Here is a 69,918-nt window from a genome sequence, read left to right as displayed (position 1 = left end):
GTTTGTTCCAGCCCTTCTCTTCAGCACAGGCCACCAGCCAGCCCAGTCGTGGTGAGTGGCGGGTGAGCCCGTCCAAGCCAGGCTCTCTGGATCCATGGAGTCCTCCAGGTTCAGCACTGGCCTGGGAAGTCCAGAAGAAGGTGAGGCAGGGTTGAATTCCAGCTCCAGCTTCCCCAATCCTCTCACATCCACAAACCAGCAACAACATCAAAGGCAACTTCCTTCCACTGCCAGGATGGTGTTCCAAGACACTTCAGGAAACGCTGCAGCCAAACCCAGCCCTGGGGCAGAGACCAGGAATGGTTGCACCAAGTCCTGGTTCACAAACCCACAGCTCTGCTGAGGAGCCCCAGGGAACGGGAGCAAAGGCTCTCCTGCTCTTGCCTGTGTCCTCTCTCCTTTTTCTGCAGCAGCTCCTTTTTCTGTTGAACTGTTGCTCCCAGCTCCACATCCAAGGCACAGATCTTTCCTCATTGGACATGCAAGCCTAGAAACCCTTGGATAATATCAGTGGTGATGGATGTGTGCACTTCCCTTCACAGGTTCAGCTGTACACCAACTTACACATTTAAAGCGAGCTGAAAATGAAGGATAAGTTCCCTAAATCCACAGAGAAGAATCACAGCAAGAATGAAAGACCAAATATGATGCAAGATCTTAAACCTCAGCGTCTCTTCCTTCACGGAGGTGAGGAACTTCCACATCTTCCACAACAGAGGCCTGGAGCTGGATCAGTTCAGTCCTTGTTGCATTTGACAACTTGCTGCAGCTCAAATACATCACTGGGCTCTGAAAACCCCGATTTTTATGCTTGTCAGTTCTGCTTTTCCCATCCTATGTGGCTCCTGGCCACGTCCAGCCCAGTCCCCTGCTATCCCAGAACAGCCCACAGGGGTGGAATACACAGGCCTTCAGCAGGAAGGGAACTGAGCACCGCTTTTAGGCTCAGGAATGCTGCCAGGAGGCTGTAAAGCAATATTCTAAACAGCAAGCAGGCTCTGGTGCCCATAGATCTGAGACTGGTTATTCTTGGCCAAGTTTCTTCATTATTATTATTATTATTATTATTATTATTATTTTACCTGATTTGCTTGTCTGGCCTGAGTATCTCACTGTGAGCCCCATGTTTTTCCAGCAGGCTCAACATTAGTCCCACGTTGATTTCTGTGTTCGATCCAGTGGTTTCAGCACCAGCTCAGCTGCCAGAACATCACCTTCAGTGAACATACATCACCATCAGTCTCCAGAGTTGTTAAAAACTCCAGGTTTCCATGGAAATCCCTGCTGATCCTTGTCTAGATGTCTGGTTTTCCTTTTTCTGTGCCCACAGTTAATGGAGTAGAAAAAACCCGACGTGAATCCCTGGGGTTTTTTAAAAATTTCTCTCTTTGCAATGGAAAAACAACGATGTCTGAAAAACTGAGAAGAGGGATGGAGTCTGATTTCCACATCCAGGGCCCACAGCAGCTGAAGCCACAGTGCTGAGGTGATCCTGCACCTCCTGTGTGAGATGGGACAGCAAGTGCAGAGTTTTCCTTTATCCATCTATATCGGCCAAGGAATTTTCCTTGCTTTTGCCCCCAGCTCCTGAACCTGGGAGAGCACTCAATCCCAGATCTCCTCGGACACTTGGGCAAAGCCATAGGGAAAAAACCACCAAAGCACAGGCAGCTTTAGGCTCCAGTAGAGGAAGGCCGAATATTTTAAAGCCTCATTCAACTTCCCACATGCTGTCTCCTCCCACTACAGCCTCTCACACAGAGGCAGCTGACCCCAGGGAGATTTTGGGTTGAGTTCCTTGCAGGCAAATGCCATTTCTCCACCTCTGGAAGCCTGGAAAGGCACTGGGAGCACTGTCCAAGACAATTTTTTCCTCAAGTTCAAAGGATTGTTTTCTAAATCACTTTCCAGCCCTTTCAGCAAGCAGGAGGCTCTGCAAACACTCTGAAAGATTCTCTTCATCTTGGTGCATCTGTTCTATTTCTCCTCCATCTGGACAGAGCACAGGTACGCAGCCCAGACCCTGGCCTTTGGCCGACGTGGTCTTTCCAAGGAATTTTTTGGACACTCAGTGAAAAATCCATCCAAAGCTCGCTCCACAAAGGGCTTTTATTTCCATTTGAGTCCACTTCAAGGGGCTGTGGCAGGCTTAGTGATGTTGTTTTTGTTCCCCTTTCCAGAAGAATAGCCGAGCGATCCAAAGCTTGGATTTAGGGAATTATTGGGCTGTTGCTGAAAAGGAAAACAGCAGGAGCTGCCTCTCTTCCCTTGTATCTCAGGAGCTGAGCCTTGACCACTGATTGTACACCAGATTAAGTTCTCTCTGTCATTCCCTAAGTCCAGATCAGACTCCTGGCCTGACTCCACACAGCTGGATGAGGCAGGAATGGGAGCTGGCAGAGCCAAGTGGTGCCGTTCTTCATCCAGCAGGAAGAGCAGAGCTCTGGGAGTGACACTGGCACGTCCTAGAAGCAAGATGGGAATGCTGGCTGGGAGCCAGGACAGAGGGCACAAACTGGCACATCTGAGATGGTTCCTGAAGCAGAGTGCCAGGTGCTGCAGGAGCGACAGGAGGAATCCTATCTACCTGCAACTTAAAAACAAAATCATCATTCCAGTGCAGGAAGGACATCTCTGCCAACTTTCCTCCAGGATCCAAGTTCACAGAGCAGGTGTTCTGGCTTCCCACAAAGCACTTTGGAAACCCAGGGAAGGAGTGGATGAGCTGAAGTGTGGGAAACTGAAGAAGCCAAGGTTTTCCAGCGGGGAAGCTCCACAATGAGGTCGGGAAGAGGAAAGCAGCCTCCAGCTTCACCCTCCTGTGCCAGGAGCTTTGCTGCCGGCAGGGACAGAGTGACACCGTGCCCTGGGGTTGGGGACAGGGCCACCAGGAGGGCTGGCAGCACCCAGGCAGGAAAGGCACAAAGGAGGAGGAGAAGGAGGTGAAGCACGTCCATGTGCTGCAGATGAGGAACCTGGAGCTCGCTTTTCCAAAATAAACGCTTGGCCCTCCGAGGCTGACATCCTGCCTCCCCAAGAGCCAGGACAGGATTCCTCCCGTGGAGCGAGCCACCCTTTCCATGCACACAAACACTCCTCTTTTTCTCCCTCTCTGGGGCCAGAGGGGAGGAAGTCTTTAGTTCTAGATTCAAAACTGCCAATGGCTTTTCCAGGCCTGGAAGATGCTCTCATCTCCCCAGGCAGAACACACAGCCTCTGCCACGACCTGGAATTAGACAAGAATTTCCTCTTTCAAGACCATTTCAACCACTTCCTTTTATTTCAATCGCCTGTCTTTGATCCTGGGAGGGGCACAAGAGGAAGAACAAGGCTTGGATTTTAGCAGAGATTCAGCAAGCTCAGCTCCAGGCTGAAGTCATTCTGATCAAACAGCAGCTGCCTCTCTGCTGCCTCACCCAACAGGGAGTTTTACCTACAGAACCCCTTCCATGTCCCACAGTTTTATGTTTTGCAGAGGAGCTGATCGTGCCAGACTCTTGGTGACATCCAGGTTGTGAACCAGCAGCTCATCCAAGCACAGCAGGATTGGAGCCAGGTCCTAGAAAGCTTTTTTGTGGTTTCTACAGCAGCCATTCCCTTTTCCCTCATGAATTGCCTTTCCTGTTCATCTTTGAACACAAGAAAAACCAAAACCATTTCAGTTTTAACTCTGGAGCAATGTTTTTCTTTCTCTCAACTCACTTGGGCCAGCGAGAAAGTTTCCACAGATTTTCCCAGGTCTCTTCTTCGAAAACAGAGCAAAACAATTCATGGAAAGCAGTGCTCGTGTTGCCTGCTGCTGTTTGCTTTGGAGGGCAGGAGCACATGTGGGAGCAGGATGGAAAAAGGGGATTAGATATCCTCGTGCAGCTACTGAGCTCCTGGATCCACCTTTGGAAAACAGCTGAGCAGGTACAGAACTAAATTCACTGCTGAAAAATGGAAAAGCACGGGGAGCACGAGCTACGGCCAGCACGGGAGCAGCTCTGGGGAAGGCATCTCTCAGAACACCAAGCTAAATGTGATGCTCAGCACATGGCCAGCAGCAGAGATGGTTTGAAATTTGTTGCAGACAAACACCCTGCTCTCATCCTGTCTCATGGCCAAGGTCTGGATGTTCCCGTGAGGTCAAAGCAAATGTTTGATGTTCAGTATTACGGGGTTTTGCTGGGCAAAGGTTTTGGCTTCTCAGAGGCTTTTTCCTTCTCCTGAGTACCTCACCAAGTGCAGGGAGAGCAAAGAGTCCGGAAAGCCACCTCTGCTGGAAAAGGTCCCTGCTCCAACATCCAGCTGGCCCGCCAGTCTCTCTAGGTGCTGGCTTGGAAGGGGTTTATCATCTGAAATGAACAGTAAGAAAAAGCAACAGAGCCCAAGAAGGGCCACATGTGATGACCCCAAAGCCACCCAAAGCTCCTGCTTTACAAACAGAAAGAGGAGTTTGTCTTTATCCTCATACCTGGATAATCCATGGAATGGTTCGGGTTGGGAAGGACCTTAAATCTCATCCCATTCCACCCCCTGCCATGGGCAGGGACACCTCCCACTGTCCCAGGCTGCTCCCAGCCCCAATGTCCAGCCTGGCCTTGGGCACTGCCAGGGATCCAGGGGCAGCCCCAGCTGCTCTGGGCACCCTGTGCCAGGGCCTGCCCACCCTCCCAGGGAACAATTCCTTCTGTATATTCTGTATATAACCCACCATTTTTCTAACACTGCTAAGTCCAGCGCTTCCTTACCCCTAAAGTGAGAGGGAGGCCTGGCCCAAAGGGCTCCAAAGCCTGGCAGTGCCAAGGGTCCCTGAGCTGTTCACTCCCTGAGGCCTCACTCACAGCGAGCTGGGTGAAAGCAGAGCCGCTGCGGTTTGGAGGAGCAGATTGATCCCTGTCCCTCCAAGAGAACAGAGAATTGGCTCTCAATTTGCTCCAGGGGCTCCCGGGTGCTGAACCCCCCAGCCAGGCCTGCTGGGGTTCCTTCTGTGCAGCTCTATCTCTGGTTCTATTTCCAGTGCACTCTCAAGTGCAGGAGCTCGTGTCTCCTTATCGCTTCCCAGCAGCGCCGGGAGCCGGCAGCACACAGCCCCTGCCAGAGCAGGCTTTAGGGAACAGGCCGAGCAGACACGCTTCTTATTGTTGCTGTGATTATTATTGTCTTGTTGTTGACTTGCTCTGTGCTTTGAAGGAATGCAACCAGCCCCAAGAGCAAATATCAGAGGAGAAGCTGCATTTGTGTCGCTCCAGCCACTGTTTCCCATTGCTGTTTATCTTTCTGTCTCGGCCTGCGAGAGGCTCTGAGCAGAAATCTGAGTCTGTGCCAGCTCCCTGTCCTCACCCAGAGCCAGAGCATTGTTTTGCACTGCTGGGGCATCCCTACAGCCGCCACATGCTCCCTCGGTATTTTCTGCTGACCTGTGGAGCCTCCAGGAGCTGAAGGACGTGTGTTTGTTAAAAAAGCCTGCATGAGGAGCTTAAATTTGAGGCCTAAATTTTAAGTAGCTGAAATTAGATGCCAAGGACTCCCACAGCCCTGAGTGCAAGAACACCAGATCTCTCAGAGGCAGAGTTCTCCCCCTGGGCTCTTTTTGGCTTGGATAAAGTTAATTTTCAAGGAAAGCATCTGTGGGGACGGGGTCACACTGCAGCCATCCCGTTCTGTCCTGGGAGAGCACTGCACATCCTGGGACACGCCAGGTAAAGGCTCCCAGGGGTATTTTGTGGGTTTAGAATCTTCTTTTTTCAGGTTAATTACTATGAGGCTTGTAGGAAAATGCAAAAGCTGGATGCAAGCACAGGATGCAGCTCCCAGGGACATTCCCCAGAACCGCTTTTGGCTTCTGCTCCATTTGGGCCTGCTCTTCCCAGGAACTGATTCAAGGCAGCTTCATATGGACCAAGCCAGGGTGGGAATTTGCTGGAAAAGCCCCTTTCAGGCTGGAATTAAGAAGGTCATGACACAGATCACAGACAATAGCCCTAAAGACAGTTCTCAAAAAGAGCTGTGAGCTCCAAACCACATCCCTGTTCCCACTCACTGCACCTCATTCCCCTCCCCACTCACTTCCACGCCTTTCCCTCAAAGTTTTCCACACAAAGTTATTTTCCTATAAAAAGGTCCAACTGGGTCTTAAAAGCACATGAGACCTTTGTGGCCCTCTTGGCAACCGCCTCCATCCTCTGACTGTGCTGCCAGGGAAGAGTTTTGTCTGGAATTCCCTTTTTTTCTGGTGGTCCCACTGGCTTTGGACCTCCCCAATATGAGTATGGGCCACTGACCATGTGGAGTCTCTTCCTAAGTTGAAAAACCTCAGTTTAGGGGTTCAGGTACCCCCATCAGAGAGAACACTTTGGAAGTGTTACCCCAGTTGCCCCAGTTCACAGGGCAGTAAAATCCTCCCTCACAGCCACAAGCCAAGGCAGGCTTTTTTGGCGTCCCAAGGTGATGCCATGACTGTATCTGGCCTAAGTTCCCAGCTGATTCCTTGCTCCAGGGAAGCAATGTCCCATATCCTTCTGCTAGCTGTGGTTTTTATCCCATTGTAGCTTTAGAGCTGAAGGCATCAAAAGATTTCTGGGATTTATGAGGCAGCTTTAGGCCTTCCTCCTTTCTCTTTTGTCCTACAGCCTGGCTTTTCAATATGACCTAAAAACCATTCTGATGTCCCACTGGATGGCTTCAGAAGAGCCCATTTTCATGCCAGAAAGAGGGATTATTGATTGGGAATGGAAGAGATCTCATTGTTTGGGCCCTGGGGAGCAGAGCAGGAGGAAGCAGCTGGGTACCTGGTGTGGAGTAGGAGCACAAGCAGAGTCCATAAAGCTGCCGGTCTCTGCCTCACTCCCTTCTGGACACATCTTTCAAACCTCCACCTCCAAAAGTGAAATTCCAAAAGACACAACCTTATGAAAGGACAGGGAACTCAGCCCAGCCATTCTGATTTCCCAGAGAATTCCAAATGGCATGAAAACAAATAAAGCCAGAGGTTACAGAAATCTCCACTGATCCATATGAAAGGCAGTGGATACAGGGCTGTGCATTCCAGACCCTGCAAGCTCCAGGGATGCTCCAAATCTTTCATTTTGCCAACATTAATAAGGCCTACCTTGAGACCATTGATCACTCCCAAAAGCCAAAGTTATCAACTTCTCTTATCTGCTCCCTGTCTTTATCCAGCTGGAAAACACTGTGTGCTCATTTAGCCATCCTTCAGGCACGGTCTGGTTATTCATCACATCTTAAAAAGGGGAATTCGGTGCCTTGGCCACAATGAAAGGAGCAGGGATGGATCTCTGCATCTCCAAACACCACCCCTGATCCCAGCTCCACCATCCAGCCCACAGGGGAGCGAAAAAACCTCCCAAAACTCAAGTTCAAAGGGGCATCCTGGGAGTGGATCCCTAAAAAAAAATCTCCCAGTGGAAGCAGGCAGGATTCAGCCACACTGAATTGCCCCCAGCTGCCAGGAAGGAGGAGCAGGAGTGACTGTTTTAGGTAGATAATTAGATGGACAGACAGATGGAGATATATATATATATATATATATATATATTTTTATATTTTTACAGACACACTTCCATTGAGTTGCATGCACAGAGAGAATTCTCCAAGCAGGTTTCTGCCCCACAGCTGCTTTGACCTGCTGCTCTGTTTCCCCCTCTCTGAGTGAATAATCTCACTCGTGGAACCTTATCAAGTGATGTTTGACAGTCTGGGAGCTCTATTGCATCCAGGAGCTTTCTGTCCTGCACCATAGCAGCAATATCTCCCCAAAACTCCTACTAAAGCCAGGCCCACTCCTCATAAATCACAGGCACACATTGGCTGTCTCTTAATCAATCTTCCCCAGGTGTTCCCTCGCTCAGCCTCACCACGAGCATCTTGAGGCTTTTCCTGGAAATTCTATTTTTTTTTTTTTCCTAAAGCAACTGCCTGGCCACGCTCGGGGTTTTTGGATTTTCTCTTCTCTCCCTGGTAATGTCCTGCTATCAATTTTCTCTCTGCAGAAGTCTCTGGGGTCCACAGATACCTTCTACAAATGTCTGATGAGGCAGAAACTCCCCCCAAAAATATCATGCTGATGTCTCTACCTCTGTGTTTGGTTGCCCACCAATCAAGCAGATTAAAAATATTTTATAGACGCCTTAAAATATTTTATATAAATGCATAAAATCAGCTCCCTTCACTTCTTTTCCCTGTCTCCACAACATCTCCAGGAGCACTTCCCTGGTACCCAGAGAAAGCTTTTCTTTTTGAAACATTTTTTTTCCCCAGGGAAAAAAAGTGATTTTTCAACAGAATGATAATTTTTTAACTTCAATTACCTGGTCTATTTGAAGACAGTTGATAAATCACTAAAGAAGTAAAACACTTCTCTGCATTGAATCATCTTGTAATGAAAAAGATTCATTTTGTCATAGCTTCAGTTTTGGACAGTTTGGGGCTTTTTTGGCTTTTAAGTCTCTCATGAAAAACGCGGTGTTTGCAAAACCCCTGCTCCATTTCGGCTTGTAAAAAAATAATTTAAAAAAAATCAATGAATGCATTTTTAATTTCTATTTTTGGGAAGAGCTCAGGCTCAGCAGCAGCCTGACAAAGCCATACAGGGCTGGCTGAGCTCCAGCCAGCTGAGGGGACGGCAGTGAAGGTCATGGGTGCTTGGAAAACTTCCCAGAGACATCCCCCAAAATTCCCTGGGCTTCTCTGCCCAAATGCACAAGGTGGTACCAAAAAGACCCCATCCCTGAGAGAGCTTTGATGGTCTCACAAAAACAAGTTGAGATCTAATCCGAGGATGCTCCTTGTCCATCCTCCCTGGCTTTTCCCTGTGTCCACAGGCTCCTGGAGGACGCTCGCAGCGCTGGGATGTGCTGGGACATCCCTGTGGCAGCACCTGAGCTGTCCCAGCCAGGGTCACAGAGCCCTGTGGGCACAGAGGCCATTTCCCAGTGGCATTTGAGGTGCTTGAACACAGCCAGGGACCTTCTCCAGGGCTGCACGTGGTCCCCAGGCAGAGCCAGGAGCTTCCCAAATTCCTGTGCCCAGCTGGGAGCAGCCACGTCCCTCCCCAGCCGTGTAGAACCCGGTGAGCATCACAAATCAGGGGGGCAAAAAAAACCTTTTCCATGTTGTGCCTATTGAAGGCCAAATGTTTGGGTCAAAAGCCAGAAAATTGGCATTTCTCAACTTGATTATTCTGTTTTCTGGCTGATAATAAAACCCTGCTGTGCACAGAGTCACATCCCAGTCCCCTTCTCTCACGTGAGACCCCTGCTCTGAGCCATCGCTGGAGCTGCCTGAAACCCCAGCGACCTGAGCCCATTTGGGATGTTTGAACAAAGTGGATTTCCCAGAGGAAAAAACCCCTATAAATCCTGTTTCTAAGCAGCTTTGATTGAGAGCCCAGCTCCTCTGCAGTCGAGCCTGTTGTGTCTGAAGTATCAGGCACTTGAGATAGCCCAGGGAAGTCGTGGTCCCTGCCCTTTTTATATCTATTGCCTGGTTCTGGAAAGCATCCTGTGAGGAGCCACTTGGACTTTAATGGGATGAATCATTGTTCAAACCAGCCTGTGCTTCTCCGTGTTTACATGAGGGGGCCTGAAACGGAGATACCGTGAGGGGAAAAAAAATAAATTCAGCCGAAAGCTGCGGTCAGAGCTTGAGAGACACTCATGTGTGGAAGGTTTAGGATCTGCTGGTTCCTTGTTTGAAGTCAAAGTGCCACCTCGGGTGGAGAATTATTAAACCCAGCATTTGGGGTGTCTCCAGAAGTTCTTTCCCCTGCTGATAAATGACCCCAGGATCAGCAGTGCCTGATGCAGAGGGAAATAGTTCAAAAGAATCAACATCCCCTGGCACTGGGAGCCACGGGATTATTCACCTGTTGGGAACGGCTCCTGGAAGGGGTTCAACCTGCAGTGTGAAGCCCCCAGAAATCACTCAAAAGCAGCAAAGAGCACAAAAAGAGCAGCCTGGCGTGCCTCTCCCCTGAAGAGCATCCAAAGCACAGCTGCGACACAAATTTCACTCCAGCGAGTGATGTGTTCCTCTGCCACTCACCTTTGGGAGAAATTCCCATCATCCCAGTCATTCATCCACGTCTTTCTTGCTTTCTCTTTCATTCAAGGTGTCACACTGGGTGTCTGAGATCAATTCTAGCCTTGGGCCGAAGTTTAGGGAACACTTTGAAGTGGAACACTTTCTTGGAGCCGCACGTGTTACTTTTGAACACCGCGTGCAGCCAGGGAACTGCCAGATAGGCTGAGGATGTTTGAGGGCATGGTAAAAAAAGCTCCTGAGGGTTGGGGGTGAGATTCCCACCAACTCCAGCAGCTTTCTGATCAAACCCTCCAGGAGATAAACCTTAGGCCCCTCGCAGGCTGCTCTGGGATCTGGGAGCTTTGCCCTTGGCTTTGAGACTTTGAGCCAGGGCCAAGCGATTGCAGCTCCTGGTTTAGGGGAAAAGGAAACAGAAAGGAACTACAGGCTTAAGGGATTAGAAGGAAGAGCTAAAAATAAAGTACCAGCAATGCCAGACCCCCAAATTTACTGCTTCCCTGTGAAGAGGATGGGTTTTCCTGTTGTTGAAGCGAGGGGAATCAGCTTTGTGCGTGCCTTGGAAGGGCAGGACACCGACGGAAAGCGGAGCGCTGTTACTCTCCAGGAGCACAGTTGTTCCTGCTGCTCTTCCTTCTTCCTGGAACTCATCCTCTGGCTAAACATGAAGAGCAAATGGTCCTTGGGGAGTGTTTCTCAGCTGCTTCAGCTGATTCCAGTGAAGGGTTGCAGCCCATGGATGCCAAAAGATGCCACAGTTAAAGATTCGGGCACTTCGGCGTGTGCAGCCTGGGTTGGGGGGGGCCAAAACCAGGGGAATATCCCTGCCTTGACTGTTCCTGCAGTGCTGTCCATCTCCTCTCGCCTTTCCCTTCAGCTCCACATCGTCCTTCCAATCTGCTTGGTCCTGTCTTGGGCCCTGGATGACCTTTTTGGGGTCCTCCAGATCCTATCTCCCACCCAGTCCTTTTCCAGGGCACACGGCTCAAGGAGAAGGAGCAGGTGCCACCAGGACAGGCAATTGAGGCTCAACAAGGGATTTTTCTGGGAATGAAAGGAAAAGTTTGAGTGTGGCTCTCTGCTGCTCTGAGCAGCCGGTTGGCTCTTGAGAGGAAGCCCAACACTCAGCCCTACAAAACTAAACACACAGAGATATGTTACATATTTATCCGAGGCAGAAATTGGCCAGGAAATGGCTATAAAGCACACATTTTAAATAAAAGCAGGGAGATTTATGGCTCTTTTGTGAATCTGAGTCATATCTTTCTGCATCCCCCAGGCAGGAATACTCTAATCACTAACATACCCCAAACATGGACGCACAGTGGGCCGGGAATTGCTTCCTTCTGGCCACAGCTCCAGCTAAAGACGTGATAGGGATTGAGCTACTTTATCTGACAGTTGGTAAATGAATTGCCAATTCATTCTGAGCTCGGAGGGGGAGTTTTTCCCCTTGAAAAAAAAGGGTCCTTTTATATATGTCTTTGATCAGGCAGGGCCTTGACAAATTATTTTCCAAGGAATTTCTTGAGCCTTAATGCCACAAGAAGGAGAAGGGGGGGTGGAAAATAAAAAAAAAGTATTTGCTCTCAAAGAGGAGCTTTTATGTCTCCAAAAATCCCAGCGATGGAAGGGATTTTCTGCCATTTCCCCTCATGCCCTTGGCTTCGAGGAAGGGAGGCAGGTAGCCTGAGGGTTGTTGCATCCCGTGGGAAGCCGGGAGGCAGATGGGGAGGAGGCAGTGCCACGTCTCCCAGCCCGATTCCTCCCCGTGAGGGGGAGCCCGGTGAACTCCAGCACAGACGGAACATAAAGGTCAGGGCCATCAGTGACACTGAGAAAGAGCCCCTTCAGCACCAGCACGAGCCAGGGGAGCAGGGGCAGCTCAGGGTCATGGCACCAAGGAGCTGCTCCTTGCCACGAGGGCTTTGGAAAGGTTGGGATTCAAGGGAGCATCTCCTGCCGGGGTCACTCTGAGGTGTGAGGAGAGAGCAGCATTTGCTTGTCTTTTACTGGAGTCTGGCGGCTTTTGCCAGTTTGTTCCTTTTATCCTACCATTGGATCCCTCTCCTCCAGGCAGGGATCATGTCCTGGATGGACTCCCAGGTGAGGTGCACGAGCCAGCTCTGGGCAATGGCTGTGCTTTCTATGATCCCTAATGTACAGATAACTTACTCCCGTTATCCCACTCCTCTGTCCTGAAGGAGAACGGATCCCACCAGCACAGGATTCCAGTAACACATTTCTGCTACACTGAACTCCATCAGGATGGATTAAGCAAAAAAAAAAAATAGAAAACCCCCACAAGACCTTTTTCTCCAACCTAAGCCTGCATGGGCCCATCGATAACCTGTCTAAAGGAATATTCCTGTAAGAATTCCCAGTCGCAGCCCCATTATGGACAAGAGTGATGGATAAAGCCTGCGGGTTAAGGGATGGTTGGTCCAGAGGGTTAGGAGTAGCTTAATTTCCTAAAGAAATGGGCCACTGCCATTGCCTTTTGGGACCTTCATGAGCAAAATTCAACCACCTTCAACAAAAAACCCAGAAGAATTTCAGGCTGAGTGTTGCGGGTCCTCAGTTAAGTGACATTGAGCTTGGAGAGTTTCTCCAGCCAATTCGCTCTTTAAATAGTGCCTGTTCAACTTTTCCTGGCTCCCAAACCCTCCGGCTTTGGCTCCAGATGAAGCCCTGATTCAGGTTATGTTTAGCGACTGTCCCATCCCAGCCTGCGCCTCTCAGGCAGAGGGTTACCTGTCCTGAAATTCTCCTGGAATTCTGTCCTCCTGGAAAGAGCAGGATTCACCTACAGATCCAAGGGGTTCTTCCCCTATCCATCAACATCTGATCAAGTTGTTAAAAAAACCCCAAAACTGGCATGACCAGGTGAGAAAGGACATCTGCCACACAGCTTTCCTGAGCTTTATTACCAGCTGTGTCAACAGAATTAAAATCCAAGTAAACCAACCTTAAAAACAATCCCAGATCAGGCTCAGCAATACCCTGGGGTGGTGCTAATCCTGCTCAGACCCAGAGCTCCCTTCCTGATGGGTAAGGACCTTCAAGGACTGGCATAGACTGAACCACAGTGTCTGGAAGGCAGTGGGGAAGTACTTGCGATTTCTTTTTTATTATTATTTAAGGCTATAACAGAGCTAGGAATGGGCTGAGCCTTTTGCTTCCTGACTTTCCCATGTTTCATTTCTTCTTTGAATACTGTTGACAGCTGAGCACCAAGTTGGGATGCTGGGGTGGCCAGCAGCAATATTTTATGCCCAAAATTAAGCAGCTCTGAGGCTTCCTCTTCTAGGAGAGGCTTTACATAAAGAACAGTTCATGGTTTCAGGTGATTGGGTTAAAGAGGGTGGGGAAAGTACAACTGCTCCTCTGTAAGGTGAGCAGATGATGTCATCCAAGCCTAAAAGCAGTGTTTGGTGCTGGTTAAACACACCCAAAAAGCACAGATACTCCCACGGGTCCAACACTGGGATTTACTCTCCTTTGCAAGTGTTTTTGAGGCTTTGAAGGTCACCCAGCAGTGCAAGGTTGCCTCAACCTGGAGCTGCGAGGTGCTGCTGCCTCCCTGCTTTGCGGCACAACCCCAGCGCAGGACCCTTGGAAATGTCCCGGGCCAGAGTTTTGTGACTTGCTGCCCGCACAGGCAGGAGCTGCAGTCACTGCCAGCCTGGCTTTGTCACCATCACCTCGACCGGCACCACCCCAGCATCAATATCGGTGCTGTCACTCGCTCTGGCTCTCAGAGTGTCTGTGCAGAGCCACCCTCTGTCCTGACTCCCTGAGCAGCTCCAGACTGTCCCAGCAGCACAGACCATCCACAGGACCCCCTGCTTTCAGTTAAAAGCTCTCCAAGTCTGGAATTCCCTCTCCTTCCCTGCCCAGGCAGCAGCAAGCTCGGGCAGGGGAGCCAACACTGCTGGAACAGCCCCAAATTCATCATTCTACTCAGCTTTCCAACCAGGCTTCAGCTGGCCTTGCTTTCTCCAGGTTGTGCCCCACAGAAGCCATCCTGGGCATTTGTGGGGCACTTTTTGTCTCATTAAAAGCTCTGATGAAGAACTTGCACCCCGACATCTCAGGTTTGCAGTGATCCGGAGATGGGAAATGCTGGGGCACTGCCCACCCTGAGTTTCTGAGGAACATCAGGACCCGAAACTGCCTCTAGCAGTGATCTCCAAGTCCAGATTGATGAGTCAGGGACTGGATAAACAGAAAACAGAGTGGGTGGAAAGTTGGCTGGGCCATCAGATGCCAAGGGGGATCTTTAGCAGCCACAATCCCAGGGGATGTTTGGCAACAAGCAGCATTCCCTCAAGGATCGGTGCTGGCACCAATGGTCTGGAGAAACTCCATATATTAAAGACTGGGATGATGGGACAGGACCCCCAGCTCAAGGAGCAGCACACTGGGAGGCAGAGATGCTGCTCAGATGGATCCCAAAAAACTGGAGAACTCCCCAAAATTCAAAGGCAAAGCCCTCCCTCTGGCACAGCCAATCCCATGGAACAGCTCATGGTGGGGCTGGAAAGGAGCTCTGCAGAACAGGACCTGGGGCCTGGTGAATGAACCGTAGAGCAAAGATCAGCTGCACCCTGAGCTGGAGGAGCACAAACCCAGGCAGGAATGGGGTCGTAAAGGAGGCCTTAGAATTCCACACCCCAAGAGCAGGAAAAGAGGAGCCAGCATTCCATCATGAGTGCCTCATTGCTTTTACAGGGGCATGGGAAGACCCGGGAGCAGCAAACAAATTCCTCATTCATAGCAGAGCAGGTCTGAGTAAAAGCTGAAGTGAAATATCGATGGATTTAGGGTCCCTGGAGTTGGTGACAGGGGTGTCACCGCAGCACAGAGCGCCGGGGGACACAGCCGCACAGTGGTAAAGGCATTCTGCACGTGCCAGCTCCCACAAAACAGAGGAGCAGCAGCAGATGATCACAATACAGCAGTAATAATAATAATAATAATAATAATACTCTGGTTTGACCTTACACAACAAAAGCACGTTTATGGATATAGGCACCCCCAGAGCCCTCGGCCCCTCGCTGTTAAAGGGCTCACTGTGCACTGCTGCAGGTGTTTGCTGCTTCCCCCCTCCCAGTTTAGGGCTGTACTTTCTGTTCACAATTCAGGCAACATTTCTTGCCCTGAGGCAGATTTCAGCTCAGTTCTTCAGTCTCTGGCAGAGCCAAGCTGAGTGAGAGCAGGGCACAGGTTCCATCTGCAGTGACCACTTCCCGTATTCCACCACATCCCCTGCTTTTGTTTTACTCACTTGTGCTGCCAGCAGAGTCACTGCAAGGGGTTGAAGCAAAACCTCCTCAAAGCCCAGCCCTCCTCTTTCCTCTGCCTCTAATCCCTGTGATGGGAGGGCTCGTCCAGGTGCAAATGGTGCTGGGGGAAGCATTGGGATTGCTCCAAGGCAGTGATGGGCTTTTCCCAGGTGTTCCCAGGAGAAGCTGGAGCCAGGATGTTCAAAGCAGCCCTTCTCATGGGCTGTGGAAGCTGTTGAACCTTCATTTGTCGCCTTTATTTGTGTCATGAACACTTTTAAATCCACTTTTCTGTAGCTGAGTCCTCACAGGTGCAGGGCAGAACCTCCAAACCCCACAGGCAGAACCAGGCACTGAGTCTGAGGGATTTGTTTCAGCCGAAAAAAGGAAGGAGGAGATACTGGAGCCCCTGGGTGTGGTGGGTCCCAAATGAAACACCCCCCTCTGAAAGGACTTCAGGTTGAAAAAGTTCCTTTGAAATTTTGAAGGAGGAAAATCAAAATGTGAACAAAGTATCGCTCCCCTTTGGGGGTGGGAATTAATTCAAGCCACTCTCTGAACATTTGCCATCCACTTCAAACTTTGTCATTTTCATTACTCAAAAATAGTGCAGCAAAGGCTTTGACTTTAACAGAAAAAAATAAAAAAAACAAGCAAACAAATTTTAAAAATACCCAAAATTTGGTCCCATGATGAGTTCTGGTCCCACCTTCCCCAGTCGTGTTTTCTCTGCCTCACTTTCCTCTCCAGTAAAACTTCCAACTTTACAGTATGTTCTAAAATCAAACAAAAAATCAAAAACAGGGCAGTGGGGGAAAGACTCAGAATCCTTTGAGAGCCTCATATATTCACTGGTCTCCAGAAACTGGAAATTTTAAGAGAAAAAACTAAACCACACTTTTGCAAATCACATGAGACCCATCATAAAATTGTCAGAGCTGGCAGTGCTGTAAAATCTATGATATTGTGGGCTGGATTTATGGACAAGAATCCTGAGGCTTTGGGATGTTTTTCTCCCTCAGCCCTCGAGGCACAACAGCAATTTTGGGGAGGTTGGCTCTGCCCTGGGAGCAGCCTGAGCAGCACAGGGGTGACTGTGCCCCTTCCAAGCATCCGTGCCTGAAGGAAAAACTCCACCAGTGCAGGTCTGGGGGCTGCTGGTGGGGAAAAATCTCCCAAACCCACCCAGCGTCGTGGCTGGTGAAACCTGAAATGTGGAGTGGCTGATAGGGGCAGACAAAGAGCTCTCTGTGCCTCTCAGGGCATCAAAATCCTCCCTAGGTACCAGCAGGGAGTGTTCCAGCCCAGGGAGGCAGCTGGAAAAACAGCATTGTGACCACAGCCCGGGGCTTGCTGCTCGCTCTTTAAAGGTGTTCTCAGCAGAGCTTGGCTTTCCTCCTCCGAGGAATTGCTCAGCCTGCTCCTATTTACTCTGCTTCGTCCCTAAAGGCCTGCTTGCCTTCTGCCTGGTGACGTTCCACGGCTCCTTGCCTCACCAAATTCCCTGCCCGTGAGGAGGAAGGGCCTCCAGTGCCTTCTCCACCCGGCTCACCAGCCCTGTTCCTCCTCCTCCGGAGCTCCCTTTGGAGCCAAGCTCCCTCCTCCTCCGGAGCTCCCTTTGGAGCCCAGCTCCCTCCTCGCCCCGGGATATGGCTCTGCTGGGCTCTCCTTCCATCATCCCGGGAGCAGCCCAGGCCCAGCCCATCCCCAACACCCTCAGCAGGGTTTATGGAAACCACCAGAGGATGTTTGGGATGGTTGTCCTCAAGTTTCAATGCTTCTCATTATAGAATCATGGAATGGATTGGGTTGGGAAGGACCTTAAAACCCACCCAGTGCCACCCCTGCCATGGGCAGGGACACCTCCCACTGTCCCAGGCTGCTCCAAGCCCCAATGTCCAGCCTGGCCTTGGGCACTGCCAGGGATCCAGGGGCAGCCCCAGCTGCTCTGGGCACCCTGTGCCAGGGCCTGCCCACCCTCCCAGGGAAGAATTGCCAGTTCAGCTCTGAATAGGCTGAATTTTGCAACTTCTTTTGTCCAATTCCTCTTCCACTGACAAATGTAATTTCCCTCCTACTTTTGCTGTTTATTGTTATCATCAGCATTATTATTCTTGGCTAAGAAATAAATCCATAAGCAAAGAAATCAAACAAATCACATCAGGCTCCCTGGAACATAAAATCACCATCAGAGGGAGAGGAGAACCGTCTTCTTGACAGCTGCTGGTGTTGTTTTGGACCACCTGGGAAAAAGTAGAAGCTCAAGGTAGAACAGGCACATCCACATCCACGCTGGGGGCCGCCTTTTCCTTTCACATCCTACCTGACGCCTCCCAGTCCTGCCCACTGCAATGGAACCGCCATATGGAAATGCCAGATTGACAAACTCCTTCAAAAGAGGAGGAAAAGGCTGTGTGGGATCCTCCCCACCACCTTTCCTTCTCCTTCATCCCAGATTTTGCTTCTGTGACAAGAGGTGATTCTGCCACTGATGGCCTCCCTGCTCCCATGCCAGTATGGCTCCAGCAGGCTGTATCCTCAGGGATCTTCCTGGTTTTCCCGCACCAAAACCCATCACAGAATCTCAGCAAAACCCCAAAGAGCTGAAAACCAAACCTGAGGAGCTCCAAGGAAATGAGTGGAGTTGGAAGCTTGAGCCTTTTCTCCCGAAGCTTAAGAAGTAATTTTCCATGGGAGTTTAGTTCTCCCTAATCCTCTCTGAGAAGGCTGGCAGGCATTTCTGGGGAGACCTCTTTACTTACGGGGTAGCCACTGCCCGTGTAATTGCACGGGAATCGCCAGCTAGGGATTAGGTGATTACACGATCAGCGGTGGGATAAGGAAGCCGGGAAAGCACCGCGGGGATGACGGCTGAATGCAGCATCATTGCTGCATCCCTCAACTCCACATGCAGTTTCCTCACCAACCTCGGAGCTGTGCATGTTCTGGAGGCGCCCTGTGTGATTTAACGCAATGTTTGGGTGATTCCCTGCCGGTGGCTCCATGCAGACAAAAAGCTTTGCAAGAACCGAGGTCCCAGCCATGCCCCACACGCGGTGCCTGCGTCTCCTTCTGCCCACAAACCTTGTGGATACCCAGAGCGAGCTCCAGCAGCACATTTTGGCTGTGTCACACCCAACAACTGTGAAATGTTCTGCAAGCACGAGGCAGTAAAAGCAGAGACATCCGAAAGAAGGAAGTTTAATGGAGCCAGAAGACCCTGTCCCACAGGTCCTTGGGACAGCAGGGTGGGAATATCACCGTGGAGTGACCCTGCTGCTCCTGCTGCCTTTCTGTGCCTTTGCAGGGCGGCCCTCAGTGTCCCTGCCATGTGGGACAGGCTGGGGACACCTCCTCAGCTCCTTCCATGCTCTTCCTGAGGTGGTCCTAGCTCAGCAGCCCCACAGAGCCACCCTTCCCGCCGGGCTTCCCAGCTGCCATCTCCTCATTCCCCTGGAGCCCATTTTCCCACCTGGCTTCCGCTTCCCAAAGCATCTCCCATCCTTTGCCAAGGCTGGGACACAACCCCACACCTCCCCTGGGCCAAACCCTTCCCACCAACCCCACTTCCATGGGAACAGGGCGGAGTTCCACCTCACTGGGGCTTCCCAGTGCCACCCCAGCACCCACGAAGGTCACTTCTAAATCTTCCTTGATGGGAAGGTGACCCCAGGAGAGCACGGCCCTGGGAGACCCAGGCAGGTCTGGAGCAGCCAAGGCCACAGCCCCAAGCTCAGCCCAAGCTCAGCCCATCCCTTCCTTCCCCCCTGGGATGTTGCACCTCCTCTGCTACGGCAGAAAAGAGTGAAAATTAAATTAAAGGCATCAAGTAGGAAAAAAATCAAGTAAAACCACCCCAAACCCAAAAATGCATTAAAAAATAGGTGGGTGCTCCCTTGCCCTTGGGAGTGTGTGGTGTTTGTCAGCCATAAATTGGCACACAAAAACGGGAGAGCGTAGCTAGGTAGGGATTGTTTTGTCTCCTCAGCTCCATGGCTTCGGATGCCCGTCTCGATTCCCTCCCACACCAGCATTTCCACACATTCCCACCCCTTTCCCAGCGGCTGACACGCAGGTATACCTCTTTAGTTAATTAGAATTACTTTTAATTAAAAATATATGTAAATTATATAGAGTGTGCACAGCTTGGAGAGAAAAAAAAAAAAAGAAGAAAAGAAAGCAAACTTCCATTTCAATAAAAATTTGAACCTCTTGGAATCAGCTGCTTTTGTGACATCCTCGGAGTTATTGGAACTCCCACGTATAAATAAATAGGACCAGGAAATTTTACACCTGAAATACTCTGCAGTAGACATTTTTCCTTGCACATATTTGCTTTTCCTTCTCTTTTTGCCTCCACCACTCCCAGCCTCTCAGGATCATTTTCTGCCCCTTTTAAGCACATTTATTTAATATCTTGCTTCACATACCCACACTGATATTCCTCTTTGTTTCCTTTCCTTTTGGAGAGGAAGCAAAGGAACACGGGAGAAAATGAAAGCCCTGGATCGCAAACAAGCGTCATCATCGTCATTTTTGTGAGCAAACTTTTTCCTCTCAGTGTCTGCACCCTCTCCCCCTCTCTCCCCGTGGCAGCTGGCTCAGAGCCTGGCTGTCCACACGACACTAAAAATCCAGCAGGAGTCGAGCTGTGGATGTTTGCAAGCTTGGAAATAACCCCACGCTTCCGTCAGAGACAGCTGAGGGACCAGGAAAGACCAGGAGAAGGGAAAGGAAGAGGAGTGAGAGAATTACAAGTGGGAAAGGAGATGGGGGGATGGTTTATGGGATGGATCCTGGAGAGAATTTTGCAGGAATTTGTAAGGACACAGCTCCCTGTGGGAGCAATCTTGGCACAATGCCTGGGCAAGGCAGGTACTGGATTTCTTTATTTGGGGGTTCTCAGTACCTCTTTCTGTTGAAAAGGAACAAAGATAACACTAACGAAAAAAAAAAAGAGAAACACCACTCTAAAATCCACCCTTGGTAAAAAGGGCTGGTGTCTTTTTCTTTTTTTTTTTTTTCTGAGAAAATGGAAAGAAAAAATATATATATTATTATTTATTATATAACATTGTCAACATCAACACCACAAAAAAAAAAAAAAGTAACATCCTAATTGTTCTCGTTCAAGCATTCTGACCGTGGTGAGGAAGGCAGCAGGACTTTGGTGTCCCTTGGAGAACAAAAAGAGCAGAAGGGCAGGGGGGGACGAGGGTGGTGGCAGCAACACAAACTGGGTGGGACCGAGGAGGGGAAGAAGTGTGCTGGGCTGTTGGCTTTTCTTTTGAAACAAAAGAAAACAAAAGGGGGGTGGGGGCAAGTCACACGGAGGCCGATGGCTTCCAGCCGCGGTTTCAGTCAATGTCCGTCCCCCTCGAGTGCTAGCGGTGAACATTCCCCTCAAGGAGTCTTGCAGAATGCTTTGTTATCAACAGGGGGATCCTTTTCCTCTTCCCTCTCCCGTTTTCTCGGATTCTCCCGTGGCTCCGGCGCTTCCCTGCCCCCCTGGTTAGCTGTTCTCACTCCACTCTGGCACCATCCCCACGCCGTGCACCGAGTGGTACTGGTGGGGCGACAGGGTTCGAGGCACGCCGTGGGAATACAGGAATTCCGCCGGCTGGAGGCTGCTGGGAGGGGACTGGATGCCCGTTTGAGGTCCGCACTGCCTCACGATGGGCTGGTGAGAGCTTTGGTGCTGGAACATGCTGTGGGTGTCGGCGATTTGGGGCGACGTGTGGTTGGCCACGCTGCCCAGGCGGGGCATGAGCGGCCCCGAGGTGAAGTGGGCAGAGAAATGCTGGTAGGGTAACCTGTCCATGGGCTGCATGGCAGACACTGTGCAACTGCTGTACGAGGGCACGCTGGGCCACGTGTTACAGCTGATGTCCTCCAGGCTGGGCACGGGCTCCGTGGGCGGCGCCGAGCTGGCGTACATGCAGGCCTGGCGCTGCGCCGACTCAGTCCTGTACGACGTGTTCAGTCCCTGCTGCTGCGGGTAGCTGGACCTGTAGAAAGGGTCCTCATCTGCTGGAGAGGTTTCCATGTAGGGCTTCTTGTAGGGATGCTCGGTGGTGGAACATTCCTCATCTGCTGGGAGAGAAAAGTCCTGGTAGCCACCAAGGATAACGTGCCCGCAGCTGAGCTGTCCTGGTTTTACCAAGGACAGCCCGACACAGCCCTCAGTGTAAATCCCCACCAATTCCTCGGAACAGATCTCAACCTATCCTGTGGAAAACAAGCCTTGCACTTGGCCCTCTCTGCTGGAGTGGGGAAGGGATTAGCCAGGAGCTCTGGGAGGAAAATCGAGATGCTGGAGGGATCCTGAGGTTTATCTTGCCTGGTGATCCCACCACACACTCCCCATCTCCTTCCCGCTGCCACTTTGACCCGAGGAATAACATCTGCCTGTGACCTCGGCACCTTCCAGGGTCCCCACTCCCAGCCAGGAGGCTCAGAGCTGGTGCTGGCAACTCAAATCCTTTACAACAAAACACTTCCACGAGAAAAAGAGACAAAAAAGGAGATCACAATAAAAATCCTCCCAGGAGAGCACCAGCGATGGCACGGTTGGGACAATCAGATTTGGAGTTTGACAGTCCCAGCCTTCAGCTGTGCCAAGGCAGCTGGGCACACAAATCCGCACGGGGCTGTGGGCACATAAATCCACACATGGCCGTGTGCTGGAGCCAAGGGGAACAAAGGAGAAAAGTAAATTTCACAGCTAGAAACAACAAGGCCCATCTTGCAGAGCCCTTTGTTTCCTGCAGCATCCCCAGGCCAGCAGAGGGAAGAAGATAAATAATTTAGGTGAAATCTCCAGGGTGAAGCCAAATGACTAAATGAATGTGCACTTATTTATTCATTCGCAGGGTCATCAAATGAAATCCAGCTCCGCTGGAATGGATGGCAACATTCCCAGGGACGAGCACTTCGCTAAGAGATTTTAAGGACAGCGTGGCAAGGGAAGGGGAGCTTGTTCTGACACGGATTAACTTTGCTGCTGCTTCAAAAGCAAGATTTCTGGTGCAGGCAGGAAAACATCCCACTTGGTTAGAGCCCTCCTGGCTGCACCCTTTTAGCAGGGTCAGATTTGAAAGAAATTTGGAACAAATTACCCTTTACAATTTTTTGAGCTGTAATTTTTTTCACCCCCGAAATACAAAGGAGATAAAAAACCCCAGTTTCACAGAGAGGAGGATTGAGTGCAGCTGCCCCACAAGATGTTGCTGCCAGGCTGCTCGGAGGGGAATGCTCATGTCACACCTTCAGGAGGGGCAGGTGGGCAGCGCAGGCACCTTTTGTTTCTTCTGAACACACGCCTGCACATAACCCTTATTGCTGTGACCAGCCCCGAGGGCACCCCTGGAAGCTGCACCCTCTCTGCATGCAAAATAACCCATTATTCCCACCCAGGGCTCTTCCAAGTCCATCTGGACCAGCTGCTGCTGTTCATCTTGGTCCGACAGTCCCCCAAAGAGCAGGTACTGAGGGACAGCGTGGGGACATTCCCCCCAGTGGCCTTTGGCTTGGTAATACCATAAACTCAGCTGCAAAGGCACAGTCCCATTCCTTTCCTCCTGACAACGTCAAAGCCTGGCTCCTTCACCTCAGCAACACAGACCCTGATAATCGAGTTCCTCCTCTGCCTTCCCTGTAAAAGCAGGATGGGATAAATGAGCAATTCCATCCCGTTTTTAAAACCAGCTGGGACAGTAAGCAGGGGGATGCAGGAACGTGTCACCCTCCTTAGCCCTGCTCAGGTCCATGGTGTGTAGGAGCAGGGGAGAGGATGGAGCCCCCCGAAAGCCGAAAGCTGGAGACACAGGTCCAACCTTCCCCTGATCTCAGCTCCATGACAGGAGGGACATCTGGAAGAACAGCCTGAGCCGGAGCTTTTATGGACAGTGTAAAAAGTTTGGATTCCTAACCCACCGCTGAGTAATAAGAGCACTGGGGTGGAAAAACAATGTCTTGTAAAATGCAGCATTGTTCTGCTAATAAAGTTTTCAGCATTAAACCGCATCACTCTGCTGGCACCAGAAATCATTGGCTTGGGGTTTGACTGTTTATTTTATTTTGATTTTTTTAAATATACAACACAAACCAGTCAAACTCTGTTTTTCCGTTGTGTAAAACTGCCTGACTTACAACCTGAGCTTGCTGATTTTTCCATTTAGCCCAGACATTTCTCTGCCTGCCACAGCCCAGCCGGGCAGAGCCGCAGCGTCACGGAACCACTTCCAGAATCCAGCACAGGTGAAGAGGGAAAAACAAAGCCAGCCAGGATTTCAGTGCAAACCCCATGGGTGCCCTCTGTCCTTCTGTAAGCTCTCAGGACCGCTCTGCTGACCCCTCTAGAACCAAGCTCACCGATGTTTTGCGTGGAAAGGGATTTTAAGGTGTGTAAGGACCTTGTTCCCATCTCCAAACAGGACCTAGGCACTAACAAAAGATCACAGCCTGCCCTAACAGCTTCTGCCTGTCCTCCTGCCCCCCTTCCCGGTGATTTTCCCATATATGGAGCCTCAAAGTGCTGGAGAGGGGAGAGAATGGTCCACGTGCATCCTGAGGTGGGATGGTGCAGACCAGAGAGCCTCAGCTTGTGCTGGCTGAGGGATTTACACCGGGCCAGGCCCTCTGGTCCTGTCCCACCGCTCCTCACGGAGGAGACCAGAGCCAGCACAGAGCAGCTGAAGAGCTTCCCCAGGTGGTGTGGAGCAGGTCAAGGGGTGGAAAAGGGACATCGTCAGCGACAAAAGGAGCACAAGACAAACAAATCTCTCATGCAATGCCAAATGTTGCAGTTTCAACTCATCCCATGGGCTCTGGAGCCCGGACAGTGCAGCTCAAGGCCATAATCCTGTCCCTCAAGGTCCTCTTGCCTCCTCCTATCAACACAAGCAGGACACAGGAGACACTGAACTGCCTGCTCAGGGTTTGATTCCCTGATGCTCCTTGTCCTTTTCCAGGTGCTCCTGAGCCCTCAGGGGAGTTTTGGCCATCCTGGGAGCTGTCCTGACCATCCCCCACTGTTGTGGCTATTCTTGGAAGCCAAGGGTGGTGATCAGCTCGGGGAGCAGCCCCTCGATCCTGCACAAGCCTCAGGAAGCGGGAGGTGCTGCCAAGCAAGGGAAGCTGCCAGTGCCGGGGAGAAGCTGCTCCGAAGCGAATCCAAGGAAAACGGAGCCTGAAGAATGGGGTGGAAACTGGCTCCCTCACAAGGAATTTGATGATCTATCGAATGAAGGAGCCTGAGCGAGAGCGCTTCCAAGATTTCCGGTATTTACTGCTTCCAGCTGGGCTGTAAATACCACACAAATGGCTTTTTAAATGGAATTTTCCCAATTCCGAGATCGGGGCCGTGTAGAATGAAATGCAAACATGGAAAGTCTGTGGACTTCAGGGTGCACTGGGCCCTCCTGTCCCCCTGGTGTAAATCAGGAGAGCTCCTTTTCACCCACGGCACTCAGCTCCCCAGGATGGAAAACAATGAAGAACGGGACACGACTGCTTTGGTTTTCAGAGCTCCCCCACACTTCCAGGGCATTACGGGAGGGAGGCTCATCCCAACTTTGTGAGGGAGACACGAGGGGTGATTGTCACTAACTCTGTTGTTTTACCCAGTCTGGATTCCAGCATGGATCTGGCACGAGCCTGAAGAGCCAATACCAGGGTGCAAGAGCGACAAAGGTTGTCCAAGAAGGAAAGAACAAGTAAAATTCAGTCAAAATGAACATCTCTAAAGGGCAAACAAGTCCTAAATCCTAGGGCACGGAACCTAAGGCACGCCAGTCATTCCAGCTATTGCGCTGTTTGTGATGTGGCCGTGTTGTACTGGAACACGACAGGGCTGTGGGGCAGGGACCATCCAACCCCCAAAAGCTGGAATCTTTTCCACAGGCAGCAGGGTGCCAGCACTGCCTGCAGAGGCACCTCTGGCAGCAGAGTGGATCACAGGATGGGGCAGGCTGAAGGGAGCACAGTGGGTTATCTGGCCCAAGCTCCCTGCTCCAGCAGGGCCATCCCAGAGCACCGGGCACCGGACTGTGTCCAGAAAATTCTGGAATATCTCCAGTGAGGAGACTCCACACCCTCCTGGGCAGCCTGACTGGTGCTTGGTGACAGGAAAGTTCTTCCTCATGGTCAGGTGGAAGCTCCCAGGCAGCAGTTCCTGCCCGTTGTCCTGTGGCTGGACACCACAGAGCCTGCTCCATCCGCTGCACCTCCCTGCAGGCACTGACACACACTGATGGGGTCCCCTCTCTGTCACGGCTGGCCCAGCTCCCTCAGCCTTTCCTCCTCAGGGATATGAAGCAGCTGAAACCACAGTGCCACAGGAGTGTGGCTGCCCAGCAAATCCTGGGTGCATCCCAGCCCCCTGAACATCTCCTCCCCGCACAGGGAGTCCCTTCCTCACCCTCGGTGTCCCGCAGCCACCCTGCTCTGGGCTCCACTGCATCTCTCCAGCTGCAGAGCAGCTCGAGCCTTGGCCAACTCATTGCGTCGCCAACCGTCGGCAGGATGAGCAGCGTGTCCTCCAAGGAGACACCCTACGCCTGAATTTTGTCCTGCAGACTCTTTGAGTGAAAAACAAAGCTGGGTGGGATGTGGGAGAAGTCAGTTCAACAAAGAGATGCCTGTTCTTGAGGAGGAGGTGGAAGGGCATCCCTGTAGCTGCACCGAGCTCATCAGAGCAGGAAGGAGATGGAAGATAAATCCTTCCCCAGGGTTATGTCCAAGTTAGGGGCCTGAAGGACACGGTCCTCGCTGGTTGGAGCCAGTGGATTCTGCCACGTCCTTCTTCTCCCTCAGAGTGCCAACTTGACAACTTTTATGACCTCCCCAGGGAGAGGCTGTTCCAGTTGCCTCCTGTTCAGCATCGCAAGCATCCCAGAAATCTGCCAAGTGGTTGGGATTGTGTAAGGCTGGGAGGGAGCAGAGGTTTAGAGGGATGGCTGTGTAGTCCACAGGATGTCTGAGAGACAGGATAATACAAGGGAAAACAAGCCCCAGTATCCTAACTGGGATGTGGGGCTAAATGAAAGACACAAGGCAAGCTGCCTGCTGCTGAGGCCTTCTGGGCTTCTCCAAGCACAACAATGGGACAGGGAGAGGTGGAGAACAACCAGAAAAAAGACAAAGCTCCAGCTGCTCTTTGTGTCAGCCTAAAAGTCCACATCAAGAACTGCAGCCACTCCTCGGTGAGATACAGGGTGGGAGGGTCCTCTCAGGACCAGTGACTGCCACATGCCATCAGCAATCCCAGTGTGGGGCTGGGATACAAGGCAGGACAATCCCTGCCATTCCCCACGCCTGGAGCAGCGATCCCATTGCAGCACACTGGGGTCATTCCCAATGCTGTGACCCCGTCCTCCCACCTGCACACTGGGAATTACCAGATTGGGAGCTCTGGGATGTGTCCTTCCTTCCCTCCTCAGCCAGGAGAGCATCACCTCCCTGAAACCTTCAGAGATAACAACCCCTGGCAGCCCTGCTGCTCTCCCCTAATGTGATTCCATATCAGATCTCCACACTGAATCCATCTTGCCTTGACAGCTAAGAACAACACTGCCAACCACAGAGAATAATCCTTGTCTTAGGTCACCAGGGAAGCAGAAGTTGAGCAAGGTTCCTTTGAGCTGGGTGAACACAGAGCTGCTCCTAGCTGAGCCTAACCCAAGGCTTGGCCCTGATTGAAAAGGATGCAGAGAAACATCAGGAGATGTCAAAGCTCCTGAAGGAGACTGGCTTGGAAAACAGTGGTGGAATTCATCCCAGAAGATGCAGACAGCAGCTGGTCTGAAACCCAGCTGAAGTGCCCTCTGCCCCCGAGGGCACTTATCCATAACCACAGCCCTGGGAAAGGAAATAATCTGCTTGAGATAAATCCTGAACTGCCTGAGGAGGAGTCAATGCTTGGGGAGTGGATAATCCAACACAATCAATGAGATTTCCAGTGCAGAAAATGGACAGAGGGGCAATAGGAGCAAACACACTCCTGCTTTAGGGTTTTCTGAGGTGGTGAGGCTTGGTAACTGTTCAGCAGAAATGTAGGAAAGCAGGAGAACTGTGAGGGAAAACGCAGAAATGAGAGGCTGGAACAGCAAAAAAAGAGGAATACTATACAGAGGATTCTTTTCCTGTGTCCAACAAAGATCGTTGCTGGTGCTGGAAGGAGGTTCCGTGCTCAGTGACATGAAACCTTGGATCACGCTCTGATTTATCCCAACCAAATTGCTTGTCTCTAGCAAATTGATTTTTTTTCCTTTTAATTAATTTCACTTTGCAAAGGGCTGCTCAGCAGCTCGGGCTGGCTCTCTGGATCCCATTAACTTTGTGCTTCTTTCCTGTAAGCCCTGCTGGCTGTTTTCGATTTACCCAAGGCATGGGGAGGGGAGAGCAAAAGGTGCAGGGAGGGAAGCAGAGGCTCGGGGACACCCAACCCGCGGAAGAAGCCGGTGCTATCGGGCAGGACACTGCTCCTCTTTGATTAAAGCATTTGGCGGCTTTGATAAAAGGCCCTTAACTGCTTGTGCCACTGCAGCCATGGCTGAGATAATGAGGGGCCATCGGCCCTGCAGACAAGGCTCCCTCGGCCGTCCCTGCGCTGTCGCGAGGGCCGCGCAGGCCAAAGGGGCCGGGGAGCTTTAGTCCAGGGCAGATAGTCGTGCCTTTTGTGACAATAAGAGGAAGTGAGATAATTGGGGGATTGAGGGAAACCACCCATGGAGACACCACTTAGCGGGAATCCCAAAACTGGAAGGAAAGCTCTGCTGATTCCTTATCGCGGTACAATGCGGAGGCGAATGATGAATTGCCCTGCGGGGCAGGGACACGCAGCAGTCAGGGATCGTCCCAAGGGCTGGCTGCCATTTGGACCAGCTTGGTTTGGTTAGTTTCGGCAAAAGGGGGAAGAGGAGAGGGGAAAGCTCAGCTCCCAGGACAGAGGAGCTGAGGAAGGACTCCCAGGAGCTGCAGCTCCCAGCACCAAGCAGGGATCACAGGCTGGGACCTTCCGTCACCAGTAATGGGACTTTGCGGCACCCCAGCACCTCACACCCACAGCAGCCCAGGGGTAAAAGAGGCCACACGCCCCACCCCGGACCTGGGGGACACTTTGGGACGCCACAATCTCCTTATTCCCTGCCATACAGCCAGCTCGAGGCCAGCATCCCCATTTCCAGTCCCAGCTCTGGCACATTCTATGTGAGCACAGTCACCTGGTCAGCTGCAGGGGACAGAAGATGCCACCTGTTTTCCACTGATCACCTCAGTCTCAGGAAAATATTGGGATTCCTCAGCTTTTTTCACTTTGCATACCTGTACACGACACACGTGCTCCTACAATGTCCAGGGATTCGCCAAGGAGTGGGAGAGAATTCCAGTGCCCTCCCGCCTCCTCTGCCAGCACTTTCCAGTGTTCCCCACCTTCGACTGTCTGTACATCCCAGTGCTCCAGGGGTTATGTTGCTAAAAATAATGACGTGTCTGACTGACAGGGCCGTGCAGGGAAGCGGGAAGGGATCTGCTGTGGGGACAAATTCCTGGTGCACTCAACGCCACCGTGTTTGCTGCCTTCTGGTAGCTTTTCCACGGAGTAAATCCTGACAAAGGGAACGGGGTCGGCACAAACCAGCTCCTGCCCACCCCTTGTTGCATCCAGCCCTGGAAATCCCCTATTTTTTTCCAAGTAGAACTGACCTAAAGCTTTTGCTATCTCAGTCCTACAAGTGGTGCTGCATCTAAGCGTTCCCACTGCTTTGGGAGAGGAAGGCAGAGAGCAGGACCCACTTGCTCCTGCCCAGAACAATTATCCCATCACTATCAGGGGCTCTTCACGCCAGGACGAGCTGAGCAGTCAGTGGAAAGCCCTCCCAGTTTGATCCCTGCAGCTCTGTCAGAGCAGGTCAGTCGCAGCAGAAGGGAAGGAAAGTGGATATCCTGGTTTCCAACCCCAGGCCCCCTTCATCAGCCCGAGCATTTCTGCAGACAGAAAACTGCCTCCCAGCTGTGAGACAGCCCTGAGCCAAAAACTGGGCAAAATGCAAACTGTCAGGGTATCTCCAGCTGGAGATTAACCCTGTCTGAGGGTGCAGATAAGTCATCTTTATCTCCAGCACCAGCTATCTTTCCAAATGTGGATTCACCCTGGGTGAAAGGCACTGCCCGCTCCCAAGCAGCTCATTCCCAGCCTGCCAGAAATGGGATTGTAGGTGAGAGGAGTCTCACTCAGCCTGGGGGAGCTGCCCACAAGCCTCATCCCTCTCTCATCCTCCAGCAGCACTTTTTGAGTGCTGTTTTTGCCAAAAAAATCAACTATTGGAGGCGGGAGGTGAAGGAAAGTATTTTCTCACTAAATACCTAAAATATTCCCTTTCTTTCACGTTGATGTTTTTCCATCCACAAAGACAGTTGTCCCTGGGGCTGTCCGAGGGGAAACATCGGGAAACAAGGCTGACAGTCACGTTAGGAGGGGGCAAACAGGGAGCAGCCAAGCTCTGACCTTTTCTCTTGGTGCAGTGGTAGATCTGGCCGTGCTCCTGGGAGATGGGGTAGGGGTTGGCAGGCGGCAGCAGGTCCTGGGAGGTGCTGGACACCCCGTTCTCACACTGGTACTGGGAGCCCAGGTTGGAGGAGGCAGAAAGGACCCTGGTCTCGCCGCTGAAGGGGCTGTGATTCGAGGACACTTTTTGTCTCACTGTGCTCCTGGGAACAACCGGGTACTCTTTACTACAGGCAAAGAAACAACAAAAAACAAAATGAAAAACAAGTCAGCAAAGCAATCAATTAATAAATAGATCAGAGGATTCATAAATGAGGGCAGCACATTAGTGTCACGGAGTTTGTTTAGGCTTTCAGGGAAACGCAGACATCCCTCCCAGGAGGCTGCAGCCCCGTCACACTTCATCCATGCACTTGTTACTCCCTTTCCTTTAGTCCCCTTAAAGTCATGCCTTTTCCACCACTGCTGTTTTATACCCACACATGAAATAGATAAATGCAGTTTTAGCAAAATAAAGAAGATTTATATTTCCACATTGTAGCAGTTATAAGCTATATACTATTTATAATGGATCTGCAATATGCACACACATGTAAATAAAAACCTCATTTCTGCCAAGCTCACTTGGAAGTGAATTAAATATTTAGGTCTACTTTTTTTCCCTTATGGTGGTTGTTCCCATTCCTTTTCCCTGGAGTCTGTCAGCCTGGTTGTCGTGGATGGGGGATCCCTGCACTACAGAGCAAGCCCAGAAAAGAGAAACAAATAAATCACCGAGATTTGATACACACCAGAGCCTCAGCAGAGCCAGGATGGGAGGGAAGGCCTGGACTGTTCCCTTGCTCCCAGATCTGGTTGGAAGTTGGGATGCTTTCCCAACACAGGCTGGAAATCCTCTCTCCTCAAAGACCCTACAATGTTTTTTGGAGGCGTTTCTCCAAACACATCGGCAATGTGGCAACCCCGAAGATGATTCCTGCTCTGCAGGGAGAACTGAAGCTGAATAGGGGAGCTCAGACACTTCAGGTGAGGCACAAGTCTCCTCCTGAACCCAAAGACTTGCTAAAATGCACAAAGATCAGGTAGTACAGCACCCCAAAGTGTCACCCGGCTCAGAGCAGCCACAAAGTGCTGATTGCAGCACAGGTTTTCTCCTCTGAGGCTGCAACCATTGGACCAAGCTGGCTTTGAGGTGCCCCCCTCAAGTGTCCAAAATCATCGTGCTGGAGCAAGGACAGCTCCTTAAATCCCATCCACAGGCTCACCTGGCCACTTCCATGCAGAGGAGGAGCCTGAAGCTCCAGTTACACCCCTCAGACAGGACCCATTGCCATAGAACTCAGAACTTATTTACGAAATTTAACAATAACAATTACATAAACCTGCCCCAGCAGGGAGCTTTCATCCAAACCACTGCAGTGGTGGCTGCCAGAAACACCAGCAACCGAGCTGGAATGGATGGGAAATTCACCCAGGAGCTCAAACCCAAAGAAATGTGACTCTGGCTGGGCCCTGAAAGCTTTCCAAACCCCGGGCACTGGGGGCTTGCCAAGGAGAGCCTGTTCCAAAGGTGGGGTTTTCAGGCCCCTGAAGCAGCATTTTCTCAGAACTAAAATCCAGGCTGTGCACGAGGAGCAAGAGAGAGATGGACCAGAGGAAGCAGAGGTTTATCCCCTGGATGTTGAAGGCAGCAGCGGCTGTCAGGATGCGTGGCGGGATTCAGAGCACCTGCCTGACATCCAGCGCTTCATGCCATCGGGGTCTCTTGCTGGAGGGCAGCTTGGGTGCCTTCTGGGGAAGGTCAGGAGCTGGGGCCATCAAACCTCAGGGATGACCCTCAGATCTCCTGGGTTCTAAGGGATCTCCCAGCCCTCCCAGGCCATGGTTTTGAGCTGCCTGCTCCACCTTCCCCCCGTGGTCCTCGAGGAAATGGTACCAACACCACAGCCCTAAGCTGCAGCCCCACCTTGCTTCCCTTCCAGGGAGACATCCACGAGGGGGCCACGCCTGGATGTGCCCTCAGCTCTCCTTCCTGGGGAGAGGCTGCCTGGATGGGCTGGGTTCATCTCTCTCAGCCCCACACAGCCAACATCCAATTCCCAAAAAACCACAGAGCCTCATTTTGTTTCCAGTGGGTACCCAGAGCTGGGGTGGAGGAGAAGGAGGGACGTGCCATGGCATGGTGCCAGGCCGCGTGACACTTAAGGACAGTTGTTACTGGTAGATTTGGCCACGGTGGAGAAACCTTGCGATTCTATGACCATTTTCAGGGGATGTCTCTGGAGCATGGGATGGGATCTCTGTGGGGGTTTCTGACCATAAATTCTCAGAGGGACCCCATAAAGGTCAGACCCTCGCTGTGCCAAGCCCCACACAAATGCTGAGGAGCCATCCCCACCCCAGGTACTTCTCACCCAAACCAGCATTTTCTCTCTTTCAATGGAGAGCTGAGAGCAGGAAAAAATTAACAACCCAATTAGGGATTTTTTTCCTTGATTAAAAAATATTTTCAATGGTGAAGGTCAAAAGAGACCTCCAAGGTTTTTGACCAACACATTGTCAAGTGAACCAGAGCACTGAGTGCCATGTCCAGTCATTCCTTGGACAGCTCCAGGGTGGGGATTCCACCACCTCCATGGGCAGCCCCTTCCAATGCCTGGCCACCCTTTCAGTGAAGGAGCTCCTGCTGATGTCCGAGGTGAAGCTCAGCTCCTCTCTCGCCACGAAGGAGCTCTTTGTCTGTATTTTTACCCCAACTGCCGGATCATGGGGGGGTGTCGGGTGCCCAGTTCCTTCCAGGCTGCATTTCCCAGGGAATAGGACAATCTCCCTGGAGGTAAGAGAGGGCTGTGGTGCTCTGTGGGACACAGCAGGAGCTGGGAGTTCTGCAGGAGAGGGAACAGGTTGGAGTCACCAGGTTTGCAAACAGCAATTCCCAGGAGCTATTGCAGTAACAGCTCTCCAGACTGAAGCGTTTCCATTTCAGTCAAAACACGTTGGGTGCTGTTTTTTCCAAAAAATCAGCTATTGGAGGAGGGAGACGAAGGAAAGTATTTTCTCACTAAATATCTCAAATATTCCCTTTCTTTCACTTTGACGTTTTTCAACTCACAAAGGCCGTTACCTCCATAATTTGACATATTCCTCCTTAGAGGAGCTGAGCTGAAATCAATCTTTGGTATCTTCTAAAGCAACAATCACCTCAAATTATTTATATTTTTTCCTCAGCCCACTCAATATGTAGAGCGCACAACTATCATTTTTAAAGCCTGAAGGACAAACTAAAAGGGATCAAATTCTTTTTTTTTCTCCTAAAAATCACTATTCCCAAAAGAGTGGTTGTAATCCTGAGCTACAGTTTAACAGAATGAAAGGTTTCTGTCATGTCCAGAAATTTTGGTGTCCAAAAAAAACCTGTAGCAAAGTAAAAAGGGGGGGGGAAAAAAGCATTAAAGCTCGACTTAAGCAATGTAGGAAATTGTCCACACAGCAAGGAGGAGGTCATTGCTCCTGGGCCACAACATGAGTTAGCCTATTAACACCCCCATGTAAAACTTTCTTTTTTTGCATTGAAATTTGCAAAATTAGAAGAAGTTTTTAAAAAAAGTTGTTTGGGAAAAGAGTTTACAAGGAGAAACCTGTCATTGCTCTATTTAAAATCTGTTGGAGGCTAATAATGAATATTTAGTTGCTGTATTAAAATAGCAGAAGGGAGCAGGGAGGAGTCACACACGGGGCTCTGTAATATTTTGATTTTTTTTGTTTTGTTAAACAAAAAGGTTTGGTTTAAAGTTTTGTTGAAACTTTGGGAGAGAAATCGGGGATGAGGCCCAAGACCATCGGTGCTGAAGTCGGGACTCTGTTCTTATCTCCCACCTGGCCAGGGGGTTTCCCAAACCCACAGGGTCAGACACCAGCTCTGCAGAGCCTTCCCAATAGCACCCCCGTTCCACTTAAAATTCATCATAAAACCCCAATCCTACAGATGGGCCCTGACAAGTGAATCCCTCCTGCAGTTCCAAATCCCAAATCCCACCTCTGCCAGGTGGAATTAGGAGCTCAGTCTCATTTTCTCTCCTGACAACTTCCCCTTTCCCTGGCCAAGCGACGCTCTCACCACGACAGCCTCCAGAGTTTTGTAAGGTCACTTTTGCCACAAACTCGTGGCCAGCAAAGAGCCCAAAGGAGCAAATTCAAGGTGATTTTGCAATCTCAGAACCGGAAACCTTGTTGCCCACTGCGGACTAATAATAGCTGAAAAAATGATGAATACAGACCTTCCCAGAGCAACACCCAGTTCACTTTCTTGCTTACTACTACACTCTAATCATTTTCCGTGTATTTTCATGTGCAGACCTGAAGTTTCCTGATGTACCAGCCAAGGCAGAGCAAATGCAGCTGCCAGACAAAAGCCTGGTTAAAAACCTCTGCAAAAATCCACAGTTTAGAGCCAGGAAGCTCCTGCATTGGAGCATCCAACCCCTACCAGCCCTAAACAAGTTATTTTAGAAGATGTTCTTGATATTTCTGCAACAAAACCCTGCATACCTCGAGGCTTTCCAGGGCTGCTCTAGCTCACCATAACAAGGCTTCAAAAGGCTTATTAAATATCAGATCCCAAGGATCTGTTGGAGGTCAAGGTGAATCATGGCATGGAAAAGGATTTCCTTCCCATGTTTTTACAGCACCCTTGGAAGCCCCTGAGCTGCCTAAATCCTGTTCACAATATCAAATCTTAGTCTAAAACCTGACCCAAGGTTGAACACAGGGATTCCCCTCCACTCTTCCCAAATTTCCGGGAAGTTTTAACTCCTTCTCCTCGGGCAGTCACAACAAAAGCACAAATGTTTGTCACCCTATCCGTGCTGTCCCCTCTATCCAGCACAGAATCAACCCCCAAGTCCAGATGTGCAAACACAACTCAATGGCTTTGGGGTTTATATTTCCCACACCACCAATTGTTGTCCTTCCTGCTGAGGCTCAGGAGGAGGGAAGAAGTGGAAGTCAGCCATAACAGGCACAGCAAAAGGAAGAAGGGGGGGAAAAAAAGTGGCTGGAATAAACAGCCCGTTCTCCCAGGAAAAAAAACCAAACCAAAACCAATTGTCAGCGTGCATTCATTTCAGCTGATTTCCAGCACACTGAAATAAAATCGAGCCACTCTCAAGAGGCTGTCTGGAAGTGGATAAACTACAGCAGGAAAGGACGTGGTAGGAGAGGAATTGCTGAGTGCTTCCTGCAGTCTCAGCCTCTGATGAAACATGGCCCCTGTCTGCGTGGGGAGCGCGGAGCAGCCCCGCAGAGAAGGATATCCCAGTAACACAAGTCCAAGTGGCCACCGAGGAATACGGGGCTCTGTTCTCTGCCCCACCCTCCTCCAACGCAGCAAATGCCCTGAGCTTCCTGCCAGGACCCGAGGGGTCCCACAGCCCCGCACGGGAATCTCGGGCAGTTTAACAAGGCCAGGTGCTGGTGCTGCACCGGGGTTGGGGCAATCTTGGGATCAACCCAGGCTGGGGGTGAACAGATGGAGCAGCCCTGGGGAGAAGGGCTTGGGGCTGCTGTGGGGGAGAGCTGGACATGCCCCAGCACCCAAAAAACCTCCCACGTCCTGGGCTGCATCCCCAGCACCGTGGGCAGCAGGAAGGGGGGGATTCTGCCCCTGTGCCCCCTCAGGTGAGACCTCACCTGCAGAGCTGCCCCAGCCCTGAGCCCAGCACAGGAAGGACCTGGAGCTGCTGGAGTGAGGCCAGAGGAGGCACCAGGATGGTCAGAGGGATGGAGCAGCTCTGCTGGGAGGAAAGGCTGCGAGAGCTCGGATTGGAATTTCTCTCTGGAAAAGAGAAGGTTTCAGGGTGACCCACAAGAAAGTTGGAGGAAGAATGTTTACAAGGGCCTGGAGTGACGGGCGAAGGGGAAATGGCTTCACACAGACAGAGAATAGGTTTAGATTGGATATTAGAAAAAAAATCCATCCCTGGGAGGGTGGGCAGGCCCTGGCACAGGGTGCCCAGAGCAGCTGGGGCTGCCCCTGGATCCCTGGCAGTGCCCAAGGCCAGGCTGGACACTGGGGCTGGGAGCAGCCTGGGACAGTGGGAGGTGTCCCTGCCCCCGGCAGGGGTGGGATGGGATGAGCTTTAAGGCGCCTTCAGCACAACCCATTCCACGATGATCCTGTGGTCTGTTACCAACTCCTCTGAGCAGCGCAGCCCAAAATCACTGCAACAAACCCAAGAACCAGCAAGGAAAAGAACCAGGCAGAGATCAAGAGCTCTCATCAGCAGGCAAATAAAAAGGTAAAATTCTCCAGAAAAATATGCTGGAGTAAGAGGAACGCAAGAGGAGCTGGAGGATGGATGTGGGCTGGAGGCAGCACCTGCATCCCTTCGTGCTGGGCTGAGCTTCTGCTGATCAAATCCTGCTGGGCAGATCCCCCAAAGGAGGGGCAGTGACAGAAACTGCAGCTACCCTGTGTTTCCTGAGTGGCTTTCTCACTTCAAAAGAGGTGTGAACAAGTGAGGTCTGCACAGCTTCCTTTTGGATTTCATCTGAATTCCATCAAGTTCTACTGAAGACATCTCAAGCCTGCAGGTTCCACTGGGGCTTTGAGCAGGAAGATTTCCTGGGGGTGTGTGCTGGAGGAAAGCATCCGCTCCCCAGCAGATGTAACAGCTCCAAGCCTCACACTGAAAACGCTTCAGACAGAGGGAGACTCTTGGGAGGTCTCAGTGACAGAACCTGGGAAATGGAAGTGGATTAAAGATGCAATGAGAAGACACGAGAAGGACGAGGCCGTTTGCAGCAGTCCGAGACCGAGGCGCACAGGTCAGCCTGGTGCCTGAGTGCAGCGTTTGAACTGAATTCCCTGGCATTCCCAGGCTGGAATGCTGGGGAACACAATCCCTTCGGAGCCCAGAGGCTCACCCATTTCTCATTTGGCACCCCAAAACGTGCTGTCACCTCTGTCACGCCAGCTCTGACTCATGGCACTGATTTTGTGTCCTCTGTGCTGGCCCTGTTTCTGTTCCCAATGACACATGGGAATCTTTGGAATAATTCCTTTGGAGCCAAGAAGATTGCTGTGGATTAGTGCCAAAGGCAGAAAACTGTGGCTCGTGATCTTTGACGGAGAAAACGCAGCCCCAGCGTCAGACTCTGCTGTCACTCCTCCCTGTCACGTGGATCGTTCTGGACTTTTTTATCACTTTTCAAGTGGCTCAGAGAGCCCATCGAGGGAGCCAAGAGCATCATTCCATGGCATCAGCATCCCCCTCAAAAGCCTTCCCAATAAGAAGCTTCAAGGGCTAAACTGCATTAATTTGAGCACAAAATAACCAGGCCCTGACACTCCAGAAGCACCTCAGTCCCCATAAGAACCACCACAGACAATGGGAGCTGCAGATGGGCAGCAAGAATTGGTTTCAGGGTCGACCAGAATTGCTCCCTCCATGCTCCAGACCCACAAACTCTTCTCCCCCGCTGTTCTCTGGCAGTCGCAGATGACAGAAATTGATGTAATGGAAGCTGTGAGTTGCATGCAAGCCCCAATCACCCCATGATTTATCAGCACAGCTCTATTTGGACTCTCACGGGTGGAGAATTTGGAGGGCAGAGCCCTACACTGCAGATCTTGTCTCTGCACGAGCGTCACCCTCTGTGGGTTCGCACCACGTGTTTTGCTCCTGCACTCCACACCAAATTCCCCTCAGCACAGGCAGAAGCCCCAGGTGAAGACAAAAGATTTTTTACAGCACAGAAGGGCAAGAGATCCAAAAGGAACACCTCACCCAAAATTCCCAGCACTACAAACACCTCAGATTTACCTGATTTCTCCTTTTCCACTGCAGCGTGACCACAGGGCCATGCAGTAAAGCTCGTATCCCTCTGTGCCTCTTCCTTTCTTTTCAATGTTTTTGGGGTTTTTTCCCTAATCAAGAAAATCCCAAACTCAATCTCATGCTCAGGAACTTGAAAACTTTGACAAAGCTCTTCTTGCCAGAGGGCCCATCCTACCAAAGAAGCTGCTGAAGGCACTTTGTGCTTCAGGAGAGAAAGGCAGCAGGAGGAAAGGTGAAAATGAACATTCACTGGAACCTGAATCTCTCTGGAGCTCGTGGCTCCTCTTTTCCAGTGGAATCATCTGCTGCTGAAAGGCTGAACACCACTCCTGAGTGAATTTCTTCTACCTGGACAGCCTTATTATTTTTTTTTCTGGGAAATAAGAGGGGAAAAACCAATATGGGAGGCCTGGGAAAGGAGAAAGCCGTGGAGAGGGAGGGACTCGAAGCCGTGGTGAATGTCAGGTCAGCAGTTTCGGGTACAAAAGGCTCTGCACGGTTATGAAAATGGGGGGTTTTTCCAGCTACTTTTTCCATCGTGAGCCAACAGCACTAAAAATCCATCCCACCATGTTCTCCAAGGGCATAAATGGACATCATTCCCCTAAAACTGGGATGGACTGACGGGTCCATCGCTGGGAAACAACGTCATAAACGTACATTTATATATTAAAATAAATAATATGTCAATTTAGTGACGTTTTAATATGAATTTATATGTTAAATCTATAGAAACCCACAAAAGGCAGGGCATAGTTCTGCAACATTCTCAATCCTGAATGGTTCTTTATCTCATAGACACAACCTATTTTTTATAGCTACAATTTATTTATACATATAGCTGATTTTATACACGGGTTTATATATTTTCATATATAATTTTGGATATATTCATACATCTACATAAAAAACCCACAAAGGTGGGTCCATATTTGCAACCTTGAATGGGTCTTTATTTTACTATAATCATCTTATCCTGCCCTCCCTTAAAAAATGCCATCTTTGTAAAGGCACACAGCCATTCCTCTGCTGAGTTATTAACATGAACATCACAAATTATCCTGTAAAGGCAACGATTTTTAACCCTTCCAGCCCTGCCAGGCCTGAGTGGGTGCATTTATATATTCCAAGTGTTTCTGCTCCCCGGATCATCGACCGCAGCCCCTGCATAAAAATGCCAAGCGGTTTTTAGCGCGGGCTCAGCGTGGCTCGATGCCGTGCTCTTCGCGTGGCACCGAGCCCTTCCTAGGGGTCCTCCCTGTTCCACCTCCTCCCTCCTGCTCCAAAAAATGAATCCAAACCGTCAAATCTTTCCAGGGACTGGAATGAAAGAGTGGTTTGGCAGCAAAAAGAATGGGGGGGGGGGGGGGGGAGGCGGGACGGGGACATCATCACTCAAGTTCCAGCAGAAGTCGGGAGACTGGCATGGGGTGGGGGGAGCTATTTCAAGTGGTAGCGCTGCCATAAATAAATAAATATTGGCAGATCGTGCCAGGATCTGTTGGAAAGGGCAGGCGGGTAACACAGGGCACATTCAGGAGCCCACGGAGATGATTTAGGCAGAGCAGATGAAGCGTCACATGTACCTTTTTTACACGTATCTCTTGGCTTTCCTGGGGCTGAGCCTCAACATGTTTGTACACAGGAGGACATCTGCCCAGCTTGAGGAGGGTTCTGGGCTTGTTTGCAGGGTTGCAGGAGTTATTTGGTGCCTGACAGCACCATTTTCCTGGCTACGGAGAGCCACACTCAGGTCTGCAGCTACAGCCACCAGAAGTGACCACCTACATCTGGCTCCTGGGTGGGCAGTGGGAAAAACCCTCCCATCAGAAGGTCCCAAAGCAGGTCCCTCCAGCAGGAGCCAGAGAAAAAAGGATCCCAGTGGCTCCTCCCCTTCTGGAAAATGCTGTGTTGAGAATTTCCATCTGTCCTAGTGAGAATCGTGGGTATGGCACCATTCCTGCAAAACATTTGCACCAGGAAGCCTCTTGACACACAGACAAAGTTCCAAGGGAAGGGAAAAGCATGAAGTTAATTCCAGCAAGACCTGACATTTAGAAGAGGACATTAAACAGGATCTCCAAACAAGATTTAGGCTTGGTTTTCAGCTTAAGTACTTGCAGCCAAACCTGAGATTCGAAAAGGTCTCCTCAGCCACCTGGCCCTGGAGATCCCAACAGTTTCTAACGTTTCCTTCTTCAACCTGAAACCACCACACCTCTGCTCCTGCTCTGCACATCCAGAACCAAGCAGGCAAACAATCCCCTCCTGCCAAAGCCCCTCCAGAGCCAGCAACAACACATCACAGGAGGCTCCACCACCATCTCCAGAGGCAGCTGGAGCATCCTTAAAAAACCTACTCCCAAAACAAGGCTGGGAGCTTTGTCATTAAAGCACCTGGGAGAAAGGAACACTCAGGGATTCTTCCACAGTAGCCCGGTGGCCAGAGCTGCTCCCAGCTAATCCAAGTTTTTAACATGGCCGAAGCTTCTCCCAGCTAATCCAAGTTTTTAACGGGTCTAAGTCCACGTGCAGCCTCAGAGACGAGAGTTTAGCACAACGCTAAAGGTTGTTCTGGATAGGGACGTGTCTAAAAGAAACGCAAAGTCCCTGTGGCCAGGACAGCATCCCACAGGTGAGGTCCTACCTCTGCCACCCAGCAATTAAGGAATTCCCCTGGGAGCAGAAGGTGCAGGATTTTGGCCCCCTGTGCTGGGATGTGAACACCAAGCTGATGTAAAACCCCCACGCAGACACCAAGGCAGGGAGTGGCACCATGTCCTGGCTCAGGCCAAGCCACGAGGGACACGCCAAGCAAAGGCCAGGTGGCTCTGGGGGCCCTGGGAGGGTCCCTACGAGGGTGACAGGCGTTACCTCTGCATCCTGGACATCCTGTGCAGCTCCATGTCGTCGCTGCCGCGGAAGCCTTTGGCAAAGGGGTTGTTCTCGATCTTCAGCTGCGTGATCTGAAAGGGAGGAAACACAACGGGGTCACCACGAGTCCAAGGCACGGCCTGGGAGAGAGGGGGTAGTGGTTATTAAACCCAAGGCAGGCGGGAAGAGGGGGGGAAATCCAGCTTGCAGGAACTCCAGTCGTCCCTCAGTTCACTGACCACTCCAGATGGGCCTTTCCCTAGAACGCTCCACGAGAAAAATATCTCCTGTCAACAACCTCTCGCTTCTCCCAGGCTTGTCCCAGAACCAACACGTGGGACTGCACACACACATTTTTCTCTGGAGAAAATCTGCTTTCTGAGAGTTCCTACTTTCATTTTGCTGTTGGAACAGAGAGGGCTCCACTTCTCAGAGGACCAGGGATGGAAGTCTGAACAAATCCCAACAAGTATTTTCTCATCAATGCACAGGCAAAACCAAAACCTCACCTCTCAGAGCCTGCACCCTCTCTCCCAGACCAGAGAACTTCACCCTTTGGGTGTTTCAGACCAGCTAAATGTGCTCCAGGTGCTCTACATCTGCCACCCTTCCCCACACCTGCCAGCACTGCAGGGACTAATTACCTGAGTTACCTGGAGGGTGACTGACTTCACCTGTAACCTTCAATCCCAGGAGAATTTTTTGTCTCCCCATTTATTCCAGTTTGCTCACTAAGTGAGCTACCTTGAGAATCTAAAGTTTAGTGGGATTAATCCACTGAGACTCAACTCCTCTTAAAACATCAGCATTGAACACTTAAAGCAGCTGCTGGACAGAACAGGGACTCTGCTGCTCCAAGAGCTCCCATCCCCTCCTGCTCTACTTCTCCTGAGGGCTTTGGTGAGCAGGGGTCGTCATTTAAGCCAGTATTAACTGGGGACCAGCAACACCCTCAGCTGCCCCGTGGGTCTTGTGAAAATTCACTCTGCTGTGCCAAATCTGATGCAAATGCTTTGGTGCCTTGGCAGAACAGGACAGAGCCTGGATCGGGTGTGATATTGCTGCAAAGCCCTAAAAGTTGGGCAGAAGAGAGAAAAGTTCCCTTTTTTTCTTTTTTCTCCATCACTGCCTGGCAGCCTGAGCCCTCAGCAAGGAATCGGGGGAGACACTTGCCCAGGAGTGAGAGACAGGCCCATGTTTGCCACTGGAGGAACTTGATGCTCTCACCACGTTTTGTGGAAACCCCGTCCTTCCTTCCTATTGAAAGTTGGCCAGGGGGAAGGAAGGAGCTCGGGATTCATGGAGGGAGAACAGAGAGAGGTTCATGTTCACCTAGTCAAGCACAAACAACCGGGCCCACCTCCCTGCCAAAATCCAGAGAGCAAAATCTGGCTCGCCCAGAGTCAATAGCAAACCTCGCCAGGTGTATGCACAACCAGATTCTTTTGCTCTTTTCTTGTCTTTTTGCATATTTTTTTCCAAGGGCCATTTGTTTATTTGCCATTTTTGCCTCATTCAGCCCCGAATCTCTCCCAGAGCCCCCCACCACCCTTATACTTATCCCAGGGGCATTCCCATTAAATCAGGACCATACTCAGCACATAAACAAGCCCTTTGCACGGTTTTTTTTGTCCCTCATTTCAGATTTCAAAGAGAAGGGTAAACAAACAATCTTTTGGGGTCAATCTGCCAGCTGAGCCATTCTCCAGCAATAAAACAGAGGCGCATTCTGTAATTAAAAGCCCCGAACTCTGACACAACCAGCTGTGTATTTTGCAAAGCCTATCGGTTTGGAGGTGGTGACTCTTCTAGAATGAATAATAGGCATTATTCAACATTTTGAATGCTCCTGAAGCCCTGTAAATGTAGGAGTTGTCCTCCCTCGCCGACCCCAATGGCAATATTTGCTCACATAAGTGAAGTCCTTCAGTGAGCGAGGATTTACAGGATTGGCACCGGCGCACAAAGGCACAAAGGGCCGGATTCATCCCAACCCGACCGAAGGCATTTTAACCAAGGTGCCTGCCCTGGGAGCCTCAGCTCGCTGCTGGAATCCAGGAGGGAGACGGGGACTGCCAGAGGGCACTGGGGCTCTGGGCTGGCTGGCAGTGCCCCCACAGCTCCCCAGTGCTCTCTGGTCACTGCAGGAGGAGCCAGCAATGCTCCAGCCCCTCGTGTAAGCGCCGCAGTTGAATGCCCTGTTTGACTCTTCAGCCTTTTAATCACCCACAAAACATCAGCCAGAATATCAAAATGGGACCTCAATATTGCAGATCTGTTGATTTAGAAACAGAGAAGTCCCCTAAGCCACGTGAGGAACAAGCAAAGGTGTTGATGCTGGTGGCCAAAAGTCCCAAGAGAATCACGGCCAACTTCAGCCTCATTAAAATCAGGGACCTGCTGGATTGAAGGCATCTGAAAACCAGGGACTGCAGGTTTAGAATTCACTCTCAGACCTCTGGTGTACTTCAGATGGATTGGAGCTTCCAGAGCAAAGTTTCCCTGGGTGACGATTCATGCCATCAGGCACCACAAAGCCAGGAGAGCCCGAGCCAGATTTAACAGAACTGCACACAACAAACTAGAAAATAGAGAAAAAGTTGGTGAATCCCTGCTTTAGCAAACAACCTGAGGAAGATATTTTGTTTGGCCACTTTCTGCCCGACTTCCAAACTATTTCAGAGGTGGAAAAGCAAACGCAGGGGTGGAAAAAACCTTCTTCTGGATCAGCTTTGCCACAGCGAAACTGAGTTTAATTGACTATAACTCATGGGGGGGGCAGGGGGAAGAAAAGCTGTCAGAAAGTCAAATGACAATTACCTCATGAAAAATAAACCAAAACACAACGTCCTGCGAGGTCATTAAGACGGAGTGCCCAGGGCTGAGTTGTACAGCACGGGTTCAATAAAACTGAAGGGCTTTGTTTGCGTGTTTGCTACCGAGGGAAACCGGTGGCAAAGCCCCCTCCTGACCACTGACTCCCTTGGGGATGAGAGCTTTCCAGGGGGAAGCCTCCCAGGTCTCCACTTTGCAGGGCTTGTCTGACCTGTGGGTTCAGCTGGACTTTAACGGGAAGCGACAGCTCCCGGTGCAATCCCTGGGCTGCTCTCCTTTCTCTGGGCTAATTGGCCACAAAGCTCTTCTGCTGAGACCTTTCCAACAGTCTTTAGCTCCAGCATGAGAAAATTGAGCTTTGCATCGAGTTAGGCCGAGGAAAGATGCTTTAATTTTCTTCCCTTTTCCACAGACATATATTTATGTGGGATTTGTGCCTGAGGGCTCATGTGTATCGTTATGGCCAAAATCAAAACTACCCTTTTGTATTCTTTTTTGTCAAGAACTTGCCGTGATAAGATTGCTCTCTGTTCTCACTTTAGAAGTCGGAACAAAGTTACAACTTTGTTGGGGATGATGTGCTCCACACCAGGTGCACTGGGCTCTGCTTTATTTACTTACTTTGCTAACTACTTCTTTGTTTTTTAAGCACTGAAGCTGAGGGAAAACACTTCACCCTGCTCTCTTTGGGCTCTTCTGAAACTGAGAAAGGCTGGGCATTCTGGAAAAGGACTGCAAGGGACAGGGATCCTTAATTTGTGAGTTCTCTCGGGTCTGTGCCACTTTGAGAACTTAAAACTGATTGGGAGGGAAAAAACATCAGCGTTCGGTGATGAAGAGGTGCAGGTGATCACCCTCGAGCACAGCACTCCGTGGGGATCTGTGTTCTCCTCACCCTGCAGGTGGCCATGGTCCTGCTCAGGGTGGCAGAGGGGGACCAGGAGCACCCGTGCCACCCTGGAGCTGGCAGTGCTGGGAGCCACGGGAGGCTGGAGAGCACAGAGCCCTTTTCTTTCACCCTCTCACGTAGCCCAGATGGAAACCAAGTCAGGATGGAGGAGAAGCCAAACCAGAGGAGTGGGAAGGAGAGAATGAGATGAAGACAAGGTGCCTGCTGAGCCCACGGACATCTGGGCCAAGCAGAGCAGCTGGATGGGGAGCTGGGACTCGGAGCCCGAGGCAAAGGCCAGGAGAAGGGAGGAGAGGGGGGAGCTGCTGGCAGAGGGGAGAAGATGCCGAACCTAAAGCCAGTGAAGGAAATGGGAGGGACTGGAGGCTGCTTGGAGGTACTGGGGTGAGACAGAGGGGCTCATTGAGGAGGCTGCTGGCTGGCCTGGGACACGAGGATGAAGGATGGGAAGAGACAGACCTGGCCTGGTGTTTTGGGGGAAGGAGGTGAGGCTGCAGGTGGGGATGGCACTGGACGCAGAGGGTGTCCTTGCCAGGCTTGAGGAGAGGGGCTGCTTTAGGCCCAAAAGGGTCCAGGGGCTCGGGGCTGGCCGAGCACCCCATCGCAGGGCTGGCAGGGAGCAGGGACAAGGCTGGGCACCGAGGGAGACAGGGCTGGCTCGGCCGCAGGCTGTGAGGGACACGAGGCCTCTGGAAGGAAGCTCTGTCCCCCCGAGGCCTGGAGCAGCACCAAGATTTGAGAGCAGAGATGTGAGGAGCCCCAGAGAGGGTCGGAGAGAGAGAAGCGGCTCCCTGCCCTCCTCAGGTGCCCGAGGGCTGCACAGAAGCCACCAGGCCTGGTGAGGAAGAGGAGCTACATGGCCTCACTTAACCCCAGGGAGCCCTGTCTCTCTCAGCGCGTGGGGGATCAGAGTCTGCCCTGGGTAAGGAGAGGGGCTGTCCCCTCTTGCCAAAGAGATGGAGGGACACGGGGGCAGTGACCTCAGGCTGGGCAGGGAGAGCTTGGGGGCTGGACAGAGGAGCCCCACGAGATGCCAGCCAGGCCACCACAGTGGTGGCACCTGCCAGCAAAGACGAGGAAAACGGAGCTCTCAGGAGAAAACACCCCGAGCCCAAGGACTGCCCGCGTCCAGCCCTCAAACACGGTGACAAGAAGCCCCATGCTCAGAGGGGACCTGCACAGGCAGCTCCCCAGCACCCCCAGGACGGAGCACCAGCTGGCCTGGCCAACGCACCGGCATGATTTTAGCGCTGGGTCTTTGCAGGGGAAGGAAGGATGACCCTCTCCACTCAGAAATCCCACCTGACATCATGGCAGACCATGCCCGGCCCTGCCCCTCTGCTCCACACAGCATTTTGGGGTGCCTGTAGCATCCAACCTGGGACTAACGTTTCCCTACAAGAACTTTGGCTACCAAGAATGTTAAATAACTTAGGGTGGGGGGAAAAAAATCAGCATAAAACCGGATATCCTGAGGGGGGGAACCAATATAAAGCCCAAGTCCAGCTAAGGGGGAAAGTAGGTTGTAAAAATTAATGAGAATAATTGTTGTGAATTCTTGCTTTTGAAAGAACCCTCGTGAGGGCAGAACCTTAATTATTTCTGTCTATTAGGGTTCATTTCCTGGTCCTAAGCAGAGAGCTCATACCTAATAAATACGGGCCAGGAACACAATGATTTAAGCTACAGCAAAACGGTGCCTGACTGCAGGGGAAGTTAATATTTGGGAATCAGCCCGATTGCAAGCACCCATTGTGTAAATGGCGAGGAAATGAAATGTGCATGTGACCTTTTTTAACACCTCGATATTTCTGGGGTATTTCTAAGGGGAGGGGGGAGGTGCTCAATGGAGCTGCTGACAACCGCCCTGAAAACTTCACCAAAACTCTCTTCATAGCTTAAGCCTCTCTTTGGGGAGTCGGGCTGAGGAGAGGGAGATCCCAGGGTGCTTAAATATCTTTTCAGGCTGTCTAAAATACCAGGGGAAATAAGCACAAGCCTACATTGGGATTGCAGCTGTGCTCTTGGAATAAATTGAGCTATCTGGAAGCAGGCAGGTATTTCTGTAAGCTGGGTAAGCATGGACTCAAATGCATTTTGGGGTGAGTAACACAATTAATTCTGTAATAGAATTCAGCTATAACAGAGCTCTTGAAACCTGAACCACGTGAAGGGATGAATTTGTGTGTGTAAAATACAGGGGTGTATAAAACTACATGTAAAACATGTCGGAGGCTGGATGGGAAAGTTGGCTTTAGGTGAGGGGTGGAGGTGAGAGAGAAAAACGGGGAAAAAATAAGCAGTGACCTGACAGCAAGAGCTGGGGATGCCCCACGGATCAGGGGCTGGCATCCTTTGTGGCAGGGGGAATGCAGCCTGTGTTGCAAGAGGAAAATCTCATTTTCCAAGCAACCTCTCAGCTGTGAAAGCTGAGCTCAGGCTTCTGCTGGTGGCAAAGACCCCACTTGTCACCCAGCTCAGCTGGAGGCTGTTCCTCCTCAGCGTCTCCATCAGCCCCAATATCGCTCCCCATCTGCACTGGGCCAGCCTACAGGCTTTCTTCCCTTCCCTGCAGGGAGATGCCATTTAGGGACGATCACCCCCTGGTTTGTATTTTTGTCTCTGTCTTTCCCAGTTGGGATTTTATCTCGGGGCTACAGCCACTCTTCCTCAGTGCCCCCCCGATTCCACCAGCCCAGGGAGGAACGTGTGTGTCGGGGGGGAGAGGGCTGCCAGAGCCTGTAAAACGTGTGTGGGGTGTGTAAAATGTGTCGTGGTGGGTGCGAGTGTCTGCTGGGCGAGGAGCGTGTGTGTCTGTGGGGATCCCCGCCTCTGCCAGCGCCTCTGCTCTCACAGAGATGTCATTTCTTATCACACAGATGTTGCTGATTTACAATCAAATATTCCTGCTCCTCCTAACGTGGCACTTTTCCCAAACTACTGTACTCACATGTTCCTGCTTTGCTTTTGTTTTCTTTGCACGATCATTTCTTCTCCTATAAACCAGCCCCATTTTCCTTCAAAGGGGAGCAGTTCCATTCTCATCTGTTCTCTCCTCGGGAAATGCCTTTAAAGCAGGCAGTGTGTCCTGTTTTATTAACTCCCACTTCTATTAATATTATATTCTTTCTCCAAATCCATCAAGCAGAAGTTAAACTTGATTTTATAGCATCCACAGCGGAGTTATAATTTAAGGCATAATTTGGCAAGGACTCAATTTGGATTCGGCTTGCTTGTCCGGGCTGTGCCAGCAGCTCCTATTTTAAAGGGCAGGGAAGTATTTCCCTTTCTCCCTAGTTATGGTGGAACACTCTTTCTTCCCCAGCCCAGCTCTGCTCTCTGCAACTTGCTGGTCAGCTGATGGAGGGAGGAGATGCAATTTTTTCACACAGGTTTAGGAACCCGCATTTCCAGGAAAGCATCCAGGATTTCTTTGGGGTGCTAAATGACTTTTCTCTGTTTGAAAAGCAATTATTATATCGGCTACAAAAGAGCCATCCTACCTGCCTGTGAGTACAAGTTTACATGTGATTAAGAGAGGAATTTGCTTATTTGCTGAAAAAAATTGAGTTTTCATGGTGCTGTGGCCTAGAGAGGGCCAGTGGGCAGTGGCGAGGGACAGTTGGCGAAAGACATCCCTAATTCATCTGTGGAGAACCACCCTGCCCTCAGCCCTCTGCCTTCCTCCTCCTCCTCCTTCCCTGCTGGGTGAGGAAGCCCAAAACCAAGCAGGGAAGGAGAGGGAGCAGCAGGCTCCTCACAGAGGGGCAGCAACAGCACGCCGAGAAAACCCTCATTCCACCCGACCCTTTTCTGTTCCAGCAGAAGACAAACCTATCCCGTGGTTTTCGTGCTTTGTTTGCCTGATCTCGGGAGCTGAGCCTCCCTTTCCTGCCCGGGCCTCTCGGCTGCCGAGCCCGCAGCCCCCCGTGGGCAGCCGGGTTATCAGCGCCCGGCCGCGGAGGGGAGCGCCCGGCTCCCTCCTCCAGATTAGGAGCCTTTGACCCACGGGGAGGGGGGAAGATAAAGCCAGCTTCCTCGGTTGGTCGTCTCCGTGCGAGCAAAGCGTCCTGGTGAGCTCATTCCCCCTCCCCGGCTCGCCCCGAGCCCTGGCTTTGGATGCTTTGTGTGGCCAGGAATAACAGAGGGGATGGGATGGGGATGGGAGGAGAGGAAAGGGGAAGGGAGAAGAGGGAGAAGGGAGGAAGGAAAAGGACAAGGGAGGGGAAAGGAGAAGAAGAAAGGACAAGGGGAAAAGGAGAAGAAAAGGAAGGTGACAAGAAGAAGAAAAAGAAGGGGGAAAGGAAGAGGAGAAGGGGAAAGGAGAAGAAAAAGAATGGGGAAAGGAGAGGAGAAGGAAGGAAAGAAAAAGAAGGAAGGAGTGGAAAGAAAAAGGGGGAAGAGAAAGAAGGGCTGAAAGAAGAAGTAGGGCGGGAAGGGGAGCTGAGGCCCTCAGGAAGAGCAGCGGGAAGAGGGAAGGAGCGGGATGCGGTTTGCCGGGGCGGGGGCCGGCCCAGCCCCTCACCTTGTGGTTTTGGTAGGAGGTGACGGCGATGAAGGCGGTCTCCGGGAAGACGTGGGTGCAGAAGGCGGTGTTCTTGGAGCCGAAGCCGTTGTTCTCGTCCGCTTTCACGATGTGAAGCCGGGGCTGGTATTTGTGCATGGAGTTCAGGATGATCTGGGCACGGGGAGAAGGAGAGGACATCCCGTGGGAATGGAGGGGGCACAGCACGGCGCGGCCCCTCCCTTCCCCGGGGAGAAGGACAGGGACCAGCAGGAACCCGCAACCCCTTTCTCCAAAATCTTCTCCCTCTTCAGACGAAGGGCACACACTGAGGTGCTGGGGCAGGGGGACGTGTGTCTCCAGAAACTCCCCCACCCAGGAGCCCAGCAGGGCCCGGAGTTGCTGTCAAAGGTGGTTCCTTACCTGCTGCCCCCAGCCCAGCCCTGCTCTTCCCTCACAAACCCCTGGGGCCGCAGCTGCTCCCCCCACACGTACTGGAGGAGCAGGGCATCTCAACCCCCCCATCCCATCCCATCCCATCCCAGGGGAGTAAAGAGGGAAGAAAGAGCGAGGGAAGAGAGCTGGAGGGATTTGGGGATTTATGGATTCAGGGACATTTCTCCCCGCCAGCCACCCGCAGAGGATGGGAAGCAGAGGAGGGTGGCGGAGCCGGGAGGGGAGGACGCGCTGTGCTCCAGATAAAAAGCGGGCCCTGCTCGGTACCGGGTTAATCTCGGGGGAGGACGGGGGGCGGCGGCGGGGGGCCCTCGGGCCCGATAATGACTGCCGGACCCTGGCGACAGCGAGACGCAGCGCGTCCCGCCGCCGCCTCCCCCGTCCCGGGGGTTTAAGCAAATTGCTTTGACATCCAGGAAAGTCGTAGACATCAACGGTGAACGATCTAATGGTTTTTAATTTCATTACAGCGACTCTAATTGAGAGGCTCCTGGCGCAGCTCCTCCTCTGAAGTCCCTTATTGTCCCCTCAGCGTCTTCGGTTTGTTTAAAGGGACTTTTTCCCCAGAGCCGCCTGTTCCCAGCGGGGGTGCCTGGCCCCGTCCCCCCGGGCCGGATCCCCCCCTTCTCCCCAAAAGCACCCCGGGGGTGGGACGGGTTCCCCTGGCTGCACTGCTGCCCTCCCTCTTCCCGCAGGAAAGGTCCTGATCCCTGGGAAGCGCCCCTCGCAAACCCCTTTGCCAGCAGGTCAGGGTAGAATTCAAATAAAATTAGAATTATAAAAAGAAAAAGGAAATCAACCCCCGCAACTGGAGGTGCAAAGGAGCGCTTGGGAAAGGACGCTCGGCATTGGGGTGGGCTGGGGACTCTGCTGGCTCCTCTCTCCTAAACCCCTCTCACTTCTTGGCGACCACGTGGGCGAGGATTTAATAGCACAAAATTTATCATTAAAAAGCGAAAGGGGGAAAAAAAAACCAGCTTGGGAAAAAAATGAAACTGAAGTGTTGAAACGAGACCGGAGAAAAAGCCGCCCTTGGAAAGGGCTGGCGGGATCTGGATCCACATATTCGTTCAATTATATGTATATATACATTTTTATAGATTATATATATACGTATATTATTCATACACGCACGTATATGCTCAGAGGAACTCGCATCTTTGGAGACCTTCGAAGGAGGGCTGTTCCTGGCTGCAGAATTCACACAAATTTTCACGGCCCCGCGAGTCTCGCAAAGACCTTTTTATGCTCAAGAAGTTCTAGCGGGATTTCAATTTTTCTAATTGTCTTTAATTATTGTTAGTTTTCCCTTTTTTTTTCTTTTCTCCTCTTTTTCCTGATCGAGGGATCCGCGTGGTTTTAGCTCCTATTGCCTCCGCTAATTATGCCTGATTGATTTTACCTGTTAGGCAAATTCCCGGAGGCAGGGGCGGATTTTAACAATCCGGGACTCGCCACGCGATTAAAATCGGGTACCAAACACTCAGGCCAGGAGAGTTTCACGCACTCGCGAACTCCAGGCCCCGGGGGTCTGTAACCAATTCCCACGAAATAAACCCGGGTTTAAGGTTTATGCTTCTGGTTTTGGGGAGGTCCTCATTGGGGTCCATCCCGCTCTCTCAGGGGAGGAAATACCACCCCAGCAACCCTGGATCTGGGGGTGGGGGACACCCCACGTGGGTGCTGGGCACGCCCGATGCCCCCGCCCCAGCCCTGGTACTCACATGTCCGAAGGGATCGAGGTGGTTGTTGGTGAGTTTGAGCTTCTGGAAGGAAACCAGCTGCCTCATCCAGTGGGCACCGGTGGCCGGGGAATCGGGGTGCACGTACAGCCTGCCGGGCATGGCCGGCTCTGCCTTGCCCGTCACCGACCTGCGTGGGGACACGGGGCTGAGCTCCGGCCACGGGAGGACGGTCCCGTGGGCTCCTGCTCCCCGTCCATGCCATCCCATCCCCTCCCGTGGGCTCCTGCTCCCCGTCCATCCCATCCCATCCCCTCCCGTGGGCTCCTGCTCCCCGTCCATCCCATCCCATCCCCTCCCGTGGGCTCCTGCTCCCCGTCCATCCCATCCCATCCCCTCCCGTGGGCTCCTGCTCCCCGTCCATCCCATCCCATCCCCTCCCGTGGGCTCCTGCTCCCCGTCCATGCCATCTCATCCCCTCCCGTGGGCTCCTGCTCCCCGTCCATCCCATCCCATCCCCTCCCGTGGGCTCCTGCTCCCCGTCCATCCCATCCCATCCCCTCCCGTGGGCTCCTGCTCCCCGTCCATCCCATCCCATCCCCTCCCGTGGGCTCCTGCTCCCCGTCCATCCCATCCCATCCCCTCCCGTGGGCTCCTGCTCCCCGTCCATGCCATCCCATCCCCTCCCGTGGGCTCCTGCTCCCCGTCCATGCCATCCCATCCCCTCCCGTGGGCTCCTGCTCCCCGTCCATCCCATCCCATCCCCTCCCGTGGGCTCCAGCTCCTCATCCGTCCCCTCCCGCGGGATCCCTCCCACTCAGGTGCCCCGTGCCTGGGGAACAGGCATTTCCAGCCCCGCTGGCTCGGGGAATTCCTGAGCTCTTTGGCACCTTTCCCGTCGGAGATGGCTCTCGCTGCTTGCCCGTTTAACCCCATCCTTCCTCCCTTCCCTAAGTCACGGCACTCGAGCCAGGGGCAAAGAACAAATCCCTAAAGATTCTTCCTGCCCGGAGATATTCCCTTCCTTAATACCATGAAGCCATCAGCTCCACAATAGCAAATAATCTCATCGTCAAACAGGATTCGTTATCCTTCACTAATTGCGACACAATTTCTCCGGTTTTTTCTTTTTTTTTTTGGATGCATTTCTCTCCCAGGGACTGTGCTGCGCTCAGGTGAGGCTCCTGCAGCCCAGAATTTTGCATGGAAAAAGAAGGACGAGCCGCTGATTGAGGGAAACCTCCCACCCGAGCAGCCCAGAGGTCTCGTCCCTCCCCTCTCTCTCTGTCTCTCCCCACGCGTGCCTACCATTTATTATCTGCGAATTTGTATCTGTGGTCATCCGCTGGTACGATATCCATCAACAGGATGTACTTGGTTTTTGGATTGAGTCCAGTGACCTTCACTTTGTAACTGGGGAACATTCGCCTGTTAAAAATAAATAAATAAATGGATAAATAAATCAATAAAAGCGGAGTAGCAGAGAACATCGAGTTTGCCGAGGTGGTTCCGTGTGCGTTTGGGAGGAGGAGACGCCGGGGGGGGTCATTTAACAAAAGGGCGACGCCGCATTCCCAGATGGATCTTCCCGAAAGGCTCGGGTGCACCCTCCCCTCGGGATGCGGGACATGGTTGGGTGCTGCTGGGTCACGCTCCGGGTCCCAGCCGAGGCGAACCGGGTGATTTCTCAAAGCAAAATGCGAATTTCGAGGCTGGCGGGTTTGTTTATTCACCTCCTCGTCTATTCGCATTTTTACTAATCATCTGTTTCACCAAAGTTTTGCATCTCCGTTCTTTGAACAAATCCAAGCGTCAGAACTTTTGGAAGCCAGTTACTTCCCTCCGTCCATAAACCGCTGGAACAGGAGAGGAAATTTGCCAAAAAAAGTTTTAAAATAAAAGGTATAATATAGATACTTCTATTAAAAATTGTATTTATATATCTTCCTACAACTGTGTATATTTATAAAAATACGTTCTCATATATCGCATATACAGAAATATAAACACTTCAAAATGCGTTTATATGAACACCTTGATGTTCTAGGGACAGATACAGAGGAAAAAACCCTCCACGCACTCAGGTGTAAGAGAAAATCCGTGAGCAGCCGTGTGACCACCCCGAGACGCAGCAAAGACACCTGACCAATCCTTGGAAACCCTCGGATACACACAGGGCAGGGGCTTTTCGAAATATTTTCCATTACTGCAAGGCAGGCACTTAAACCGCCGCTGTTATTTTAGTTCGAGCTTTCCAAATATTTAAAAATAAAGCAGATGAAAATGTAGCCCTGGACTTAAAACACGCATAAACAACAAAAAAAAATCCGAGAAAAAAAAAGGGCCCCACACCTCTAAAAATACCGCGCTCTTCTCCGAGGCTCGGGGTCTTATCGCTGCCGTGGGGCACCTGGGCCGGGCTTTAGCTCGGCTGTAAAAAGCTGAAGGGAGGCGAAAAGCGCCCAACGAAGGAAGCGGGCGCTGGACTTTAGGCTTTAAGGGAGAGGACACCAAATCCCACCTGGAGATTCACTTGGAACTCCACCGAGAACACCTGAGCGGCAGGAGCAGGGACTTCTCCAGCAATAAACACGGGGAATGAGATAAATAAGGAAACCTATCCCGCATCTCCCCTCGAGCCCTTGCCCTGTAAATGTCTGCTTTATTGCTCTCCAGATGAGATCTCTGTCCGCGGCAATGTTTGTTTGAAATTCCTGCAAGGTGGTTTCTGTCTCCCTTCGAGAGTTGGAATTTTTTTTTTTTTTTTGGCCCTGTGGACCGGGTTTTTTTTCGAGAGATCCCAACTTCATCCCCCCCACACCATCCCACGTCCCCTTGGCCACAAACCCCTTTCAAACCCATTTTTGCAGCAGCGAGGTTCAAGGGGAAGGCGAGATCTATTCGCTAAAACTTTATCCAACCAGCTCGATATTTATTTTTCCCCTCCCTCCTCAGGCAAATTTTCGAAGACCACAACAAATACCAGATGATAGAGCAAAATGAAAGTTTGACGCTGTGTTGTTGATCGTGTCCCTACAACCTAAAACTATTCCTACACGTGGAGGGTTCCCCCCCTTTCCTCTAAGGATTCTAATTGAAAATCCCAACGAAAAATCCTCCCTCGGGCTGCCCCCGATTTGTCGATAGGACTGGAGAGACTTTTTTACTGCGTTTCTCTGGCCACTCTTCAATTTAACAACCCTCCACCACATTAATATCAAGGATACTGTTAAATCCCCTCAAAAATACCCACGTCCACATATAAATATCTGCGGATCAGGTTTACTGAGCCGGTCATGGAATCGATTAGAACTCCAATAAAGTTGGATTTGCGAGGCTGTGTATTTTTCCGCACACCCACGCAGATAAACACCCGCATAGAAATGCCCCCACATGATATTTATTTGCGGACGCATCTATCTCCGCATCTAAACAGCTTTGTTATCTCTCTATAAACAGTGGCTTAAGACCGCATAGACTTTTAAAAGGGGTGAAGTGGCTGTGCTGGGAATGTTCGCCCCAGAGGGAGAGAAAATAATTTTAAAACTCTGTAAAATGGCATAAAACTTCGGGGAAAAAAAAAAAAAAAAAAGCAGAAGGGCCGAGGGGCTCTTTAAATAATAATAATAACAATAACAATAATAATAATAATGGCCCAGCGAGTTGCTCTAAACAAAGTTGGCTTTTTGGCCAAGTGGTTGCAACTCGCGTTTGCCTGGAAACTTTCCAAAGGCCTGAAGTCGGAATTAATGATCCAACTGCTCTGGTTAAGAAAGAAGCCAGAAGAAACAGTTTCTGCCGCGTCTCTCCGGGCTCTCCACGGCCGGGCAGTGGCACACACACGGAGGGGCTCGGACAGGCGAGATGTGACCGTGCCCGTGCCAGGGAGGTGCCCAGTGCCCCCATCCAGGCGGGTGTGTCCCCGCCGTCGCCGCAAACACGAAGGGCACCGCGGAGCCCCCCGCTCTTACCTCCCGGCCTTCGTTATGATCATCTCCGTGCCCACTTCGTGGAACTTCAGCCACAGCTCGCGTTCGTGCAAAAACACCTTGATGCCCTCCATGCCCTGCGGAGCGGGGAGGCACAGAGCGTCAGCCCCGGGAGGAGAGGGGGCAGCCCCGCCGGAGCGGCCGGGCCCCGCACCGCCCCGCCGGGAAAAGGCCGGGCTCTGCGGGCCGGGGCTCAGGGCATTCCCGGGAAAACCCTGCCGCAAAGGCGGCCGGCAGAGGATTCCAGGCCGGAGTGCGGGGATGCCGCTCAGGGCGGGCCTGGAGCGGGGTCCTGCGGGCCGCGGGGCTCGTGGGGCGGGGAGGCGATGGGAGGGAACCCCCGGAGCCGGCTCCAACTGCATCCTCCCAGAGAAATCTCCCGGCGCTCCGGCCCAGCTGCTCCCAGAGGCAGCCGGAGGAGATTTACACCCTCTCACGAGTGATTACACTCCCGGCTGCGCTCTGCAGGCTGGAGCGGAGTAGGGTGTCACCCTGCTCCCCTCGCTCCCTTCCTTGCTCCTTCCCACCCAAGAGCTGCGATCCCCACGGTTGGGGCAGATGCCACCGTGGGGACAACACCTCCCTGCCCCGGGCTGGGAGGCACAGGGGACACCCCCAGCCAAACCAAGCACTTCTTCCCGTCACTAAAAACGCAGCCGAAGCGCCCCGTCAAACTTCGGGGTCACTTTCCAAACGCCCCCGGTGGCCCCGAGCCCGCGGTGCCGGTCCCAGTGCCCACCCCGGCCCTGCCAGAGCAGGGGGTTCATCGGGGGGTACCTGCCGGGGACAGGGGGGCTCTACCCGGGACCCCACAGTGGGGATCACGGTGGAAAATCCTCTCTCCCCGCATTTCCCCCGCTCCACTCCCAGCGCTGCTGGAGCCGGCGGGGGCCGAGGCCGGCTCCCAGCCCGGGAGCTCCCGGCACGGGAAGCAGAGGCCGAGGGATGGCTCGGAGCGCAGAGGTCCCGCACGGGAGCCCACGCGTGTCCCGGCACACGAGGGCTGAGGGAGGGGATCCCAAGACCCCCGTGGCACTATGGGGGTGCCCACGCGGGACAGCCACTGCCTGCCCTGAGTGCCCGCTGCGGGTGTGGGGCGTAGCTGCGCCCGCCTGGGTGTGCGAGGGGCGCAGATGGGTTTGTGTATATATATAAATATAAAATATATACATTTCTATCTTAGATACGCCCAGCAGGAATCTCCCCTCCTTGTGTGTTCTCCCGTGCCTTTGCACGCTCAGGCGAGGACACCCGTGGGTGTGTGGGTGCTGCTGCGGGGCGGCTTCCCCTCGCTCTTATTTCGGGTCCTATTCCCTGCCTGCCCCTCCGCACCCCCCAGATCTCACACGGGCACATCCCCGCAGGTTCAGCGCCTGAGCATGACCTTAAATAACACTAAAGCAGGATGAGGCCCATGGCCAGGTGAGGCTTCGCCCTCGCGTGGGGCCTAAAGTAACCCAGCCACCCAGCTGGGGCGGGGAAAAACGCGGAGAAAAGGGGAAAATACCAACAAAATTAAACAGTGACGGGGTTGAAGGAGAGGAGCATGGGTGCTTACCTGCTGGGTGAAGGCTGCTTGGGGTGAGGTGGGCGACTTGCTGGTGGCCCCGAGCTGCGTGTCCTGCTTGGCTTCAGCCTGGAGCTCCTTGGCCTCCGAATCCGCGGGCGTGCTGGGGAGCCCGAAGCCTTCCTCGCTATCCGCCATGTTACGAGCTTCCTTCGCCGAATCCCCCACTGCAGGCACACATCGGGAGAGAGCAGAGATAAGAGACGCACAAGTCAATGCTGACGTTTAATAAAATATAGATATTTCTACAGCGGGCTGGCTCCGAGAGAGCGCAGCGACGGCCGGGGCTGCCCCGACCATGCCGCCACTCACTTCGGCTGCCCAGGCAGGGAGCGAGGCCCTTTAACTTCGGGAGAGGGAGAAATAAAGACTTTTATTTATTATCGCAGCCCGCAAGGGATGCTAGGATTTGGGGGGGGGCTCGGGGGGGGTGGGGAGGGAGGGGAAGGGGGAGGCGGTATTATTGAATGCATCTTTTGGAGAAGGTAAACAGCGCGTTTTAGGGCTGTCTGGCGGCACGCGGGGAGCGAGGCACCCGAGGGGCTGTGGGACAAGCAGCTCATCGCACAAATGGCTCTGGAGGTCGGGGGCTTCAAGGTGGGGGCTCCAGAGCCTCCCCGAGGCTTGGCCACCTCCAATTCCTTCGGGCTCGCTGCGGCCCAGGAGGGTTTAAAGTCCCCACTTTGCTCCCAGCGAAGTGGAAGCTTTCGCCCCAAAGGAAAACACCACTGACACACGAGGCCACTTCTCGCACCCAATTCCCAAGGAAAACTCAACTTCTTGCACGTCTTATAAAAAATGAAACATTTAAAAAGCCTGTTCTTCCCTTACCCCGGGCAGTTACAAGAAAAGCAAAGGGTGGACGAGGAAATGAAAATATAAAAGTGCAAATAAATCAACCGGACAAACACTGTGCAAGGTAATGAGGACTCGGGCTGGTGAACGGGGAGTGGAGTTGGGGCTGGAGTGAACTAAGCCACAACATTTGGGATAAAACTGCACCAGCAGAGAAAGCGAGCTTTAAAAAATACATGGTTTATATCTGATGCGAGTAACCGCAGTGAGTTTTAAAAGCTGTATTTTGAATTAGCTTTAAAGGCTCTATCAGGAATGGTAAAAGTTTCATAGCAACACAAAAAAAAAACCCAAAAAAGATAAAAGCAATTGAATTATCTGCTAGGTTTTTATTGTTCTTAAGGAGTTCAGAGTTTTAAGAGCTTAAAAAAATATATTTCTTGCGTGTTTCAAAGAAGGGGATTCAGTTTTGAAAGGCCAACCATATGGAGGCAATATTGGGTTTAAATACATGAGAATGTTTTTTAAATGAGTTCTTCGCCCTGCAACGATATTTGAAAGCTGTTAAAAATCAAGCAGAGAGCGCGAAAAAAAGGCAATTCTCCTTTAAAAGCGAAGGAAATTTGGGAGTGGGAAGGAGGGGGGAGAAAATGCTCTTCCCCGCTAGTGGTGGGTAACCCGCACACGCACGGATCTGTGATTTAAAAGGACAAAAAGCCAAGGGACTCCAGGTCCGCACCTCTGGAGCTGCAGCTCGTGCCCGGGCACGGCCCGTGCCCAATCCCTGCCTCCTTCCCTCCCTTCCCAAAGTCTCTTTTCCCAGCGCGCACCAGCCAGAGACCCACGGGCGAAGCGAAAGCGCTGCGAGCGCGGAAAGTGCGCGGAGCGCTGCGGGAGCCGCTGCCCCGGGCCCGGGCCCAGCCCGCGGGGCAGAGCCGCAGCTCCAGGGACCTTTTAAGGCTTTTCTCTTCCCCTCCTCCTCCTCTTTTTTTTTTTTTTTTCCCCCCGGGCTGTTTGGTGTCTTGTTTGTTTGGGTTTTTTTTCCTCGGGAAGCGCCGCTTATGCATTTTTTAATCGATTTCCCTCCAGCTTGGAGCTGTGACTCCCCCAGAGCTGGCAAGGTTAGGGGGTAGAGCGAGGGAAAATAGTAATAACAACCCCTAAAGCGTGTTTATTAAAACAAAGAGGGACCCAGCCATGGCAGCGCAGCCCAGCCCAGCGAAGCCTCCCCGATGCTCTCCACGCCCAGACATAATTAAGCAGATATAAAAATAATCATAATTTTAAAAACAGAGGGTGTGATGACAAAAAAAGAACCCCACAGCTGAGAGCATTTGGCGATCCGTGGCTTCTAATTTTTTTTTTTTCCCCTTAAAAGAGCTTCTGAGAAGAAATGGAGCTTGACAGAACCAGGCCGCGGTGGCTGGATGAAAAATGCATCTCGCTTTGCTAAAGTAGCGCCAAGTGGGTTTGCGGGAGGAAGAAACACAAGGAGGGAAATGAAAAAAGATAAAAATAAAATCAGCACCCTCTGCTTTTGTTCCGGCCTCGCCCCGGGCCCCCCCAGCCCCACGGAGAGAGCAGCCCCCTCTCCTTCCCCTGCTCCCCGCGGCTCCCGAGGCCTCGCAGCTCCTCGGCAGCGGCAATTTGTGGCTCCCGATGCCCCCGGGCAGCCGCTCTCGCTCTGCCTCGCTCACGCACCCGCACACACAGAGGACAGACCCCGACGGACAGACATGGCAATGGAAGAGCCGTTACCTTGCTTGTTGAATTCCATGCACTCAATGCATCTCCACATAAATAATGTGTGGGTCTATTTCCCCCGTTTGCAATGGAAATTACAATGGGATCAGGCTTCTCGTGTGCATATTTCCTTTTATTTATTTATTTGCGGATCGGCATGTGAAAACCCAGCCTGGAAGAAAAAATTCTATCCAACGCAAGCCTGCTTCTCTCTCTCTCTCTCTCTCTCTCTCTCCCCTGCTCTCTCCAAACACTTCCAGGTTGTCAGACGCACTAGAAAGGATCCTGAGACCAAGATAAAGCCCCCACCCCCACCCTTTTCTCAGCCTGATCTGATGCAGTTCTCCCCAGCCCGCTCTTGCTGCTGCCCACCTAAAAATAATTTAAAAATTTAAAATGGTAATTAAAAAAAAAAATAAAAAAGAGAGCGAGAGAGCAGAAAAAAGAAAACAGCACCCTCTTGGGAAAAAAAGAAGAAGAAGGAAAAAAAGTTTCGGCCGGCTGGTAACCCCCGCTCCTCCGGGCAGGGTCGCGGCGCTGCCGCTGTGGCTGCGCGGAGCCGGGCGCGGAGCGCGGAGGAGCCGAGCGGAGCGCGGAGGTGACGTGGGCTCGTCCAGCTCCGTTCGCCAAGTGCCGGGACCCGCTGCCCAACCAGCTGGGATCCTGCTCCGGAGAGACTCCCTCTCCCACAGCCCTCCCTCCCGCCCCCTCCCCCCCAAACCTCCTTTTCCAGCCTATTTTTCTGGCCGGCAAACAAGAACAAGGCACAAAGACAATCATCAAACTCCCCAGCAACCCTCCCCCTCTCCTTTACCTCCTTCCCCTCTCCCTCCCTCCTTCCCTCCCTCCCTCCTCCATCCATCTCTCCCAACCAAAGAGAAAATTCAGCGTCTGGGAATATCCTGCCCCCCCCACCCCCCAAAAATAAATCGCTGGCTCCGCTAACCTCGTACCACCCCCAGTTCCCCCCTCCCGCCCTCAAAGGCAGCCCAGAGGTGTGGATTTAAACCCAGCTCTAAATTTGCTGGTGCTCACAGAGGCCTTTTATTGGGGGGTGTTCCCCCAAAATAGCTTTCCCTAACGGGTACAATCCCCCCCCCAAAAAACGCGTCGGAGTGAGACCGAGACCCAGCGAAGGTGGCCCCGGGGTGTGCGCGGGGCTGTGGCCCCTGTCCCCGCTTGTGGCCGCGTCCAGGCTCCTTCCCCTGCCCTTTCCCATCCTCTTCCTCACCCCTCGCCGCGCTGCCACGGCCGAGGGCCGCAGCCCCCCGGGGCTCAAATAATCAACCCGTCAGCGAGGAGCGGCGCTGGGGGTTTATCTGCATCTTCCTTCGCTCCCTCTTTTTTTTTTTTTTTTAATGTATTATTGGGAGGGTAAAGTTGAATAGGTCAGCGCAGGGTAAACAGCCTCCCTGTCGCATTCTGCAGCCTGAAGAGAACCAGATTGGCGAGGCGGATTTTTGATAAGACTCGGAATAAATGGCATGGTTCAGATCTGCTCTGCCCACCCTCCTCCTCCTCCTCCTGCTGCTGCTGCCCCCACCCTCTGCTCGCCGCTCTGTCCCGTCCCCCCACCCATCCAAAAAAGAAAAAAAAAAGAATCCCTCACTCTTTGCTGCCTCTCCATCAATTTTTTTTTTTTTTTTTTTTTTTTGCGTTTCGAGGAAGTTTTCAGCAAATCCACCCTTGCTCCCAGCTCTCGCAGGGCGCGATAACACCGGAGCCCTCTGAAAGTTTGAGGTGAGGAAGGGGAAAGTCTGGGGGCGAGCGGCTCTTGGGGAGGGGGGTGCGTCTGTGGGTGTAGTTTGGCATCTCCCAAACCCTCTCCATGTGCGCGCCAGTCCCAACAGCTACTTGAGGAGAAACAGCCAACAGTAAACGGTTGCAAATAATAAAATAACTGCACTTGTAGCCGCAGAGAATAAGCCAGAGAATGCTACTTAAACAAACAGAGCGAAGCTTGTCCCATATTTCATTATTTTTCGAGGGGAAAGGAGCGGTGGAGCCCTTCCAAACACAAATAAACCACGCAGCAAAGCGGGCGCTCGTTCCCCCGCGGGGAAGGCGGCGGCCGCAGCAGCGGCCCCAGCCCCGGCCTGGGGCGAGCGGGCAGCGGCGGCTCCGCAGAGCCCTTCCCCTGGCCTGGGCTGTGCTCCGAGCGGTGCAAACTTGGGGGGAAAAGTGGGAAAGAGGGAATTAAGCAGGCGGGCGCGGCGGTGCGGGGAAGCCGCGGAAGCACGCGGTGAGTGCGGCCGGCCCCGCGCCGCACGTGTGCTGCGAGCATCCCCCAAACGCTCATCCTCCAAAGGAGAGGGGGTTTTTCCTTAAAAAAGAAGCAAAAGCAACGAGGAGAAAGGTTTCTCGCAGCTGCAAGCGAGAGAGAGCACGAGCTTCCCTCCCCTCGGCGGAAAGAAAGGGAAAAGTGAAAATCCCTGAAGTTCGGAAGAGCGAACCCGAGCACGGCCGCTGCCTAGAAAAGCACTCACCTCTCCAGTGCCAAACTAGCTCTCAAACACCTTGAAGACAAGTTGAAAACGATGCAAATAAATCGAATTTATTTCCGTCTGCAGGTTGGGGGGGGAGGAGTGGACAAGGAGGGAAAGAGAAAAAAAAAAGCAGCTGGGGAAAAAAGGACGGCAAATCCAGGCTCCCCCAGGACTGGAATGGCAGGGTGAGGAGCCTTCCAGCTCGAAGCCGGTTTGTGGTCTCCGACAAATTAAATATTACTGTTTATTACCAGCCATACTCCGATAAAATAAAGAGAGTTCAAGGCGATAGCTGCTATCTCACGAGCTTTGCTCCTATAGGACACGGAGACGTCACCAGCCACGCAACTGGCCTGTTCTGTCATGGTTGACTGCAGCAGTAATGGAAGGTTAATTTGTATTATTCTCCTCTTTTTAAAGCTCTATCAGGGAGATTCCTGCCTTTATTTTTTTATTTTTCCCCAAAAGAAATCCACTCAGTGAAGTGCAAAATACACCGTGGCTGGGTGTGTGCCGCTTGTGTATGATGGATGTATATATAAATACATATATTCACAAGGCAGACTCACATATGCGGCTGTGAGGGGTTTATATCATAGACGACCGTGTATCACCCAAGCGGGCTGGAAACTTCAGGAAAACCCACTGATCCTTGGAGCAGAAACGAGGGAAAGCAGGAGCAGAGCTCCCGCTTCACCAGAGGGTTAAATTAATCCAACGGGATTGGCATTATTCAGCCTAATTTCTCTTTCTAAACAAATAATGCTGTCAGGGTGAGCAGGAAACTTGTCCAGTGACTGCTCAGGCGCCTCTGGAAGCAAGCACGCTGGGCTATATATAGCAAATGATAACCTGGTTATTTGCACGGATTCAAGCGTGCTTCAGGAGCCAATTATTTGCTCTGATTAAATTTAAAAAAACATAGGGAAAAGAAAGAGAAAGAAAAAAAAGTAGTAAATGCAGGCGATTATTTGCCAAATGAGATTGACAAGGGAAAAAAAAATCAAAACCCTCCAGATCCCTCCAAGTGCAGCCAGTGACTGCAGAGATGCCGCTGGCGCTGCCCCGTGTCCCAGCTCTCCCTCAATCTGGAGGGATTTTGGGATGCACTCGCGGTCGCAGCAGGAAGATTTCACACCCCTTCCCCCCCCCCCCAAAAAAAAAAAAAAAGTTGAATAAAGAAAAAAGTAAAGTAAGAAAAGTATACACAGAGAGAGAGAGAGAAAATGATACTAAAGCGTTTTTTCGTCCAACAGAAAAAGAGAGGAGGAGAAACGGGGAGCGAGGAAATAAAGAGCAACACCTGAGGAAGAGCGAGAAGATGGTGCGGGAGCTGGAGGCTGCCAAGGTGAGTGTTCCCAGCGGGCACCTCAGCCCGGCTCGGGCAGCATCCCCCGCACCCCGGCAAGCCCTGCCCGCACTTCCCCGGGCTGAGCTCTGCAGGCGCCCGGGAAAGCCAGGCCCGTAGGAAAAGCACCGGCAAGAATGGCGGAAAAAAATTAAAGGAAGGGGGTCACGGAGGAAAAGCCCCCCCTTGCCCTGATGCGCCCCATTTGCCGGATCTGGCCGCGCTCCTCAGCTCAGAGTCCTCCCAAATGTCCGGGATGGAGGGAAAAAACTCACCGAGAGGAGGGAAAAAATCCCCGAGGAGGACTCTGCAGCTGGCACCGAGCGCCCAAAGGTGCTGCTGCTGCCAGAGCAGGATAGGGCCTCACCCAAAACGGGAAATAAAATCCTCTCCCCCGCAGCCGGCATCATCTCCTGGTGTCCCCTGAGGTCCCCCCGGGGCCCTTGAGGCCTCTACAGCCGAGGGACGGGAATCGCTTCCCACTGCCCGCCCGGGGACCGCTCGCTCTCGGCCTCCTGCAACAGCCTGGATCCCGCTGCTGCCGGGGAATGCGGGACCCACGCGGGAGCGGGGAGACTTGAGGGGTGAGAGAGGCAGCACACGCAAGAAGGCAGATGGGTATGTCCGTAAATAAGGATATTTAAGCACGGTTGTGCATCTGTGAGTGCGGACACCCCGCTTGCACACACGCCCCACGCACGGTGCCTCTGCGCTCAAGCCTTTAACCAAATTTCATATCCCGTGTGTCCTAAATATAATTTATTTTATATCTTTAGACTAAACGTGCGGTGGAACCGCACGGGTGCCGAGATCCGAGAGATACACGTGAATAAACGTGGCTGTTCGTACACGTAAATATCCGCAGGCACACCACAAAAACCGCGTGTGCGTGGATGCGCAGGTGATGAGATCTTCACAAACACTTGCACAGCAGCGTTTCTGCCAGCTTAGGCCACCCCTGCCCCACCCGCCATAGGGCTTCTATGGATATTTACGTCTTACCCGGGGTTTATAGGCGGATTTTTGGGTGCATACCAGCCTTAATCAGCCCCCACCTTCCGCACATCTCAGTGGGAGTGGGCGCAAATCTGCGCACCCGCAGAAGGCGGGCGAGTGGATCAGCGTGGATGCACCGCCTATGCACCACACTCTCTCCCTATATATATATATATTTATATATTTATATATTCTATAGAAATAGAAATCCCCCCCCACGCATTCTCCAGCAGCCACGGCCCCAAGCACCGTGGAGCACTTACCTCCGTGGGGTGGCGGGTGCGTGGCTGGGCCCCCCCGAGCTCTGTGCAGCCCTGCCAGGCTCGATCCCGGTTTTTCAGCTCCTCCCCGCCGGCTCCGGGAGCGCAGGATCCGGCCCGAGCAGCCCCGGCCCCACCGCCCGGCCCCGGCGCCTCGGGCCGCGGGGAGCCCCGGCTTTAGGGCCCCGCATCCCGGAGCCCCGCACGGCCCCTCTGCCCTCCTTTGCAGGGTGTCCCTCGCCCTGGAGGTTTCTCCTTGCGGGATTTCCCCGGGAGAGGTGGAGGGAGGGGACGGCCGGGGTGCTGGCTCGCAGTGGGGTCGAGGTGTCAGCAGTAAGAAATAGTGCCGAGCATGAACTCACTCCCCCCGCCCGCCCTCCACACCCCTTTAAAATCACTTTTTGGGTCGGCTTCACCAAATCGAAGAGGCTTTTGCATTCACTCCTCTCGCCGCTCCTCGGCAGCCACCCTGCCCAGGGACGGGGCAGCGCCGATGCCTCGGCGCTTTTGGCCTCCCAACGCTTTTTTTTTTTCTCCTTCCCATATTTTCAGAGAGAATCAGCTCCCTCCTAGCAGGGATTATTATTTTTCCTTTCCATTTTTAGATAATTTACTTCCCCTCTCCGACCAGTTCTCTCTTTGCTTTTATTTCCCTTTAGTTGGCCGCTTTTCGCTCTGGTGAAAAACGCACCTGGGAGCAAACAAGTGTTTAAAACAATCCTCCTCTCTGGAAGCATTTTTTGTCCATTCACTCGTTGGGGCTTTTTTCTGCATGTTGGGTTTTTCCGCCCAATTATTTCCTTCTTTTTAAATTTTCTCGCAATCCTGGGGGCAGGGACAGACTGCATTGACCGGAGAGCTGATATCAACAAAATATTTGTATGGAAGTCCCGCCAATACAGTTCTCTCATGTCATTATTTCCATTACAAAATCCTGCATTTAGTGCTGCAGAGTTGCTTTAGACGAGCCTTCGGGGGTAGATACCTGGGTCGAGGGCTTTTTTTAATTACAGGTGAATAACGTTTTTCTTTTAAAGATTGTGGTTTCAAGTAGTTTGGATTCTTTTTTTTCCCGCCCTTCTGGCTACTTTAAGAAAAAAAAAAAGTTTGCAATTAAAACCCTTTCCCCTCCCTGCAGCCCATTAATTTCCCAGGCGAACTGCGGGCTTTAAAATAGTGACGAAAATGAAAAATAAGGAGCCGGGCAGAGGCAGGGCTTGGCGTGGCGCGGGCACGGCGCTGCCCTTCCGCACCTCCCACGCGTGGGGTGAAGATCCCTTTTCCTCCTGGATGCCAAGCAGAGCGAGAGGATCCCAAAATTAATCTAGAAACACCCCTGGAGCAAAAGGGATCCATTCTCTTTTCCCTGTCTCCCTCCAAAAAGGCATCTCTCGAGGAGGGGACTCCAGGGAGACAGGGCGCGACCCCCTCCCCAATTTTTCCCCAAGGAAAAATCCTGCCCAGGAAAAGAGGGAATTCGGCTCATTCCTCTTTCCCCCCATTATCAGCGGGTGATGTTTTAGTGCCCATGGGATCCCCCTTCCATTCCCGATCGGTGCCCGATGCTCCCAGCGCGTTATCAATGCCGGGCTAAACTGCTCTTCCCAAACAGGGTGTCCATCAGGGCCTTATCTCGGCCCCAAGGAGAAAAGAAAAGCAGATAAGACCTTCGCTCTCTGCCTGGGAAGAAACTAATGGGGGCAAGAGATGGGAAAAGTCCTCAGCGCCCCGCGCCTCTCCCCGAGAGCGATCTTGCCACGACCTTGAAGGGGAGGCGGAGGGGGGCAGAAGGAGCCCGATCCCGAAGGTTTGGACTCAGGCACTGATAAAAGGCCTCACAAGCAACACCTGTAAATGCCCTTCCCTTCCCTTCCCTTCCCTTCCCTTCCCTTCCCTTCCCTTCCCTTCCCTTCCCTTCCCTTCCCTTCCCTTCCCTTCCCTTCCCTTCCCTTCCCTTCCCTTCCCTCGCCCTCCCGCTGGAGCCCCGGGCGGGGGGACACCCCGGCCATCCCCACAGTTCCCTCATTTCTTCCTCCCTTTCTCTCCAACTCATTTTTTCCCCTCTTTCCTCCTTCCCAAGCCGTCTCGCCTCCTTTCTTCCCCTTTTTCCGTTTCTCCCCCCTTTTCTCGCCCCGGCCGAGCGACAGCGCAGCCCGGCCGCTCTGTTACAACCATATTATCCTTTGTATTCCCGGCCATCCACAAATTTCGGGAGCAGGGGACGGGAGCTGTGGGCCCCCGGCACGGGAACTGCGTTAACCCGGCTTTGGACGGGTGTCACGGGCGTCCTAAAACCCACTTTTATCCACGAGGGAAAAATACAGATTACGCCAATAACCCAAACACTTCTTGAGATTTTTGTGTGTGTGCACGTCTTCAGAAAACGTTAAATACCAAAAAATATTCACAGGACGAATAGGAAAGGAAAAAAAAGAGCATTTTCTCTCCTGTTCCAGGGCTGGATGAGGTCCCAAACTGTAACTTCAGGGCCCTGAGCTACCCGAGTGCTGACGAGAAATCGGTTTTGAAGGGGCAGAGCCCCGCGGGTGTGTGGGGGAAGCACCAGCAGTATTTGGGAGCAGTGGGATGCCGTATGCGGCTTCCTGAAGTGTCAGGGATTTAATTTTGAGGGTAGCAGGTATCTTCTCTGGAGAGCTTTTCCACACCAACAGAGGTGGGGGTCGGGGCTGAATATCTGGGTGGTGTCGGTACTCGGGGTGCTAACCCTGATTTTTTAATGAGCCCACATGTGCCTCCACCCACACAATCCTATGGATTTGTACCTGTTCCACGGGTATCAACGTTTCGCATTGGATACGTGCTTCTCTGTCCTGTGGTTGCGGGCACAAAAATTCCTGCTTTCACCCCTTGAAGAAATTTTAGGAGCTCGTTTCGTTCCTGCCCGGGATTTCCGGGGCGCAGCCAGGGGTGGTTACCTGCCCCGTGTGTGTCTGTCAGGCTGCCCCCGCAGGTGAATGCTTTTGCCAGCTCATTTTGGGTTGAAAATGGTTCATTTCTAACGAAAAACTCTTTTGAGGGGTAAAGAGCGCTCGAATCTCTGCGCAAAAAAGCTCCCTCGGAGCCCGGGTGGGACCTGCGGAGCCGAGCCCGCGTCCCCCCGCCCAGGCTGCGGGCACGGGAGCCACCAACCTCCCCACTCCGGGGGCCCGGGGAGCCGCCGCTCGAGACAATGTCTATTTTATGTCATTAATAACTCGTTTCTTCCTTAAAAAAAAAAAAAAATCTCGTTTGGATCCAAGATTGTTTTTATGATTCAGTCGGACAAGACGGAACACATGTTAGTTTAAGCAGGTTCATGAAATAGCTGTAAATCAAATAAAGTTTACGAGTTTAGCAGGAAATACTGAAAAGATGAGGGGGGGAGGAAAAAAAAACTCCGCCGAGGCAGAGAGCAGCAGGCTGGAATAGTCGGTGGAGTTTTGTCCTGCTCTGTGTTTCTCTCTGTTCTCTTGTGCATCTTGCCGATTAAAGGCCTCGAGACCCCGTGTTGGCGCCAAGTGGCATGTTATTAATCAGTTATCCCGAGGTTCAGTCCGCAGAAGAGAGAAATTTAATCACCAGAAACCAGACCCGACATAAAAGAGAAATCTAAAATCAATTCCCGCCCGTCGTCCCGTCTCCCCCTCCCCTTCCCCACCTCCGAAGCGAACAGAACGAGCAGAAGCAATCAAGATTGCGCTCCCTCTCCCTCTTAATTGCGGCGGGAGAACCGCAAATTTCTCCGAGCTTTAGCCCGAACAGCATTTGGAAAAAAAATTAAAAATTTTAAAAAACTACAGAAAAAAGCCCCAAAGCCTCGCACCAAGTCTGTCCTTGATCTCGCTATAAAAACGTGATGGGGGAGAAATATCCCGAGCGGAGCCTTTTATAGTGGAAACAGGGGGTGTGGGACGGGGGGGTGCGGGTGGAAATCCCATTTATCGCTGGGAAAATGATCTTTGAAGGCTCCCAGGCCTGGCGGGGAGGGGTCCCCTCACCCCAGATGCCCCCCAGCCTCTGCCTCCTTCCCCCAGCCCAGGTTTTGCTCCAGCACGGGAATTCTGAGGGAAGGTGTCTCTCCCAAAAGCTGCGTGTCCCCCCTCGGGAGCTGAGCGCCGGCGTTCTCCCCGCAGACACCTTCCTGCCAGGGCGTCTGGGGTGGGAATCCCCAGGTTTGGGAGAGGGCAGGAAAAGAAATCCTCGTCCCTCATTGCTGCAGGGGGGACGGTGCCATCCTCGGGGAAGGGACCGCAGGTGACAGCAGGGCAGAAGGGTCCAAAAAAAACCCCTTCGCTCCCCCCAAAATAACCCTGCTTGGAGTCCAGGGGAAACGGGGAGCGATGGGGATCGGCCCCGCAGCTTCCACGCGTGTTTCCCATGGGAATCACCCCGTCCCTGCTTCCTCCCGGCTGCGCTTGTCCCCCTGGGCTGCGTGAAGGGCACACGGAGGAGCTGCGAGCCGGGCGGCCGCCCCGGGGCTATATTTGGAAAAGAATTTGGAAGCCCTTCCAGCAAATCTGTGCGAGAGGTACCAGGCCCCTTCCCCGACCCGCTCCGAGGGTCGCCCCACTCCCCGTGGCAGCGCTGCTGGCAGCGTCCCGCTCCTCTCCATCCGCGTGTTTATTCCTCGAAAGAGAAACGGCTCCAGAAAAACTCCAGCGCGAAGTTTTGCCTGCCAGAGCCCCAAGAGAGGCGACTGCGCCTCGCGCCAGCCAAGGCTCGCACTTTGTGCCAGCCGGATTTGCTTGTTCTGCCCTAAAAAAATAATAGCAGGAGAGAGTCCTGTGGGCCTGGACCTGGGGGGGATGAAGGGCGAGGGGGGAGCAGCTGCCTCTCTGCCCTCTTTCCAGCCCAGAGAAGCTGCTTGGCGTGTTTTTTAACGAAAACCATATTTTCCCCGCATTTTTGTCTTCCCCAGCACCCTCTCAAAAAAACCTAGAAAGCAGCGCTGTGAGCTGGGTTGCCTGATGGGTTTCTTTCCCCCCCTCCACGCTCTATCTGCTCGTTTTCCTACAGCCCAAACAGCCTGGAAACCACAGAAAAAATAATCAAAGTGCAGCATGTTTTCCCACAGTAGGAATTCATGTTAGCACTCTCTCCACGTCTTGATCCTCTGTTTGCGTGTGGGTATCCGGGCTGAGATGCCTTCAGAGGCACACGCACGGATGCAGAAGGAGATTTTGGGGTGTCCGGAAAACACCCAGCCCCACGCACGTGTCCGCCCACGGCCTCGGGGCCGGGATGGATCCCCGTGGATCTGAGGATTTCCGTGTAAATACGGGAATATCCGTGTACAAGTGGGAGTGGAGCCAGCTGCAGCCCGCCCAGTAGCCTGGGGGTTCCTCCGTGCCCGTGGTGCCCCTTCCCCACTCGGCGTTGCCCCAATAACTCTTCGGCTTCTCTGCCACCTGGCCGAGCCCCCCCGCGGCATCACGCAGGGGGAAAAAGGGTGGAAAATAAGAGGAAAAGGGAAAATTTGGATTCCCCACCCGGGCGGACTGCGGCCAGGAGAGCTGGTGGGCTCCGGGGGGAAGAGAGGTGGGCGGAGATGGCTCGTTTTCCAGCAGAAAAAGGTTTTCCAACCCCCCCCCCCCCCACCCCCGGCTGTCAAGCCCATCCGAAACTCCTCCTCTGTCTGCGGAGCGGCTCCGCTCCCCCCTCCCGGCTCCCGCAGCTGGGCGGCGTAGGTAGCTCCAGATAAGTGAAAGTGGTATTTTTATAGGCTGATAAAAGGGACTTATCTCGGCTTTCCCGAATCTGACAAAGATTCCCTAATTGGTCATTTGCCCACAGCAGC

The 69,918-nt window shown here is 52.3% G+C and overlaps 1 protein-coding gene and 1 long non-coding RNA gene across 2 annotated transcripts; one reads left to right on the top strand and one right to left on the bottom strand.

Annotated features, from left to right (window-relative positions):
- Positions 1-20,250: 20,250 nt before the first annotated feature.
- TBX5 (T-box transcription factor 5) lies at positions 20,251-59,656 on the bottom strand. The gene is made up of 9 exons (XM_032128307.1): positions 59,047-59,656; positions 56,485-56,660; positions 54,909-55,003; positions 52,246-52,365; positions 50,980-51,127; positions 48,821-48,973; positions 40,551-40,642; positions 29,839-30,065; positions 20,251-21,422 (listed from the first exon to the last, which is right to left on the bottom strand). Exons 1-9 carry the CDS (start codon positions 59,084-59,086, stop codon positions 20,845-20,847), a joined length of 1,629 nt encoding a protein of 542 aa, XP_031984198.1. The 5' UTR covers positions 59,087-59,656; the 3' UTR covers positions 20,251-20,844.
- A 918-nt stretch (positions 59,657-60,574) lies between these two features.
- LOC116453224 lies at positions 60,575-66,040 on the top strand. The gene is made up of 4 exons (XR_004243716.1): positions 60,575-60,771; positions 62,774-62,865; positions 63,642-63,766; positions 65,734-66,040. It is a non-coding gene; the product is annotated as an uncharacterized LOC116453224 (long non-coding RNA).
- Positions 66,041-69,918: the final 3,878 nt, after the last annotated feature.

This window comes from Corvus moneduloides, chromosome 18 (genome assembly GCF_009650955.1).
Source record: "Corvus moneduloides isolate bCorMon1 chromosome 18, bCorMon1.pri, whole genome shotgun sequence".
NCBI lineage: Eukaryota > Metazoa > Chordata > Aves > Passeriformes > Corvidae > Corvus > Corvus moneduloides.
This window is presented reverse-complemented; position numbering and strand designations above follow the sequence as displayed.

Bases quoted from the DNA above. Each gene is read 5' to 3' on its own strand.
- TBX5 (XM_032128307.1), bottom strand. From the start codon at position 59,086: ATGTGGAGATGCATTGAGTGCATGGAATTCAACAAGCAAG. The intron at 56,661-59,046 runs GTAACGGCTCTT...GTGTGCCTGCAG, and splicing joins CATGGAATTCAACAAGCAAG to TGGGGGATTCGGCGAAGGAA. The intron at 55,004-56,484 runs GTAAGCACCCAT...CCCGCTCCGCAG, and splicing joins AAGCAGCCTTCACCCAGCAG to GGCATGGAGGGCATCAAGGT.